Below are 72089 nucleotides of genomic sequence, written 5' to 3' on the forward strand. Positions count from 1 at the left end.
TCAGGAACATCCCCACAACCCGGTTTACCTTGTGCCTGGGACAGCGTGACCCCATCCCCATCACACACTTGATTTGACATACCGGTTCTTTTCAAAAGCTATTGCGTTAGGCACGACACTTTCATATTGCGCAAACCACCAGTTCTCTAACCCGACTGTGGGGGAGGGGGAAGACACAGACTCAGAGAGGGATTTTCCTTTTCCTCAGTGGCACATAGTTAAATTGCATCCAGCTAACCACTGATCCAGGAACAGATGTTGTCCTCATCCCCTCCTGGTCCAGCTGCTATGTAGATAGTAGGGCAACTTTGCTAGCATGCCAACAAAGCTTTAAGCAAAACATTTTTAAGATGTCAAATATTTGTAACTGATGAAACCACACATTGTTTACAGATAATACAAAAATAATCAACAATCAAGCTTAATCAACAGCAGAAAAGAAATGCACTTCACGGCATTGTGTGTGACGCAGCATTATAGAATCGTTGTGAATATTTAAGGAGTAAATCTGTGTAATTGCTGAAACTGTACAGAATATGTTCAGGAGGCAGCAGGATGTAACATGTGGATTTAGATTTTCGGGTATCGCTCTCCTAGGACACAGCGGGGCCATGAAGGCTGAGATCAAACATCTTTCTCTCTCTCTCTCTCACACACACACACACACACACACACACACACAGAACGGACTACTTCCTGCGGACACACCAGTGCATTTGAGGGAGGGGTGTAGAGACGTTGGCCTGATGCTAGCTAACTGATAGTGAGAGAGACAGAGCACAGCATTTTATCTGAGCTGATATCCAATACACACTGCTTTGGAATATTTCTCTGACACAAGAGGAGACCACCCAGAATAATCTAACATAACATCCTTAAATCTTGCAACACTGGTGCCATGTCTAACTTGTAGAATCCACTGTGCGCTTTCCTCTTAAAACATCAACAGCTAGCAGAAACCAAACCAAACTGATGACTTTAAGGTAGACGCTTGCTGACCAAGGAGTGTATGAATCAGTCAAGACTGTTTCTAATGACTAAAACAGAGGCATGGCAGAGCCTTGGAGCCCACATGGGGTGACCCCCACATCTGTGCGCATCTCTGGGAGTTGCCGTTCGCGGTGCACGCTCTGCCTGTCTGCGTTGTCTCCTGCTTCCTGCTTTCCTCAGAATCACACTCACCCTGAGAAATCGGTGCAGTTCAGACAGAGAGAGAGAGAGAGCATATTTTGGACTATTTATACTGTTTGGCTAATTCCAGGACATTTTCCCCAAGAATCCCCTAGAGAAAGTTCAATTACACTATAAATGGAGAGAAGCATTTGAGGAGTTTCAATTAAATTTTCAGAGAGCGGTACAGGCCTAGAGAAAGTTCAATTACACTATAAATGGAGAGAAGCCTTTGAGGAGTTTCAATTCAATTTTCAGAGAGCGGTAGAGGCCCAGCGTCTCCCTGGGACCCCTCAAACACATCAGCACAAGAACACAGTGCAGTGGAGCTGTTGGGAGACACAACAGTGGTTCTGTTGGAAGTGGTGATGGGGGCTTTTCAGTGATAATACACTTTTTACAAACATCTTCCATCAATATTGACCAGCTGCGTCAGTCTGTTCTGTAGAACAGATGTGCCAGTATCAACAGAGTTGTCACTGCTTGGCTATCCCTCCACACAAAAACAATCAGTCATTCAAAGATGAAAACACTTGAAACTCATTCATTAAACCCCCTTTTTTGCTTATTTACATATAAGTGAGGGCAGAATTAATGCTGCTGGAATCCACCAATTTGTAGGATGTTTCGGGAAACCACTGTTAAAGGCAACAACTGAAGTGATTCACTCATCACTCACTTTTGTAATCAGAAAAAAAAAAAATGTACAGCTGACATGAAAAATATCAACGATGTCTCAAGATTCAAAAACAGCTCAGTTGGAATGTTCAGTGCAACAGGATATCGGAACAGCTTTTTGTTGCCTTCCGTAATACTGACACTGCTGGAAGGGAGCCAGTGCAAATTCCTTGGGCATTGCTCGAGTTTCATCCGTTAGCAAAACATACCGGAGCTGTGAATTTATACATACCGTACAGTAACTCCCCAAATCTGAATATGATTTGCACCACACAGCAAATAATCTGATCTTTTTTTTTTTTTTTACATAAAATGACCTTCCCTTTCTCTGAGTTACTAAAACACAATTATGAGGCAAATCTCTGGATATTTTCCAACAATTACCATGGCAGTATCCTTAATTTTAGAGGGAGACATGAACTGTTGCTCAAATCTGATTGGTTGGTAATACATGACGTCCCTGGTGAATGTCCTTGTAATTTCATTGTCTCATCCTCAAAACAACATTGAATCAGTCAGTACAATGGAAAGGACAACGTTCCTCCTTTTACACACACACACACACACACACACACACACACAGTTGCCAACCGTAGATTACATACATAAACCTCCATTCACATGCATATATACAATTAATAGCTCAGTGTTTTGCTCTGAATATTGAACTGCAAGAGAAGATGTTACCCTGGTCCAAAAAACATTTGACAACATAATTTCCAGCAAGATAATAAAGTGACCCATCCTAAATGTGAAAGCTGTGACATATCGCTCATACTGTAAGGGAGTGACATTGGTAATCTGGTGTTTTAAACATTTCCTCAACTCATCTAAAATAAAAATCACTCGAAGTCAAACACTGTAAATGGAGATCACACTAGAGTGTCCACAGGTCTGGTAGGACACTTGCTCTAGTCTCCGTCTAGAATATCAGTGGAGGACAAAATAGCAATCTTCTGGTTTGTGAGGAGAGGTGTGTGTGTGTGTGTGTGTGTGTGTGTGTGTGTGTGTGTGTGTGTGTGTGTGTGTGTGTGTGTGTGTGTGTGTGTGTGCGTGTGTGTGTGTGTGTGTGTGTGTGTGTGTGTGGTGTGGGGTGTTTGTGGTTTGTTGAGGACATACAGTGCAGTCAGACAGGCCCATCTGCCGGAGCCCAACAGCTAAAGGAAGCTTGCTCTCACTGCAGCATGATGTCCTTGAGATTCTCCTGTAGGATGGTGTCCTTGACGGCATGGAACACGAAACGGATGTTCTCCGTGTCGATGGCGGTGGTGAAGTGATGGAACAGTGGCTTGCTGCGGTTGCGCCGCTTGCGGTTGAAGCACTGCACCAGGTAGGCCTGCACGTCCTCCACGCGATGTGGGTCGCCTCGGAAGTCCGGGAAGTGCTTCCGGATGCTCACCTGGCCCACCTTCTCCACCAGCAGGTCCATCTTGTTGAGGAAGAGGATAATGGAGACGTTGGAGAAGAGCTTGTTGTTTACGATGGTCTCGAAGATATTCATGGACTCCACCAGGCGGTTGGTGCGCCGGTCCTCCATCAGGACCTGGTCATATTCGCTGGACGAGACCATGAAGAGGATGGAGGTGATGCCGTCGAAGCACTGGAACCACTTCTGCCGCTGCGAGCGCTGGCCCCCGACGTCCACCATCTTGAAGGGGATCTTCTTGATGACAAAGTCGTGTTCCACAATACCTTTAGTCGCTTTCCTGGCCAGGAGGATATCCTGCCTGCTTGGGACGTAGCTCTACAAAGACCAGGCGAGAGACAGGAAAAGAAGGTCATACACAGAAATGTGAATATTTGCAGTGTTGAATGTTTTTGGAGTCTGCGAAATGTAAGGGTAAAAAATATCAAGTAAATTTTGATGTCTATTGTTTCATGAGCATGGCACCCAAATTGGGAAAGGAGAATGGATGATATTCCATGTAAATTTCCATTTGAAAGCCTGTGCCCTGCCTCCCAGTTCACGTGACTATTTTTGGCACTTGGATGCTGTTTCCAAGACAGCCTAAACAACCCATATTAAAGTCTCACTGTTTTTCACTATCCCTCTGAGACTTAGGCTCATGTTCTAGTTGCTGTTCTTAGCAATCTAGGGCTACATCTGCCTCACGGTGGGCAGTCTTGTACTCCATGCTCTCAGTGAGCAAAACACAGAGCACTTTGCTATCACTCTCAAACTGCCTCTTGGTACGTTGGGAGTAAAAGATTCACTACAAAAAGAGGTCACTTGTAAATACATTATAAAACTAAAGTTCAAAGATTAATAAAACAAAAACATCATTATAATCAAGTGGCACTGACGCAAATTCATGGCATTCATCTCTGTGTCAGAATGTTCTTGGCAGTTCTCACATGTGCAATGATGATACATGTGTTCTGCTGTTTTTAATCTGTTCTTGACGGTACAACAGTAACTATGAGATTATGAGTGTCCCATTTATTAAAGGAATATTGCACAAAGCTGACTCACCAGTTCCCCAATGCGATCTAAGTTGTCCAGGAAGTACTTAACTGATTCACTCTAAAAAAAGATAAAGAATAATTATCCTTTACATGTGTTACACAACCTCCATCATTTCATAACTATTTGAAAAAAAAAAACAAGATAAAACAGATACTTCAATAAACAGAACACATTAAAAGCAGTTTTTGATTTGACACATTCTCAAACATATTCGGGAAGAGGGATGATGAGACTATACCCACACCATAAATTCACCATGACTCATTCAACTGCCAATGTTAACCATCTGACCTGAACTGACCGTTTGCAACGTACTATATAGCTTAAGCATCTTTAAAAAAAAACATTAAAGCATCTGAAAAATGTGCTTGACAAATCCCCAATCCATCTGAAGATTTTGTTTAGGTTGGCTGCAGGGGATAGAATATGAAAAATCTGGGGCTCGGCTAAAAGAGTTAAGTCTCTAGAGCTAATTCACTCAACTGTTCAAGCAGACCAAAGGTGCACACATGACTAATATGACTTCTTCTTCTTTGGTGTGACCAGAATGCTAGTCCAGCAAACATAACCTTCACTTCACTATTTATCATATAGATAGCCTGGATAATTGATTTGTTCTGGGACATTTTGAAACAATCCATCTATCACCTGTCCATAGTTTCCCTCATTCTGTAGTGGTTCTCCATGGTCCCACATAGAAATTAATAAAGCTGGTGAATTGGGTCCCGGAAAGAGCTATTGTTTCATATCAGGACAGTGGCCTTGAATTTTGCTGTGTGTGTGTGTGTGTGTGTGTGTGTGTGTGTGTGTGTGTGTGTGTGTGTGTGTGTGTGTGTGACATTGGGGACTGGGCCTGTGTGCCTCAGCTGTGATGTGTGTGTCTGACAGAGCTCTGGCCTGGCCCATGCTCCCAACAGGAAACAGCTGTGTGTGAAAACAGGGGATTAACAGCCCACAGACAGCACTCTGTCACACCCCAGACCATACCACCCTTTCAGCCCCCCCACCCCCAACATACACACACACACACACATCCACACACACACACACATACACACACACACACACACACACATCCACACACACACACACACACACACACAACATACACACACACACACACTCTCTCTCACACACACACACATCCACACACACATACACATACACACACACACACACACAACATACACACACACACACACACACACACTCTCTCTCACACACCCCAACACACACACACACACACACACACACACACACTCTCACACACCCCCTACACACACACACACTTACACACTTACACACACACTTACACACACACTTACACTCACACACACACACACACACTTACACACACAAACTTACACACCTACTCAGACACTCATATGCCTCTCTGCCACAGCTACTTCTCTCTCTCTCCATCTCAACCCACACACCCCTACATGTACAATCTCACATAAACTCACATAAAAACACAAGAATAACACAGATACTTCTCTATGTCGTTATGTATCACACACACACACACACACACACACACACACACACACACACACACACACACACACACACACACACACACACACACACACACATTCACACATGCACATGCAGACACACACAGAAAAGCCCACATGCATACACCATAACTGTCCAGTACAACAGGGCCAGGAAATCAAGGCGATATCTGATAACACTGCCTGTGGGTTTTATCAATCCCCTTCTTGAAACATGCATGTGGAAGACAAACATTCTTTCCCTCTTGCAATAATAAAGCTCTGGGGCCATTGTCAGACACTTGGGCAGTGAAAAGTTGGAAAGCGAAGCCATGTCCAAGGCAAGCTAAGCCATCCAGCTGGCCGACGCTGGGCAAACACTGACCGAGCGATGGAAGCCTGCTATTACAGTTTCGGAGATCAAGATGCTAGTCATGCATGGCATCACAGGGTCAGTTAAGAGGATTCTGTCCACATATGGTATGTGTATTACACAGCCGTTAATCAGTAAGTTATTGTAAAAGCATGCGAGTGTTAACTGATGAGCACCACAATAATCATTTCCTTCCCTGTAACAGCAACAGATCCATGGCTGAGGGTTCCAGTCAACAGATGCAGTTGAGGATTTTGATTGGATCGGTTTGGTGCTCTGCATGCCTCTGTTCCCCTCCACTGTCTCTCTCCGTCTCCATCTCCGTCTCAGCGCAAGAACAAGACCAAGGGCAGACTTTTCACCAGCCTGGCCGGGCGCAGCCCTCACACCCACCACCACCACGCTGCACCCTGCTTGCCAGTGTGGGAAAGAGCAGCACCACGAGGCCTGCAGGACCCTCCGAATAAAAGCACAGCTCTGCTTCACGGCCACATAAACATGCACGCGTGCCCATGGGTATTCGTGATTGGCCAGGCCCGACTCTTCGAGGGACGGTGGGTGGGAGGGAGGCCAAATTAAGCCTGCCCCGAGCTGAAGGGGCCGCTGTGGGATGGAGCTCTCGGGTCAGAACCCCACCATCCTCCACCCGCACCCTCCACCACCAACCCCCGTCCAGAACTGCGATGGCTATCTCTGCGGTCATTCTCCCCTCTAAATAAACACAGCACTCGCAGACACACACAAATGATATCTAATTAAAGGCACGTCTTGCTCTAAAGCCTTCTTGGGCTCGAAATGGTGAAAATATAGCCTGCAATGATGGAAGGACGACAGAAAAAAATGTTTTGTTGGTAACCAAATTTAGTCCTTCATCCAAATATAAACACGTGCTGCAAGCCCCAAGACTGACCCGCATTGCCAGTGTCATTCTGACACAGCTCTGGCATGCATTAGTTCCTCCTTTTAAGAAAGATGTGTACCGGTACATCTACTTACACTATACCATAGGGACTCTGAGCTTCCTGTTGCTTTCATGCACCCCTCCCTCCCTCTTTCTGAGGCCTTTTTTTCTGCTCAGAGCAAACACCCAACTAGCTGATGCCCCCCCCAGCGGATATGGGCCACTTGCGTCCAGAGCTAGCAGCCACCAAAGACCAGATCATCTGAAACCGCAGCCCCCCACCCCCCTCTACTCTGACTACTCCTGATTAAGAAGCATTCCAGCGTACAGTGTTATTACACGATCATTATCTTGTTTGCGGGCTCATGTCAGCACATTACTGATGCAACAGTGGCTGAGAATCCACTTGATGTTCGTGTGAATGTAACCCTGTTTCTCTCATCAGTCTCTCTCTCTCTCTCTCTCTCTCTCTCTCTCTCTCTCTCTCTCTCTCTCTCTCTCTCTCTCTCTCTCTCTCTCTCTCTCTCTCTCTCTCTCTCTCTCTCTCTCTCTCTCTCTCTCTCTCTCTCTCTCTCTCTCTCTCTCTCTCTCTCTCTCTCTCTCTCTCTCTGGGGCAGCCATGGCCTACTGGTTAGCACTTCGGACCTGTAACCGGAGGGTTGCCGGTTCAAACCCCGAACAGTAGGCACGGCTGAAGTGCCCTTGAGCAAGGCACCTAACCCCTCACTGCTCCCCGAGCGCCGCTGTTGATGCAGGCAGCTCACTGCGCCGGGATTAGTGTGTGCTTCACCTCACTGTGTGTACACTATGTGCTGTGTGTGTTTCACTAATTCACGGATTGGGATAAATGCAGAGACCAAAATTTCCCTTACGGGATCAAAAGAGTACATATACTTATACTTCTTTCTGTTGCAAACTGTGTATTGTCAAGCAAATCTTAAGTAAACACAGACAAACCGTTTTCTCATTATAGTTGGCCATAGCTGCAAATAACTTTTTATTACTTCAGAGAAAATGTCAAGTCCCTCATATCTCTCTCTCATGAACCACAGTTTTCTGAATCCCAGCATCTCTGTTGGACGAAGACATGAACCACAGTTCTCTGAATCCCAGCATCTGTGTTGGACGAAGACATGAACCACAGTTCTCTGAATCCCAGCATCTGTGTTGGACGAAGACATGAACCACAGTTCTCTGAATCCCAGCATCTGTGTTGGACGAAGACATGAACCACAGTTCTCGACCAGGCTCCAGCATCTGTGTTGGACGAAGGCTTCTGCAGCAGGCAAGACATGAACCACAGTTCTCTCTCTAAGACATGAACCACAGTTTTCTGAATCCCAGCATCTCTGTTGGACCACATGAACCACAGTTCTCTGAATCCCAGCATCTGTGTTGGACGAAGACATGAACCACAGTTCTCTGAATCCCAGCATCTGTGTTGGGCTTAAGACATGAACCACAGTTCTCTGAATCCCAGCATCTGTGTTGGACTAAGACATGAACCACAGTTTTCTGAATCCCAGCATCTCTGTTGGGCGAAGACAAACCACAGTTTTCTGAATCCCAGCAGACATGAACCACAGTTCTCTGAATCAGCATCTGTGTTGGGCGAAGACATGAACCACAGTTCTCTGAATCCCAGCATCTGTGTTGGACGAAGACATGAACCACAGTTCTCTGAATCCCAGCATCTGTGTTGGACGAAGGCTTCTGCTAAAAGACGACCAGGCCGAAACCCGCTCTCTGAGTCTGCCTCCCCCTAGTAAATAACACCCTATGTAAATAATCTGCCTCATGGCGAATAAAAACAACATACAGAGCTTGATTTCCAGCTCTCATTGACTGTTTGCCTTGGACGCGCATGGAACTGTGGTATTAAAGCCCCACGCGGGCTTCCAGCACCTTCTGCTGGAGTTCACAGAAACGCGGGTCTCTCCCCAACAGAGCTGACCTCCGCACAACCATAAAGGCTTCCTTTCATCTGGGCAGATAGAGTTTTATTATTATGATTTTTACCAAAGGGAGGGCTGGGCTAGGGGGCAGGAGGATAGGAGAAGATGGGGAACCAATTGGGAGACGACTCCAAGAAAGAGCACATGCCGGAGCTGAAGCTATGGGAAAACAATGATGTCAGCCATCATCGCTTGGGAAGCCGCAGAGAGCCTGAGATAATAACTCAGATGCATCTCTTTCTGGCCCCTATATCACTCACAACAGAGCTTTGAAAAAGGTGGTGATACTGTTTTTGACAGAAATTAAGAAACACCCACTGAATTATAATATCTCTATTGTTAAATAATGACATACTCTCTCACTTGTTTTCAGATCTGAAATGAGTTAGATATATGTGAGTCTCGCGGTTGTTATACAGTAGAGACTCTATTGTTTTTGTGCCCTCCTACTACAAAATGACAGTCTTTCAATAATTGCTCTGGGCATAAACATAAAATTTCCATTTACGCCTGAAGAGAATATCTTTAAACTGCACAGCAGCCCTGAGCATCTGAGTTGCCCACCGCAGGTGTGTGGAATGATCCATACTATGAGAACTGTGTGTGTGTGTGTGTGTGTGTGTGTGTGTGTGTGTGTGTGTGTGTGTGTGTGGTGTGTGTGTGTCACTGTCAGAATGAGAGAGTGAGAGAGAGAGAGTGAGAGAGAGAGAGAAAGAGAGAGAGAGAGAGAGTGAGACAGCTGTCGTGTAATGGAGAGCTCATCTGTCACACCTCTCACCGGAGCCATGTCACCACTACCTTGAGTGGCAGAGGTCGAAAAGTGGCCAAGGTCTGACACACACACACACACACACACACACAATCTAAGAGCATGCCTCACACAGATCTACACACACACAACCACACACTCTGATGGTCTGCCACACACACACACACACACACACACACACACACATATGTGAGAGTCTTCTTCTACTAATTTGACAGACATCCCGTCTGTTCAGCTACCCAGGGACAGGGCCAACGCTCTCACTCATGACAGGACAGGACAGCAGCTAAAATAAAGATGTGCCCTGGTGGGGACACTTAGGGGTGGCGTGACATCTCAGCCCGATTGCTTCCCATCACCAGCGATCCTTCTGGCTGGCTATCCATCCCACAAAGAGGGCCCACATCAGCCTGCAGGACGGCCAGACGCTGGAGGCAGGTAGGAATGACCAGTACTGACCATGAACAGCATAGCGTGACAGACTATTGTCTGTCTGTCTGTCACCCTGCAGCCTGGTGTTAAGTGCTTATCCCACAGGACACAGCCCCCACGTGCTGATCTGGGATTGTGTTAAGGCCTGTGAGAGAGAGAGTGTGTGTGTGTGTGTGTGTGTGTGTGTGTGTGTATCTGTGCGTATGTGTGTGTCATCAGGCCAAGAAAAGAACATGTCCTCAACATCCCTCTTCACGGTCCTCTTAAGAGCTCTGGAACTTGTCTGTGTTATTAACACACAAGTCACAACTGAAGGCAGGCCCTTCTCTCTCTCACACTTTCTCTCTTTCTCTTCTGTCTCTCTGCCTCTGTCTCTCTCTTTTTCTCCCTACCCCTGTCTGCCTTTCTTTCTCTCTCTCTCTCTGTCTATCTGCCCCCTTCTTCTCTCTCTCTCTCTCTCTCTCTCTCTCTCTCTCTCTTTCTCTCTCTATCTTATCTTTCCCGTCCTAATGGAGGCTCCCGGTGGGAAATGTGCCCTAGATGGCTGGAAACAAATCAGTGACGGGTGGAAAAAAAGAAGGAGTGAGAGAAACAGAGAGAGGAAGAAGGAGAGAGTGAAAGAGAGTGCAACATAGAGAGATGAAGAGAAACAGCAAGGGCGTATGACACGCTACGACAGCATGGAGACACTGAAGGACATGGCTTCCCAGAAAGTCAGTTTTTCCTCTTTCGCCTGCTCCCTTGGGTGTAAGATTTTTTTTTCTGTGCCGAACAGAACGCAGCACAACAGAACAGCCAAGAGCAGAACAGACTTGCCATCTGTTTTCCAAGTAGTTTCAGTTCAATATTAGTAGCCAAGCCATCTGCCTTTACCAGGGCAACGCCACACATGAACTACAGGTGGAAATTAGCAATTGTTGTATTACAAGATTAATGTTTACTATTTGTGCATTGTCCCTGTTTCAAATAAATACATTTCCATTCCAAATTTCCATGAACGTGAAAACTGAACACATGTAAAGATGACAGTAAACTCTGAAATACACAAACATACACAAACATACACTTAATCTTTCTCTCTGTTTCTTCCTTAGAATTTCTTTGTGTCTTGCTCCCTCTCTCATTCCATTATCAGTCACTAAACATAATTGTTATAATGTACATGCCAACACATTTAAGGCAGGAAAACACCAATAACAGTCCTAACTGATTAGTTGGTATGCAATGGGAAATATTAAAACAGATTTAAAGAGGTACCGGTATTTGGAATTAGTGGCAAAGCTACAGGCCTTCGAATACCCCTTTAAAAACATGCGCAATCTGAACTGCACCATAACTTCCCCAATTTGGCCTGACATTATGTTCAATTACAATGACCAGAGCACAAGTGTATCATTGCACTGATAGAGTGGGAGTAGTTAAAGGTGATAGACTGTCATTGCTTGGCATAGAGAAGGCTGAACAAGACAGATAGACAGACAGAGAGAGGGAAGGAAAGAGAGCGAGAGAGAGAGAGGGAAGGAAAGAGAGTGAGAGAGAGAGAGAGAGAGAGAGAGAGAGAGAGAGAGAGAGAGAGAGGGACGGGGCAGAGAGGAGGAGGCCGGTCGCTGTTATCCTCGATGGGAGCAGATTTATCGCTCCTGACAGAATCTGTCTGCAGATAGCGCATGATGGACGACAGAGCAGTGGGAGAAATATGGCGGAATCCTCCAGTGACATATCTGCAGAGTTGCACACCATTACCTCAATTACCCAGAGGAGGAAGCGGGCATCTGGACAGACAGGGCAGTCCTGGACCATCTCATCGTGTCGGAGGGGAGCAAGACGTACTTGCAATGAGGGGGGCAGTCTATTTGTGTGTGTGTTTGGGGTAGGTGCTAAATGTTCTTTCCAAACAAACACAGACATAAATGTTTTCCTACTTAGCTGGGGTGGCACGGTATGCTGTTAAGGTTTTGATGATTTTTTCCTTAAATTACAACCCATGGGAGTAATTATGCATTTACGATAAAACCAAGCATTATTAAATCACAATCATTTCGCAAACAATGTTTACCAAAACAATAAGTATCGTCAAAGTATATGTCTGGTGTGTATTTAGGCAAAGGTTGGTCAGATGTGCTGAGCTTCCCGGGCCCAATTGACGAGAATGGAGAAGAGATGGGGAAACAGCCCTGGAGCAGTTGGACACACACACACACACACACACATACGTGCACACACCCTCCGTCATATTTCCTTGGGCGATACGACCCTGACATCCTACAGTTTTACATTCAGCACCCAAACAATCCTGTGCTGCTTTGTAGCCATGTAGCCATTTTCCCAAGGCTATAATCCCCCAGTTGCTAAACACACACACTCCAGTTCACTACCAGTACAACAGCAAGAGCCGAATACATTTTTGACAAGACACCCCATACAAACCTCCATCCCTCCCTTCCTCCAAGCCTCCCCCTTCAACAAGCTGTCAAACCCTACAAGTCCATTCTTTTGGTGAGCACCTCTCCACCAATCGCAGGCAAACACGCTGGACAGCTAGTGCTTTCTCGCCCTCTCAGCCCAACGAGAATAAAAAAAAGTCCACAAAAACACCACTAAAAGGAAAGTGCAACATGCATATCATTACATTGCTCTTTGTTGGTATACACAAATCGTATACAAAAAAAAGTTTGTCTGCACCCGGTACCAAAAACAAAAAATGCAAACGTTACCAAATGCCGTGCTGTTAGGAGATGGTGAAAAACAGGAGCCTGTGAGCAACAATTTTAAACTAACCATCGTTATATGGTTGGAGAGTAGTGTGTAATTACGGGCAGACCTGTAGCAGTTTTTTTTATATTTAACAGTAACAGTTTAACAGAGTGATAATAATAATAATAATAATAATAATAATAATAATAATAATAATAATAAAATCCACTTATTTATGGTTACAATTTATTTGAAAATACACAACAATCAGCTACACAACAGTCATAACTTGTACCTCCAAAAATAACAACTACAACCAACAGAAAACACAGCTATTTTTCACTCAACTTCCCTGTTGGAGGAAGAAACGACTTCAAAGTCTTGAGTTACAAGAGGGGACTGCAATAACAAATACTGATTGAAAAGCCAGGATATCACACTGTTTAGGTCCTTAAATCACCTCAAAGTATTATTTAAATATCAGCATACCACAACACAAATACACTTAGGTACAAATAGGTTCACCACTATGACCTCGGCTTTATTCATCAAGCCTCCTACAAGACTGATTCACAGATGAAGACGCCAAAAACCATCAGCCAACTTCACAAAATGGCCCATCTCCTACGCTTAGAGAAACACAATCTCACCACGGCCAAGACTACATAAACAAACCAGGGTTCGGATTTGCTCGAACCAACAGAAACCAGATAAGTCATTAAGTGTGACATTTCATGAACTGCATAAATCACAGTACTACACGCAGCGGTAGAAAGACTTTGAGCCCGCTGCTCCTTGTCTAAACCTCCCACCCCCATCTCACACAATTTCTCACACAGCCCCCGGATCCATTTTGAATGTATAATGGCCTGTAAATCCCCCTGGTCCTGGGCTGGAGGGAGGCTTGGCTTGGCCAGCCTGCTCTGGATGGCTTCCAGGGTGGAGCCCGGTCCCTCTGTGCCCTGCTGCAGCCAGCGGAGAGGAGAGGCTTTTCCATTACAATAGCACTCTATTCGCAATACAGCATGAGGGAGAGGGCCAGCAACACAAGAAAAGAAGAAGACAGCTCTCTCTCTCTCTCTCTCTCTCTCTCTCTCTCTCTCTCTTTTGTTGTGTTCTTTTCATGCTGACATCAATCACCCACCCACACACATATACACAAAAACATACACAAACACACAAACACACACACGTCTGTATACAAACTCATGTGGATGGGAAGACACAAAAGAACAAGCTGGTACTAAAAATCTACACACATAAAACTTTCTCTTGCACACACACATGCACACACACATGCATACAGACACGCACGCTCGCACGCACGCACACACAAACACACAAACAAACACAAACACACAAATGCAGACCTGCATGGCTCCACTAGCAAGCTCCCTCCACTCCAGTTTATTATGCACACTGTGTAATGGATTTAGTTTAATTACAGGGAGTGCTGAAACCCAGCGGCTGTATTGACTCTGCACCGCTCTGTCTTGGGAGCCAGTTATGCTCCGCACTAACTACTGCCACATCCTGTGAGAGCATCATCTAAATAAGTTCAACACAGCAGCTTAATGGAAAAGGAGCTCTGAGCGAACAGGCAAAGCCCATGCGTCACGTTTCTATGTGAGGGGTGTGTACCACATGGTACCACTGAAGCTCCCGAGACATACTGGCTCTATGTAGAGGTCTCCATTCAATTATAGGAGCCAGCTAAAGTACATAGGGCCCCGACAGGCAGCTAAGTAATATATAAATAACAGTGACTAGCACAGCAAATCAAGTCTGGTGTCATAGTACTCTCCTCCCTCACTGTGTGTGTGTGTGTGTGTGTGTGTGTGTGTTGGTATTCTATATCTAAATATCTCCCCATCTTCCTCTGATCTCTCTTCCTCTTTTTACATCTCTGTCCTTCCTCACCCACTCTCTTTCTCTCTACCAGTCTGTCTCTCTTTTTCTGCCTCACCCTCTTCCTCTCTTCCTCTGCCTGCCTGCCTCTCTCTCTCTGTCTCCATCTCCCTCTCTCTCTCTCTCTTTCTCTGTCTCCATCTCTCTCTCTCTTTCTCGCTCTCTTTCTCTCTGTCTCCATCTCCCTCCCTCTCTCTCTCTCTCTCTCTCTCTCTCTCTCTCTCTTTCTCTGTCTCCATCTCCCTCCTCTCTCTCTCTCTCTCTCTCTCTTTCCCTTTGTCTCCATCTCTCTCTCTCTTTCTCTCTCCGGAGGTTGGGAGGTTGCGATGTCTGCAGAGGCGTGCTGTGCTGTGCTGTGCTGTGCTGTGCTGCCGCTCCTTTGGAATGCGAGCTGAGCTATGCTGTGCTGCTTATCGCCGTGTCCCTCTGAGGGCAGCTCGAGTTCTGGACAGGGCCACCACTCCTCCTGGGCTTCTGCCCTATGCACACAAACACGCCCCTCCTCTGTGTGTGGACCCCAGCCCCACCTCAGTTCACCCTCCGCTATTTACTTTGGACTGTCCCTCTGAAGATTATCAGGGCCACTATTCTCTATATTTTTTGTTCTTCAAATCAGCCCACATCTACCCAGTAGGACTCGAGTGAGTTTTAGGTGCTACGTCAAAGCTCAGTTGTGACATCCTGAATGCTTTGTGAACTTCTAAAGCTTTTAAAGATAGCAGGTCGCTGGGCGATCCTGATGACAAACAAAGTGACTTATTATAGATTAGTGGCAGGCAGCTCCACAAAAGCCCACCCACCCCCTCGGCGGTGCAATGACTTGCTTAGGACGGGAATTCAGTTCGGAACATGGTGACCTACGAGAATCCAAACAAGCCTGTGTTTATCTAACAATGGAAAACTTACGGACATTCCGTTTTTTCATCCTCGCGGGAGGCGAGCGATTACCCAGTGTCTGATGTCCACTTCTGGCTAATCTGGCAGATGACCCACTTTTCTGTTTCTGTTCTGCGGCGCTGGTGGTGCAGCCTGCAGTCGCTTACAGAGGGGTCACAAACATCAACATTGGGAAATAATACATTGAGGAATTTGGCCCGGGCCAAGAAGAGGAGGAGGAAGAAGAGGAGGGTTGGCTGGGTGGGAGAGTGGGAGAGTGGGTGCGAGCGCTTGGAGGAATGCCTCCACTTTGGCTGCTGTAAACGTGTGTGTGTGTACTGTACCTGTGCTTGGAGAGCGAGCGCCAAATACGATGGAATGTTTGAGGAAGGAGGCAGAAGAATGCGCCGCTTCACTCACTGGCTGGGTTGTGAGATCGGTCAAATGGGGCTGCCGCTCTACGGGTTGTCACAGGACAAAAGCACTGGGCCAGAACCAACCATCCTCCTCCTGTTCCCCCCCTCTCACACACACTCAAACAAGGGTAGCCAAAAGCCTAGCGCTGTTCGGATGCTTACGTTGGCTAAACCCCAGAGTGTATTCCTGCCTTGGCGCAGACAGTTCCCAAAAATGAGCAGTAAAGATGGAGGGGTCCAGGGGGCCATGCATGACTTGGCCCATAAAAACCAACCTGCCAAATGGGGAGAGGTGTGTTTAGCAGCAGCGGCCCCTGGCAAGCCCCAGGCCAGGAGCCTGGCCAAGCACACAGCACACAGCACATGGCACACACAGACACGCCACTCCAAAGTGAAAGCATTTTGTTTTTCCCCCTGCAAACAGTGGCCAGCTCGCTGCCAGGAACGCAATCATCGCACGCTCGTCATGGGCCACAGAGCGAAGAGGACACTACTGTCATTTTTCATCGCACACAGACATAGCTGACACCTAGGCGTCAGCGGTGTGTCCCAGCATGGACACATATGCAGTCTGCTGTTGACATCAGTGACCTGGAGATTTCTTATAAAACAGGTTGTGATGGTGAGACCAGATACAAATTATGCACAAATGTGTAAATATCGGAAGCACTAGTGCTATTAACATGCATGTTTCCATACTGTGTGCCTCTACTGCGAGTCACTTGGGATTAAAGTGACTCTGAGGTTGTGTTTGACATAGTTTAGGGCTTAAAGTTTGTATCAGCGATTTCAGGCCCAAAAAAGTCCCAAACATAAATGATCACATTCATCTAATCTTTCCTCTAGCTCTGATCCGCTAGCTGTTTGCCCCATAATCAGGCCGCCAAAAAAATGCATCTCTGTAGGCGGCCTAGGCTCCAAGATCTGTACTCAAAAACAATTGCTACCAACAAGGGTTGGCAACCCAAAGGCCAAAGGCTCAAAGGCAAAATAAAGTGTTTCAACCAATAACCAACGAGATGCACATTTTAATGGAGGAAGGGAGGGGGAGGGAGTTGCGAGCTAGCTCTCTGTTTGTGTTTGAACATCAACAGAAGTGACGTATCCCTGATATCGCTGATACAACCTTTAATATTCATGGTATTCCCCTTCCTTTTCTATAGCATTATAAAACTAGCTTAGCATTACCAGAGCAACTTATACCCCTGTGCATTATACATGCCTGCTATTTGTTACACTCATGAATATGCTCCTTAAATATTGTTCCAGATGTTATGTTTTCTAGTCAGTTCCATTTCTTCAAAAGCGCGAAAAGTAAACTCAATTGGTGACCGCATTCTATTTCAATCATGCACTGAAACTCAAAAATGATTCTAGGGACTGGACTGGGCTGGACTGGACTGTGACATATCCACAAAACACAAACAGCGCTTTTCCCCCCTGCTCACTGGAAGGCCGCTGTGGCTTTTGTGGGCAGCCATGTCAGCCTTCAACAAAGCAGTGCCGCAGACTTCCTGTCGGCTGACTCTCAAAAGAGCTCAGCGAGAGAGAGAGTGATAGAGAGAGACAGAGAGAGAGAGAGAAAGAGGGAGAGAGAAATAGGAAGAGAGAGAGCAAAAGCAGCGTTTGCGTCCAAACACAATAAGGCTGGACTGGCCGTTCCGGCGCTCCCATCCACTCTGATGGGTCTGGGTCTGAGTCGGCCCCTGAGACTAAACAGAGCCCCACTCTGCAGTACTGCAGCCCTGCCTGGCTGTCATCTGTCCCCGTCTGGAGGTCTGCTTCCCAGTTTGGGTCATGTCATAAATAAATGGGTTACAATTTCAGGTGACAGATTTTATACGGTATTTTATGTGATATTTAAGTCAAGATAATGAATGATTGATGAAAATCGCGTGGTCAATTTGCAAGATGAATAACATGGCTCATGAGCAGCCTCCACTCTTCTCCCTCCTGCCTGCTCTGCACACAGCCCAGAGAGCCACAATAGTGAAGGCACAGGGCATGGTGGAGAGAACTCATACAGTAGGTCTGTTCTCATGGCTTGTGCCAGCACTTCTCCTAAGAGCCTCTCTCTCTCTCTCTCTCTCTCTCTCTCTCTCTCTCTCTCTCTCTCTCTCTCTCTCTCTTTCTCCCCGCTCTTCCCAGGGCTTGGTCTCAGCGGACACGCTGGAGTCGAGGCCAAATCCCTCCATGCTGCTTCTCCTCTCGCATGTCCACACAGCCCCTGACAGGCAACACTAATGCTATGCAGCCCAGATCCTCCTGGGGGCTCAGGTTATATGGCAAAATGGCTTTGCCATGTGGGCTAATTGCTCTACTGCTAAGTGTTCTTGGCACGTCAGGCCCACTGGTGCTGTTTCCTACAGATGTATCATTAGCTGTGCCAGGCCTGAATGGGAACTACAAGTAACATACTCTCAGTTAATGAAGAGGAATTTATGTCTGGTTTACAGTGGGCCTAGGGCAAACAAAAGGCAGAGAAGCTCTGCACACCCACACACACACACACACACACACACACACACATTACTCACATACAAACAGCAATGTCCTAGACTGGCTTCAATGATCTCCACTTGCCAAAAGCGTCAGGAAATGTGGATACTAGACAGCCAGCGAGACCGAAATATTATGTCATATCCAGCCAGTGTTGGGACACTTCTGGATGTGGCCAATATTCGCACAAGCACTCCCTTGTTCAGAAACAAAGAGAAGGAGAGAGAGAGGTGAAGAGATGGCTTAAATACTGGGCTCACTGTGATAGCCAGACCACTGTATAATCCTCCCACTCACTCAGCTCAAAATGGCTTCAGTAACAAAAAGACCCTCACACTCGCGGTCGACAAAAGAATTGTAGAGGGGGGGGCAAGGGCACGGAACCTATGACCCGAACTCCCTGTGCAACACGAATAATCTGTCAGGGGTTAACAGGCCTCAGAATTGAGAGAGTGGAAGGCTGCATTTAGATGATATCCACAGACGTCACAAGCGCTATTACAGAGCATTAACATTCAAAACAGCCTTCCAATTGAGAGGGTAGAACACATTTAAATGGTAAAGAGGTCGAAATAATGAAACACTCTTTGTTGTCGAACACAAAAAATGAGGGCAGACATGCTCAATAAAGGCATCTGGCAATCCAGCGCTCTTTGTTAGGTTCTAAGATTGATTGAATTGTTTGCAACTCAATTAAATGCTCAAAAATCAGGCATCCCCCATCTCTCGTTTTGTACAGAACGGTAGAATAGCTCAGTTCACTGATCCAAGAAATAAATTGAGTTCATTTGTACTGCTGCCCAGCCCTGACTGCAAAGACCACTTTTAAGAAAAAGTAAGAGATTGAAACAAGGGAAGAGACCCACCGACTAATGTTGGGCAGCCGTAATTCAATTCACTTAGGGGGCAAATTAAAACCAAATTCTCTTATCTGATGGAGATGTCCACAGACAACAGAGAGGGTCTGTCTCATTTGATTTTGCGCACAATGTGACCGCGGGGACATCCCGAGATGTAAACATGGGCAGTAGTGCCAGGCGGCACGTGAGGGCAGGACGGGGAGTCTCCACAGAGCCTTACTCCACCTCAGTGCACTGCGTCCCTTCATCAAAGCTGGCCCCCCAAATCTGATTATGCTGGTGATTATAAGGGCCTATGCTGAGTCTTTGAAATGCATATCACAGAGAGGGGAGGCAGGGGAAGGGTCAAGGATGAGGGCGCATTGGGTGACTGTCATGTGACGGGAGGCCTCATCTTTCAAAAGAACTGGTGGCAAAGGCACGATATGCCAGTGAACTTGCTTGGTTTTTTCCCCCCTTTACGCTTAGGAAACCCTTGTGTTCGACTAGACACCTACTTGATTCACCACACCATTACATTTTAGAGAGCAACATGAGAAAAGGATGAACCAATAGAGAGAGGGACTGTAGAGAGACACACTCAACCTGCACATATTGCTGCCTACTGGAGCAAGCTGGGTGATCTCCTCTCGGGAGATGAAAGTTGCTCCTGAACCGCCTGTTCAAGTTTTGTGCTACTGCCCTACTTTTTAGCGATAAGACCCTCCATAAAAAAGGTGAAATATTCATAAAGATACGAATGCATTGTGACAGAGCCGTGCATATTCATGACTACTCATGTGCTGCACAGACAGTCTGATTAAAGATTGAGAAGATTCCTGCACAGAGACGCCCAACTCATCAAAACCCTGTAGGTATGCGCGCATCCAAGCATGGCACACATAAATAAATCACCGTGGCGACCAGGTTCCCAGCTCTCAGAAGGTCTAATTAAGGACATGCACATGTCTTTAATAGTTTGTCTGACAACTTTCAGCTTCTTTCCGCTGTATTGCTAATTCATCACAATGTGTTCTGCTTCTGTGCCTTCTGGGTTTCTGTCAGACTATGGTAGTGCTAGAGCCGGAACTTTAGCAGCTTCACTAATTTCCAAGCAGATGTATCTTCCTGTAAGCACATCTGTGTTGTCATTTCCAACAGAATATGGATGTGGTTGTTCTGCTTAAACAAGATCATATGTTTGTGTATCCTTATGTCTGTGTACATTTATGTGTAAGCAAAAGAATGTTTAGACAAAGTCACTTTTAAAACCAAATTTCATGGATACTTAGGGGCACACGCAATCTTATTTTTGTTGGGTGACTTGATGTTACAAGAGTTACTTTTATTTATGTTTTTCATTTTTTTCATGTTTGACATTACATTGTGACTGTGGGAATCCCAGTTATGTCCCCCCTTCATGCATTGTACTTTTAGGCACTGACTAAGAGAAAAAAATTCTGTACTTCCCTTTGCTTCTGTAAAGTGGTGAAGGACTGTGAATGTTGCAATGTTTCTCTCAGGTGCTTCATACTACCTACATACATACTAAAACAGGGCCCACAGTACACTCTCTGTGAGCAGACTAGGCATGACTGAGTCAGTGGGCTGCCCGTCTATTTCTCTCCACTCTGACTGAAGAGACAGTGGATCGAGAAAAAACTCATGTGCTCCAATTCTTTCAGTAGATTTAGTAGCATGAAGTATCCCATTGTACTGTTCAGGTCAGTGGGTTGCTGTTGCTGTTTTGGTGGACTCACCAGTTGGAACTCGCTGCGGCGGCCGTAGGCCTCCTGTATCCCCGTGTCCCCCCACAAGGCCTGCAGAGCGGGCACGTACAGCTGGAAGGTGCAGGGCTCCACGGGCAGCCCGGCCTTGTTCTCAAAAGCCATGACGAACATGCCGTGCTTCTCATTCTCCGAGTTCTGCCAGGTCACACCCAGCTTGTCACGGGCGTCCACCAGCACCCTCATCCCCTGGACCAGAGAGAGAAAGAGAGAGAGGATGGACAGAGTGAGAGAGAGAGAGAGAGAGAGGGGACAGAGGCAAATAGAGAAGATTTAGGGAACAAAAATTAATGGATTAGATTAAAGAGAGACAGAAAGACAAACTAGAACAAATGCAACAAAGAGAGAGAGATTTACCAGACAAAAGAAACTAGAAAAGCTAGAACAGACAGTGGAAAGAGATATAGAGTCATCATCCATTACTCCTGTCTGCACCCTCAGTCACACCTCCAGCAGGTCAGATGTGCAAACACACACACACAGAGGCTTTTTAGCTCCCTGCAACACCCCCCTCCACTATCATTTACAGACTCCATTAGCAGTGAAGGTTCTCTGTCCAAGGTGTGTGTGACCCAATGCTCAGGTCATCCGCTCTGAATCTGGCTTACGGATTCAGTTTGGAAACCAGTTGCCTAGGGATACATTTCATTTTGAGTAGCAAACACAGAGAGAAGGAGAACAAATTACACCAAGTGCTACTTGGTTCTTCCTACTCATCGGTTGTGATTAAGTGTCACTCCATTTGGCAGAAGAGTCGGTGACCTAAAATGTAGCCGAGCTGAAAGAACTAAATCATGCAGAGTCGCTCTCCTTAATGTACATCTCTCTGCTGCCTCACAGAGGGCTCCGCCATATCCCTGTCACAAATAATAACATCTCTGGCAAGCTGATGTAGGCAGCACTGTCTGGTCTATAAACAGAGCCATGACAAAAAGCCTTCCAGGGGAAGCCAAAAAGAAGAGCTGCTCGGAACTCCCGGGAGGACTGTAAATTCAGGCCGACCACAAGTTCTTATTGGACCTTTTCATTTCCAACTATAACAGAGAGTGTACTAGCCAAGCTCCGGTGTGGGTGGGACTGAGTATATACACTAGATCTCCCACTTCTTAGGCACCACGTGCCAGACACACAATGGAAATATCATAAGGGGTTGGATGACTTTGTTCCTATTTATTTCCCTCTTCAAAGCAGCACAAATATAAGCAGCTAAGCCGGCTTAATTGTAATTGCAGGACTGACCACAGACGATGCTTCTTCTTCCCCCTTGGAACAAACAGGACACCCACTATTCAATTTGGCGCACTAAAATAACATCCTGCGCTCAGAAGGCATCCCAGAAGGAGGCTTCTGTTCCTTCTTCTAAACGGCATGTGAATCAACACTGGTGTTACTCACACGGTGAGTCTGTGCCACTAGCTGGCTGGCCTGGTATAGTGATTACGAGCAACATGGGATTCTGGTGGGATTCTGCCCCCACACTGTTTATTAAAGCTGTCCATCTCAGTGGCCACTGGCCAGCCAGCGTGCCACTGAGTACCTGTCTGCGCCATGTCACGTGCGAGCTGGGATGGCAGTAGCAGGCCAGAACCCGAGGGGTTATGGGAAACTCACGTGCGGCTGAAGCATATGGGAGAGATTGCTCTAATAACTTGAGGAACAGGGATGCTGTGAAACGTGTAAAAGCCAGGGAGGTTTTGCAACAGGAAATGAGTGCGGTAGGGTCCCGACGGGTCCGAGCGTTGTCTCCGTCCACACGCTGGCTCACCCGCCGTGGCTCTTCCTGGTCAGCCAACAGCTCAGCACTAAAATAAACAGCCGCAAGCCTCCCCGCTGACGCCGCAAAAATGCTCTTTATCGCCAGCGCACTTCCAACGCTGTCAGGCGCAAGACAGGCCACCTTCCTGTGGGACACCGCCACCCCTGTGAGCTCTTATTTTACACCCACCCTGTTACTCTGTTGTCTCTTTCAACCTTGTTCTCTGGTTTCCCTTGTTCTCTCTCTCTCTTTGTTACTCTCTCTCTCTCTCTTTCTGGTTGTCTTTGTAATGTTTTTTTTAGTAAAACATCATTTATACTTTGCCATTGTCTCTTTTGTCTTGTTTACTCTGTGTAAGTGTTTACATTTTGTTTCCTTTATTGTTTACTGTCTTTATTTACCTCTCTCTCTCTTTCTTTCTATCTCTCGCTTTCTTTTCTTTCTGTCTCCCTTGCTCGCCTCCATTTCTATGTTTGGGCCCGTCTGCCCTAGACCCCACGCATGAATCTTTGACCTCTCACCTACTTCTGCCAGTCAGTATCTGGGGAAGGACAGGCTCTCCCGGGCAACTTCAACAGAAGGCAGAAAAAGAGAGAGAGAGAGAAAGAGAGAGAGAAAGAGAGAGAGAGAGAGAGAGACAGAAAGAGAAAGAGTGAGAGAGCTAGCCACGCTATCACAGCTTAGAGGTCAGATATGGGCCTTCCAATCTCTCCCCAGGCAATGGCACAGGCCCAAAAATAGCTCCGAAAACCACCAAAACCTCACCTCAGTGTGAGTGGAGAGCGCAATGCACTTCTCAGAAACACTGATGGGGGGAAAAAACAACCCCGACTGCTTATTTTTACAACTGTATCTCCCACTTCTAGTTCAATACGTTTCTTTTTTCCTTTAGCCTTCAACTCTTTGACAATGAGTGACATATCAATGAGGCTTTGTGCTGGTATTATGGCCAGTTAGGGATTTTCCCCAACAGACAAACACGGGCAGAGTTGAGACAGTTAGAAAGACAAAGAAACAGAGTAAGATAGAAAGACAGAAGAGAGAGAGAGAGAGAGAGAGAGAGAGAGAGAGAGAGAGAGATGCATATGTCTTGATGTCTTGAGATGCATACTGTATGTCTTGCTGATCTTCTTGTATATCTTGAATGCATATGTATTTGCCATATATTTGTACTCCAAGCATTCTCTATGTTGTTTAAATGTTCGGTTTTGGCCATGCACAAATATTTGTCATGCTAATAAAGCTTACTTGAAGTGAATTGAATTGAGAGAGAGAGGGGGGAGAGAGAGAAAGAGTGAAAGAAAGAGAGAGAGAGGCTGGACACATGAGTGAGGAGTCAGTATGAGAGAGCTTAAGAGGCTCATACTCGCGGTGTGGTTATGATGAGTAAGCAGCCGGGGCCTGGGTCTGGGTGTCTCTCACCACCACTCAACCACAGCTAAATCAGCTAAACAACCCCTCGTCCTTCAGCCAGCAGCCGGCTCTGGAGCCTCCATCTTAACCCCGCCACCACCACTACCCCAACATGGGCCCCAGTCGCTGAGGATCGCTCTAATGCATCACATGGGAAAGACGGGCTTGAAAATGACTGCTCTGTCCCCCCTACACAACCACTTCCTGCAGCCTGTAGACATGTGACTCGGCACCCCTTGCCCACCCCCCACCCCACTTTCTCTCATCAACATCTTGCAGAGCAGAAGTGCTGTGGTTTGACTTTCGTAATTAGTGGCAGAGTTCAGCAGCCCACTCATATAATCCCCATGCCCTGCCATGCACGCAACAACAACTAAAAAGTGCTTATTATATGCATGTGTGTATAACCACTTTCTGAATTTCAAAATGCTGGGGGATTGAATTGCTTGCATATACTGTGTATGTAAAACATAAATTGAACCCCATTAGACATGAAAAGTAAAGTAAAATAACCTTATTAATTAGGCTATGAATTGCTTTTTTCACTTAAGTCTTGTCACTGAACCATTGGATGAAGAATGTGCCTAATACTCCTCTGCATTTGTGACTTTAAGCTTTAAGTAACCTACTCTTGCATATATGTGCAGATGCCATGTACCACAATTTATCTGTGCATGCCGAGACCAACTTTTGATTCTTTGATAAGGACAACAAGTTCATTATTTTGGGTTGCTATTACATTCGAATTGCAGACCAAAGACCATGTAGAAATGTGCTGTAATTTCTAAACCTGATCACTCTGGAACCGTTTATTGTATAGCGGAATGCTTTACATCTTCGTAAGGTCGGCTGTTTATTTTGATATATGGTTTGTCATATGTTCAGTCAAGAGTTTGTGAGATATTCCAGCGAGAAAAATGTGTGTGGAGATGGGCGCAGAACTGTATGCATAATGCAATATGCACGAATTTGGTTAGGCCTATATTCCCTCATCAGTCTGTTCTCGTTATCATAAGTATAAGTATATATACTTTTTTGATCCCGTGAGGGAAATTTGGTCTTTGCATTTAACCCAATCGGTGAATTAGTGAAGCACAAACAGCACACAGTGAACACACAGTGAGGTGCACACACTAATCCCAGCGCAGTGAGCTGCCTGCTTCAACGGCGGCGCTCGGGGAGCAGAGAGGGGTTAGGTGCCTTGCTCAAGAGCACTTCAGCCGCTTCCTACTGGTCGGGGGTCGAACCGGCAACCCTCCGGTTACAAGTCCAGAGTGCTAACCAGTGGGCCACGGCTGCCCCATAAATTTTGATCATTTTGATCAGGCAAATAATTTCGTTCAGAAAATATCAAATCTAAATAAACAAATTTACCTGGATACAATAAATGCTATTTTTTGATTGGATGTCGGGTGGCTATTTATTTTTTAAATTGGCTGGTGACTGGTGAGCTACTTCTGAACCCTGCGAGATATCCTCTCCTATATGCCTACGCCTTGTCGATTAATTATGTGGGTACCGGCAATGTTTGAGAAGTAGCAGAACGCAAGATTGTTGCCAGATAATACAAAGGCAAAGTACAGTCACTTCCAAATAAGTTTAAAGGTCAAGTTTGAGCCCAAGATTGTTTATGTACAGACTTATCTTCATTTAAACAAGTAATACCCAGATTTCCAGTGTCCTACCTATAACACATTTGGCTAGACAACAACTTTAAAATCATTTTTCTCAGTTTCACACTCTGGCGAGTTTGGTCTTTTGCCTTTGTAGGGCAAAGTAGACATACATGCCTATATGGTATAAACCCCAACTGTAAATATACACATGTAGAGTATTCTACTCTATACACACAATTCTATACACTATGCACACAATTCTATACACCATACACACAATTCTGTCCCTACACTTTTCAGCACTCTCTAAAAGCACAGCTCTAAAATATTTGCACAAAATACTAAATCCATTCCACCATAGGGATGCAATGAATGATACAAGGACATTACAGTAAAAGCAGTTCAAAGAATACAAGATTACTGATACCACGCAAAAACTAGCTTTGCCTCAGTTCTTAAATCATATGCACTTTTGCACACACTGTACACACTTTTTGCCATGAGTAGCCTAAAATGCATTGCTCATTCAGTAAACACATGCAATCTGTGCAATAATCCCAGGTCATCAGCATCTGAACTCATTGAGTACATATTTTCCATGCTGGAGAACCTAAACCCTTGCCACTGCCTCTGGGGGGTAAGGAGGAACCAAAGATTCTAGAACAGAGCTCTGTTCTAGAATCTTTGGGAGGAACTACTTCTGTTGATAGCTGCTTTTCAGTATTCAATTTGGTCATTATCAATAATGCCAAACTGAAAACAGAAATTAAGAGCACTCGATACATCATATTTGTGGATGTTTCTGTATTCACTGCTTTGGTTTGCATCTGGTTCAGTTCACCATCCAATATTCACAAATCAATTTCTTCAATCATATACCCCATTTGTCAGTGCATTTGATGATCTGTTCTCAGGATAGATAGTGCACACCAGGGCAAACTTCCAATGGTATCTGGCAAAGGCAAACATCCTGTTTTTCTGAATCAGTTCAGAGAGGACTAGAGTTATAACTTGTGATCCTGATAGAGTCAGACCAGAGAGTAGTTATAGTATTAAGAATGATGCTGAGTAGTTTCACTTATGTATGCTATGCTGTATTCTTCTCTTTTCTTTACCTCTTTGTATAGATCTCTCAAAGAGCATGTGTTTGCTTGCTGGAGACAAAACATTTATGAATGTGTGTAATACTCATTATCAGTGTGACATTGCAAAGATCTAGTTTTATAATAATGTTGTTATGACAGTGTGTTTTGACCTATGGTTCTCAGATGAGTCTCCAGGGCTTAAAATTCATTTTTCAAAATGGGGGGGAATTCCCCCCTTAGGTTATTCATGTAGGGGGGATTTACACAATTTGGGGGGGAGGGGGGGTCGATTCTGATACCAAGTCAAGAATTGCGATTTCAATACTGCCGATACTTTTTTAAAAAAAGTGTTTGATTTTGGGGCCCCCACCACCCTGACGTCATCAGTAATATATACTGTAGTGGGATCATTCACAACAGTGGACATCCTAGATTCTGCTTGACTCTCTCCACACACACAAACACACACTGAAAATGATAGCTTATGTGATATGTTTCTATCATATATTTTTGAATTCATATAGAGTGTATTTATTTAATAATGCATTTTTTAAAGTATAGCATTTTACTAGTAATTACTACTAGCTAAACATATTTAGTAATTTGAATGCCTCATAGTGACGTTTAACCTATAACACTTAGGCATATCTTTAATGTGGTGTGTAGGTCCAATTGAGTGCACATTGGTGATGAGTAGGTGTAATTGAGTGCCTGTCACTTTAAGAAAATACCTGAGAGTAATTCTATGGAGTAATTAGCCCCCCTTCAACCTGACGGTTTTAGGCTGTAGTCGCTAGTGAATAAAAGCTGTGCATAGTGCGGTATGTGTATGCAAATCATTATGTTTTCTATGTCATTAGATACAATAAATGTTGACATGTCGAAGACAATCTTTCTGGGATCAAGTGTTGACGTGACCTGAGCTAGCAGGATCGTTACCAAGGAGCTCTTTCCAGATGTAAAAGTTTGCCATGGTAGCGTAGCCTATTTGCGTAAGCGCAAAGTGGTTCTCTCTCTCTCTCTCTCCGTGTGTGTGTGCGTCTGCATGAGGCTATGTTAAATTCAACTCGGTAGTTGATCAGTCCGGTCAATAGCACCGCATTCACGCCACTTAATGATTAGGCTATATTAACGTCATCAGACAGGCTGTAAAAGTGTATGCGGGAATTTCTCGCATTATGATGGCTAGAGTTGCGGGACTTGAACAAATTATGCGCAATACCCGCAATCCCGCAGTGAAATTTAAGCCCTGGTCTCGTTTTGAGTTCTGTACGTGTAGTTTTGCGAAAATAATAAATTGTTGCAGGAAATGTGTCTAAGCAGTTTGCTCAGACAAAATGTATCTTAGCAAACTGTAAGTTGGGCAAGCCAAACTGATAAGGCAGTCAGCAATCAGAGAGATAACAGAACCTAACGACCACAATGTGAGGTTGTGAGGAATGTGTGTGTGTGTGTGTGTGTGTGTGTGTGTGTGTGTGTGTGTGTGTGTGTGTGTGTGTGTGTGTGTGTGTGTCTGTCTGTCTGTTTTGAGAGGAGTGAGTGTCTGGGAGGGAGGCACTCTGAGTGCAGACCTAATAAGCTCTGAGATAGGCCAAGTCAAGGAGGGGTCACTGTGGCGGAGCAAGCTGCCCATTCCCTCACCTCACGCACATCACATCAGCTCCCCTCAGCAGTCCCACCCAGTCAGGTGACAAATACCACCTCGCCTGCTAACAGCCAGAGAACTGGCTCAGTAGGAGTGGAGCAATGCTCTGCATGTGTCCATGTTTGTTTGTTTGTGTTTTATCTCAGGGTTTAGATGTGTGGTTGTAAAGCTCTAGGGGGTTTCAAAGGTCGTAAATGGCACAAGTGCCTGAACTTCCCGTAGCCAGGCCTTTATCTGTTTCCCTGAAGAGGTTAATGACAGGTGACTGGAGCTGCGTGTGCAAGTTGAAAGACAGGTCACGCCATGTCAGATCTAATGCTCCATCTGAAGACAGATTGCAGACTTCCTTAGGGACAATAACATTGATTATGGAGAGCTAGACAGCACAAACCAGAAAGCCTAGTAGTTCTTGCATAAACTTTAAGGAGTTTTGAGATATAGGATAGCCATTATGGAGATTTGGACTACGCGACTTCTACAGTCAAAGACAGAATAGGGTTGAAATATTGCATGCATACTATTCAAGTTGAATCAGGAGCAGTGATTTCCTTTGGGGCAAGTGGTCCCACACATCCCAAATACCACGCAGTTCCTCTTTCAGAGCCAAGTCAGCCCAGACTCTAAACTCTTGACTGACTGGCACGCTCGACTATAAAAGGTCATAGAAAAATATTCTCCCTCTCACAGCAGACACAACCCCCTCAACCCTACACACACAGACACACACTCACACTCACACACCTGAAGATGGTGGTCATCAGCTATAGGCCATATGTTTACTTTCATGACAGAAAGTGTGAGTGAGTGTGTGTGTGTGTGTGTGTGTGTGTGTGTGTGTGTTTCTCATTTTGGCAGCCCAAGGCCAGATTACTCCAAGCTTGTTCGGTGTCTTCCCTCTCACACACAGATGGTATTTCATTTCCCCGAGTCCTGTCCTCCGACAGTTCTTTGGATTTGTAAAGAATGAGACTCTGGTTGGTCGAGCGAGTTGTTAAATCATGTTTGTACTGCCTCCAAACTACCGCCAATGTAGTCAAACTTGGCACCTTCTACTTCCTTCGCTGCTGTTTTATGTTTACTTTCGAATGGCACAGCACTGCTGAAACATGCAATCACTGCCAATACACACATTGCAGGATACACATGGCGTGTTTAGGCTCAGCATACAGCAGCAGGGCCCTCCTGTGTACACGAGTCAGACATGAGTGCTAGCAGCTAGTGCATAAAAAAAAACAACACTTGTGCAAAAACCAAAGAGCATCCAAACAAGAACAGTCTCCCCACATACCCAGTATTCACAGAGACATGGATGCTGTTTATGCACCACATTTCCACACAAAGCATTAACATGTTTGGTCATCAAGCTCATAAGATGTAAATCACGGGAAAAGGAAATAGTGAATGTGTCGTTAGCTGCGCTCCACACCACCCCTCCCGTAGCCCTCGCCTCGTCTAGCTCTGTGGGATGGGGCTGAGCAGCGGTAGTAGACAAGAAGGCTGGCTCTCTCGGGATCGCATCCAGAAAGAAGCCGCCTCACAATCCCATCTTTATACTCGCAGGCTCACAGTCGGGATATCTGATCGCAATCGGGACCCGACCCTAAACAAAGCGCACCTTTGAGTGGTGGTCTAGCTTGCGTGTCTGCATCTGCATGGATGCTAGGAGTCATGCTCACGCAGGGGTCTCGGCTGTCTCAGACCTGCTGCTCAGGAAGAGGCCGGGACAGCGCAGGGCCCAGGCCCAGACAGGGTGATGAGAGCCTGGAGCCTGGAGCCGTGGGAATGGTGCAGGGCGCTGTGGTGGCATGGGTTGGGGTGAAGGTTTGGTGGTTTGAAGTTGTGGGAATCGTGCAGGCTTACTTAAACAAGGAATGGTACAGCACTCCAAACTATGGCGACTGAAAAGTTTGAAAGTCAATTTGGAGTGCCATCCTATTCTTTCATTCAATAATCTTGTTCAACAATTCAATCATCTAATAATACTATTGTTGGGAATTCAGCATCCAGGTCTCTGAGTCTTTGAGTGTGTTGTTACATTTTTTTAAGATGAAAAAGAGAATCAAATAAATCTCTCATTAGTGAGAGGTTTTCTTTCTTACTGGAATGGCTCTTGCTTTTCAATGTATTAGACTCTTGCTCTCCAATGTAGGGATATGTCCTTCAGCAAGAAAATCAAAACTTTTGATAAAGCTACTCCCATTCGTCACACCATCATGCTGTGGTGAAGATAACAATTATCCAAGGAGACCTTTTTTCCGATTTTTTCCACCATACACAAGATAACAAAGTGCTGATTGACGTAATAACAGTGTACGATTGGTTCACCTCACAGACTGTGTTGCCTATCTGTGTGCATTGTGTATGCTGCTGAGACATGTGCTTTGTCCTTCCAGGGACGTGAACATAAAATAAATCCACTTGCTTATCCGAGGGCAGGCACGTAGCCCATGCATGCACAACAGACACAGTATGACACCCCCCCTCCCATGATGCCAAGGGAATAACACCAAAGCATGGTTATTTCCTGTCAACTGCCCTTCTGACTTGAGTTGGTGTATGGAGCTGTTGGTCAATCGAGACAGCCAGTCGTCCCTCCAGGACTGGGCCCAAGCAGCATCCAGCGGAACAAAGAGGGGCCATCCTCCTCCTCAAAAAAGTGATAAAATAGATGGAGTGGAAAACCAGCCCTCCGAGACGGGACTTGCGATGGAGAAGCGTCCAAAGTAGACAGAATGGAGGCACTGGAAAACACTGACCACATGAGGTCAGGTCAAGTTCTTGAGTTTTATGGTACCCTGGGATTCTAGATTCAGAGCGGAGGGCTAAGACAGGCGGGGGGCTGGGCAGCCAGGGACAAACACTGGCACTGCTGAAGTGAAGATTGATCTCTCTGTGAGTTTCCTTCATCATTAAAAGGGAGATGATATGAATTCTTCCGAAGCCTGTCCTCAATCTAGCGCAGCAAGCACAGGGCCGCTGTCAATCGTTAGGGATTACTGGTGCGTAGAGGGGCACTTCTTTCTCACACAAATCCTCCGCCCCCCCTACCCCCCACCCCACCCCTCTCAAGCTTCCTGTTAATTACAGGCTGTGAGTCAGTGGTGTTCAATACAAAGGCATCTAAAATAGACCTGTTCACAGGGAAATGACCCAGCAATAATCCCATAGCTCAGCCGCTCATTGTGAGCCATCCCACGGAAAATGCTCAGACTGAGTAAAACAACCACTGCCGTGACTGAGTGACTGAGCGACTGACTGACTGACGCAGCGGACCTGGCGGAATTGGCCAGCTTACTAGGTAAAAACCGGCTGCTCACTCACATGGCTGACTTCACTCACATGCTTTGTGTTCAGCGAACACACAGACAAAACCAGAGGACTAGTGTGAGGCCACTTTCTGGTGAAAAGGGTTGACACACTGCTCCTGTGCTGAGTATGGAGAGAGTGTTGGATGTTTCAAACTAATTGTCATGTACTCATTAAAGATGCAACATCATTAGACAGTAATCAAATTCTTAAAACACAGAGTGCCCCAATTTAAATGATGGGCAAGGTCTTATGTTTATCTAAAGCTAATTTAATAACTGAGCAAACTCAATTGCTATGCAATGCTGATTTGACACTATGGACAAGATCTTAACTGCAAACATTGCACATGATAGCTATACTCCTTGCATGTTGATAGACTTTACACTTTGCCCAACATTTAAAGTAGGGCCCAATGTGTGAGACAACGTCTAAATGGACATTGGTTGTTATATTGGTCCTAATGTTACTAGACTTTCAGCCTACATCAACTATCCTGTGGAAGAGCTGCAGTACTTTTTTCTGACTGCTTTGTTTCTGTTACTGTATTCAGCTTTACAACTACATGGTTATTACCATAAGAATAGGTGAGGATAACCACTGACAGCATCGGTCAGACCTGTTTAAGACAAGCACAGGAAATCTCAATGGAATTCCAGAGCTGTTTAAAATGAATGGCGATGGAATTCCCAAAGCAATGGGATTCCAACTGGATAACTTCACAGTCATAATAGACTGAATAGAAACAACAGATTTAAGCCTCACCATATAGCTGAACAGGTCTGTGTTAAAGTTGCAACCGGCAACCTCAAAAACACCCCACTAACACCTTCTGGTAATTGATGACAAGCAATTAGGCTAATTATTTAACTGGCAGAAATGTAGGCCACTACAATGTGCTCAATCCATTTTAATCCAGTAATTTAAATCTCCAAGTAAATGTCCAACATTATAAGGCTAATTGTGAATGAGGTGCTGCTGTAGCTTTTTCAAATTAAGTTATTAACCATCCTTGTATAAAGACCTGACCTGTCATAAGCCTGTGACTCTTAATACTAGAGAACTAATAGGCTACTGGTGAACTGAACAAGTTTTGAACTTTCAAAGTTTGCATCCAGCTCCAACTCCACTCTGTTTGTCTTTCTGATCTTGAGCAGACAGGTAAAGAAGTAGTTGATGTGTAGAATATTTGGTGTTCTGTGTTGTGCCAGTGATCATAAAGCATGACATAAAATGAAAAGTCTGCCTCTAGGGCCAAATAAACAAGTTAGTGCATTATGGATGTGTATCAGCACCATGGCATGGTAGCCTATATAGCCTACTTTGTGATGACATGTTCTTTTTAACAGTAAAGAACATTTAGCTGTAGCCATTTATATATTTAAAAAAAATACCTTAATGATGTTTTCAAAGATAGTATCCCTGAACTCCAGCAGTGCTTTCTGGTCGAACTCCTTCCCATGGATAATCCTCATCTGCTTCAAGAACGTGGATTTCCCACTTTCCCCGGCTCCAAGGAGCAGAATCTTCACCAGCCGGCGGATTGACCGTCTCTCACGGGCGAGCATAGCATCAATTTCTCGACTGCGTCTCTTTGCCTCTCGTTCTTGATTTGGATCTCTAGTGTCCCGAGTTCTCTCTTTGCTGTTACTTCTCTCACGGCTGGCTTCGGCTGGGAGCAAACACCGGCTAAGGGTGCGCACCACGCCAGCCATCGTTTCTAATTATGTGAACCACCAATGTAATCTCGTAGATCACTTTGCATAAGACGTTTTGGGAATATGCGAGGGTCTAGTTTGGAGTTGGAGGTTCCTTCAATACATTTCGAGAAGCATGCCTCTTAAGTAAACTAAAACACGAAAAAGTAAAATTATAACTGACAAGTTGGTTTGGCTGAATAAACAACTAACTGAATAGCTATATAGCTAAATAAGAACCATCTCATCTTTATAAAACCAACATTTGTATTCCAGCAATGCAACTAAAGTGATGAAGACAGTTAAAAGCTCGTCTATCTAACAAAGGCGGTTGACACAGACAGTGGAACCGATATCAGCATGCGTTCCTGTCAGGTTCCATTCGTAAGTAGTGCCATCAATGCGTAATCTGATAAATTATTAAACATGTAAATACATACAAAATGTTGGCGCTTAACTCCTAACTGGTCCTAGGAAAAGTTTTCGGGAGCCGCGTATCCTTTCTTTTCTCTCCCGATAGCTGGAAGTTTATTTTGACTAGCCCCCTCCCTCCTATTAGCTGTAAAGCACTCCGGAACTGCCAGATGTAGGCGCTATAGCCAACGGGGCTATTGGGGGTATGTGTGTGTGTGTGGGGGGATGGGTAATGAGCTCTATCATTTTAGAAAATAGTGTTTGTTTCTCTTGAAGTGTGTTATTTTAAATGGAGGCTGAACCTTATATCGCAATGGATGGTTTGCTCTTTACATGTAAGTCAGTGCCTGAGTGTCTCAGTGTATTATAAGTAAGTCATTGATTTTATGTTTGCATCATGCATGCAATTTAATCATCATTATTTCGTGATTCAAACAATGACTCATTAGAGCAGGGGTCTCCAACCTTTTTGGGAATGAGGGCTACCTGAAGGACTCGAAATCATATGGGCTTTTGAAAAAAAAGCAGACCCTCCCCTTTTTTGCAAGGGTAATCCTCCTAATTAATAGGCCTATGCGATTTTTTTAATTGTCAATATTATGTAAGCCTATAAGCCTTTATATATTAAGCAACTGTATTTTCATCTGATTCTTCAATACTTCAATATCAATATGCAAAACTACCAACATTTTTGATCAGTTTGTAATTGTTTAGTGCAATTAATAATTTAGGTTACAATTTTTAGCATTAAGTCAAGTCAAGTCACATTTATTTCATCCATAAGAATGGAAATTACATTACCCACCATTAAGAATTCAGAGGCTGTTTAAGTTCTGATGTCAGTGGACAATTCGGTTGTAACATTTCAATAGCAATCACCAACACCAGCCCAACCTATGAAGACGCCTTTTATAGTTATTACACATCTGAAATCTCTCCATGATTAAGACAAAAAAGGTTTTGTTTTTTGCCAGGTAATGCACAGTCCTATTGCATGGCATGCAAGCCACAAGATTTTCAGCACTATTGCTACACCAGAAGGCTACGGAGGAGAAAGGATAGATAGATAGATTTATAGATAGATAGATAGATAGATAGATACTTTATTGATCCCCAAGGGGAAATTCAAGGTATCAGTAGCATACAGACATCACACACACATTCACTAACAGCAGAAAAAGTAATTCAAAGTATATAATATTAAAAAAAAAACACAACTAAGCAATAAGGACAGTAGGAGATAAAGAATATACCAAATATAGCTGCAAGCAGCAATGAGGGGGCCAAGCAGTTGAGCAGGAGTTGTCATGGCAACACAATGTTGCTACATTATACACACACCCAATTAACCTACCATCCGACCCACCACACACATATACACAGACAAACCTCCGTGTATATACATGCGCATACCTCAAACATCACCAAATTTATTGTGTGTCCTCAGGTTGTAGTCATGAGACCACATACCAAGTTTGGTGTCAATACAAGAAAGTGTTGATAATTATAGCGCCCCTAGTGTTCAAAGGTCACTAAATATATTGAGTATCTTCAGGATGTGGTCCCGAGTCTATGTACCAAATTTGGTGTCGAAGTTTTGCAAATTATAGCACCCCTAGTGGTGAAAGGTTGCTAACATTATTGTGTGTCCTCAGGATGTGGTCTTGAGTCCATGAACCAAGTTTGGTTTTGATACGTGAAAGCATTGCTGAGATATGACCTAAACTTCTGTTACTCTAGCGCCGCCCTAGTGGTTGAAAGTCACCAAATTTATTTTGTGTCCTCAGAATAGGGATACAAGGATACAAGGATACAAGGAAGTTTATTGTCACATGCATATAGTTACTGGAAGTAAGAAATGCAGTGAAATTATGTCTGGTGTCAGCCTATTTGTGCAAAGTGGGGGGGGGTAAAAAGTGCAGTAGAAGAGGGATTTAGTAGATTAAGTGGCAAGGGCTGCATAAGAAAGGTGGGGGAGGATTGGAATTGGGGGGGGGGCACCAACAAGGAGCACATCTAGGGTAGCACATCTTGGCCCCCAATAAGGTCCCAAGTCCATATACTAAGTTTGGTTTCGATACGTGAAAGCATTGCTGAAATATGAGCCCACTTCCTGTGATTATAGCGCCCTCCTAGTGGTCAAAGGTCATTAAATTTATTGAGCCTCCTCCTTACTGGGTCCTGACCCCATGTACTGACTTTGTTTTTTTTTTATGTCAAAGCGTTGCTGAAATATGACTATACTTCCTCTGATTATAGCACCACACAGTGGTCAAAATGTACCAAATTTCTTGGGCGTCCTCCTAATTGGCTCCTGAGTCCATATACCGAGTTTGGTTTTGATAAGTGAAAGCCTTGCTGAGATATCACTTCACTTCCTGTTTGGCGGCTTTGCCGACAAACTTGATTGGTCGTCACAGGAAACGGGTTTTGAATATAGGTCCAAAAAGCAATACGTTTGTGAATCATGGTATGACGATCATCTGCGTCAAGTTTCGTGACAATCGGATAAACTTTGTGACCTGTGAAAACTTTTAAGGGTTTTTGATTAAATCCAATATGGCAGCCGGATAAATTATGTTGACGTCACAAATTCACATCTGTCAGATTTAGGACCTCCCACAGTATTAACAGACACCACTAGTAGGTTTTAATTCCAAACACATCACCCGTTACAGGCCAATACGTAATTTTGCTTATTATAGCGCCACCTATAGGTGAAACTCATCAAATTTATTGAGCATCCTTCTTATTGGGTCCTGACCCCATGTATTGAGTTTGGTTTTGATACGTGAAAGCTTTGCTGAGATATTACTTCACTTCCTGTTTGGCGGCTTTGCAGCTTCACTGCTTGGCCCCCAAAATACTATACTACAAATTATACTAAATAACTTCTAATAACACTTCTACTTCTAATCTAAATCAATTTTAAAACCAGTATCCACATAGTGGGTGAATAATCAAGAGGCGCTTGCAATGACTGAGGCAGGGACTGAGCCTGTGATTCTCTGTGCATAGTAAGGTAAGGTAAGGTGCTCTGTGTGAGTGAGTGTCATGGTGATGGTGCAAATGAGTAAGTCCAACAGTGCCAGAATAAAGTCTAGACACCAGCATAAAATAAATATGGACATATCAGAGAGTAGGCCAGGTAATATAAAAAAACTAAGAAAAAAATATATCAAGGCAAGGGCCTGTGAGCTAAAGCAATTGTTTTTCAGTCCTTGAACAATCATGCACGAACCGTATGGGACAAACATAACCAGAACTTTTGAAAATATATATTTCTATTGCTCAAAGATATGTTTCTATTGCAAAGCTTTTTTTCTTTTACTGTCGTGCGTGCAAGCAGCGTGTATGTGCACCGCCTACGTTATTGTTTAAAGGCTAAAATTGAACCCAGCTACAATTTGTAAGGTATTACCGATATCAAGTTAATGTTACAGATGTATGGTCTACTTTTTACTAAATATTAGGGCTGTCAAAATAACTGATTAATTTTAATTAATTAATTTGAGAAAAAATAACTGATAAAAAAAAAAATAACGCAGATTAATCGATTCCGTATGACCTTTGACCCCGAGCCATTGTAGTCATTAACCATTAGACTGTAAAAAGAAGGAGAGAGAAGAAAATGTGCTGCCTAGATCATTGATTGGAACATTTACTTTTAAAAAACGGCCTGATGGTGTCGCACATCAATGCAAAGAAATAGTGTTGACATTGAGGGAAGTGTTAATTTATTTTCATTGTGTCCCCTAGGTTATATCTGTGGCCTGAAATAGCTTGTATATGAAAAAAAAACTTCTTCCCGAAGCACTTTTGAATTTATTTCCTCAGCATATTAGGTCATATCATAGATTATTATGGCCATTATTAAAATAATAATAAAAGAGTCACTAATGTCACTAATGCTGATTATTCAATGATTCATTTGAATTTAAATATTTAAAAATACTTTCACAGCAAATATTATATATGTGATTAATTTAGATTAATTAATCACAGAGTATGTAATTAATTAGATTTTTTTTTTTTATCGATTGACAGCCCTACTAAATATCTATTAAAAATGTCAGGTAACACTTTATTTTAATGTGTCGCTGTTACAGTGTACTTACCTAATTAGGTACAGTGGTACAACCTGTGTAACAACATGTACTATCAGGTACTATCATTGTACTTGCATTATGTATTTGTGGGTACCTACATATAGTTGTTACATTGTAATACTGAGTGCTTTTACAAAACTTTGCCTATTTGCCTAAATTTTCATCAGAGGCAAAGAGCTGACCTAAGACCTGCTGGATGGGGTAAATCGGGTCATGATAGATTTGATATACAAAGCATGCTTAGCTCCAGTCAAGGCCTCATTGTCTTCAGTGTACATGTAACAGCTGTGCTGCTACAACCTTGTTACTCTTTGATACAGTGGAATAAACTGGAACAGGTCTTGTCTTGGAACAGGTCTACTAATTCACATGTACTGTGTGGTGTAACAGCAGACACGTTTCAACACATCAATTACAGGATGCATAACATCATTGACAGGATGTATATATGTAGATGTAAGTACTTAACTGGTACACTTTATTTTAATGGGTTTATTCCACTGTATCAAAAGAGTAATAAATGTGTACCAACACAGTTGATACATGTACTACAGTATGTAGGGTAATGGCAGACATGTTCCAAGACACCAATGACACAACATACATGTAATATGTAATTGTAAGTACTTAACTGGTACACTTCATTTTAATGGGTTTATGCCACTGTATCAAAGAGCAATAAGTGTGTACCAACACAGTTGATATATGTACTATGTAGTGAATTAGTAGACCTGTTCCAAGACATCGAAGACATAACATACATGTCATATGTACATGTAAGTAATAAGTAACAAGGTTGTAGCAGCACAGCTGTTACATGTACTGAAGACAATGAGGCCTTGACTGGAGCTAAGAATGGTTTGTATATCAAATCTATCATGACCAGATTTACCCCATCCAGCAGGTCTCAGGTCAGCTCTTTGCCTCTGATGAAAATTTAGGCAAATTGGCAAAGTTTTGTAAAAGCACTCAGTATTACAATGTAACAACTATATGTAGGTACCCACAAATACATAATGCAAGTACAATGATAGTACCTGATAGTACATGTTGTTACACAGGTTGTACCACTGTACCAAATTAGGTAGGTACACTGTAACAGCGACACATTAAAATAAAGTGTTACCAAATGTCACAATGGTTTTAGAGCGTGACCTGCAGGCGACTTGGCTATTTTTAGAAAGTGTGCTGCAGGCACCTCATAGTCATCCCGCGGGCACCGTTGGAGACCCCTGCATATAGGCTAGAGTAAACCTGTTGCACATCATGAAGTTCATTCATCTGTTTCTAAGTTTGATACTACCTAAATCCCTTGTGCTACCAATGATGTTGGGGGAGGGGGGGTTCTGATAGTGCTCAAATCACCATATCTATTGTGCTCAATTCTGCAATAATGAATGGCCCGTTTATCATGTTTAAAATGGCATTAATGTTGGTAAAACACTATAGAGCTCTTAGGCATATCATTTTAGAAAAATAGTGTTTGTTTCCTTGTGCTATCAATGAGATTTAGGCTACATCATTCTAAAACTACAACTTCATTATCAGTTTCCACAAACGTATGTTCCACCTTACATTCATGAAACAAACTTGCTGTATGATTGTTCCGGATTGCCAATAGTAGGCCACTAAATGGTCTAATTAAAAAAACATGAAGAGGGACCGTTACACTGTAGGTACTTTTGTAGACTAATAGTCAAAGAAATCTACCATTCGTTGATTGAAAAGTCATAGGCTACAATTATGTGATAAAAAGACCTACCAGGAAGATATTTGGCCGATGTCCAGTACTGACCTACTGTACTGTACCCTGAGATATAGGCATTGGCAAATCGTCTGGCACTCATTACATGTATTTAAACTTAAATTGTAAAACTATTTATTGCAGATCTGTAAAACTGTCACTACAAGGCAAGGCAACAAGCTATAGGTTCTACGAGGGCTACATACCTCCAGACCAGACGCCTGCTGTGGTTGTGTCATTTCTCTAATACTTTCAGCAGGGGGCAGTCTCGCACTGCATTTTTTTTGTATTGGTCATTTATCTTTGACTGTTTTATCAAATGTTATTTGATTTTTGAACATAAAATCATGTCTGAACATAATTTCAACAATCCTGTCCGGTTACCACGAGGTAAATGAATGAAGAATTCACAGCAGCATGGGAAGCCATCTGATGGGAAAATAATGTGCAGTCCAATGTTTATCTAACAGGAGTCTCACAGTAGTCCCATTATGCATTTAAATGTCAACAGCTCATCATCTGACTCTCTTGCTTAAGCTTGGACGTCGTACGACAGAATGGAAATCAAATACATTATTGATTTTCAGTTCACCGCATGACCCGATGACTGCTTATCTCTGTAGTCATCCTCTTGGTCTTTGTTGCTAAAAATACTATATGTAACAGTGAACAAATTTCACGTAACCAAAAGAATTCTCAAATGACATAAATGTCTACGTGACAATGGGCTCATGCTTCAGTACAAAAATATAGTTGACAAAACAAGAGTGTTGATTTTATTTCAGTGACCCTTTCACTGTGAAACATGTCCTTCAAAATCTATTATCATATAAATAGCATAACATTTTACATTGCCAGGCTCAGGGAAACAAATTATTAGATGCTGTTTAAAAGTTTGAGTACAAGCACTTTGTGACTGCTGAGAATATGGGCGAGATTTTAAAAACAATCATTGACTCAATATTTGCAAGGGGAAAAAAGTTAATGGAAAAGCTTTCAAGTTGATTTTGAAGCAGGAGGTTAATTGGCTCAGATTTGGTTAGCAGATGAAGTAGATGGACTGTGGTGAATTGTCTTGAAGCGGGCCCAGATGATGCATGAACAATGACAACATGCTTTGGTCCAAAAAAACCTATACGAAGCAGATAATGCTATAGGATCAACCAAATGGATCAATAAATGTAATATGGAAACAAACCACACTTTCACTCAAATGAATGTTACACATGGGTTACAAAAAAATGCTCCACCTGGTGTTGGCCTGGCATTCAAAACACAATTCTCCCCCATGCTAGTGTTTCTACGCATGTTTTATTTATTTTAATGCTGGGAGCCTTTTTTCCGTTTTCAAGGTGATTGATTTATTAAGAGGATGAGTTTTAGGTATGAGTTTGAGGATGAGTTTTTTTTTATGGGCCTTATCAAATGGCATAGGAGAAAACATCTGACTTTATATTTTTAGCAGCTCAAACACGCCACTGGCACACTTGTTGTGATGAAGATGCAACAAGAAAACTCTCTGGGAACCATCTTACTCCCAGCAGCATCTCACAGCTTTGCCCTCCTAACTAATTAAATCAGATCAGTTGGAGCTGACCACGTTAGGATCTCACTTCTCCATGCCTGTAGATTCGGCACACAGCAGGCCTCCTCCTCAACTGTCAGACTGGGTCAAGGGTAAACATGAGAATACAAGACCATGTTGCTTTGTACAATTGTAGCATTGCACATGCAAGTACTTGCCTGATACATAAACAATGAACTCGCATGGACACACGTGCTTAACACCTAAACCAACACATGAACATGTATTGTATCTGGTCAAATATATTTTAAATGCCTGACCAAATGAAATGGCCATCTATATCCCAATTCTGTTTACAGGTACTTGAAGAAATGCATTCAAAATCAGAATTGATTTATACTTGTTATCTTTTTCTTTTCCATTACTCTAAGAAGCAGGATGTGCTAATTTAAACAAACGCCTTTCATTATTCTGTTCACTTCATGAGGCATATTACATTCAGAATGTTTAGCTAACGAGAACAAAATTGAAAATCTGTCAATAAGGCCAGAGACGTTGCATTTTGCATTTTGGATATGACAACATGCTTGCAAATGTTGGTGGCCAATACAAAAATGAAACTTTTTTCGGCTAAGAAGAGGAAGCAAAGCTTGCACAGACCACAGCACTTGGCTGTAGATGAACGCCTCCTTCTGAACTTGCAGACTTGCAGTGAGAGTGGGAGAGCTCAGGCAGAAATAGCTCACTGATGAGCATCAGAACTCCCGGGCACAGATGGCAGTGAGGAGGGAGAAGTCCTGAAAAGTCTTGATGTCTGTCACACACACACACACACACACAAACACACATACACACACACACACAGAGACACACACACACAGCTCTGATGGAGAGTTTATTATGACATCTTGGCTTCAGCAGAGGCCTCACAGATTTGACTGATGCTTTCGGGGGAGTGTCACATTAAACAGACTGGCGAGCCATCTGCCACCGAGCAGCGGCACCCGTCCACCCCCACCCTACAACCCCGTCCGCCCGTCCAACAAACCCCCCACCCCCCGCCAGCGTGTGTGCACGCGTCTTCCTGTGGCGGTCGGCAGCCCAGTAGCAGTGGCAGAGCAGGGCGAGGCGAGGAAGGGCTGACGGGACTCAGGCAGCTGCTGCCTCTCCAAACACCAGCGCACTCACAGTGGACAGGAATCCACTCAGTCTGCCACAGTGGCTTTCTGTGAGGGTTTTGTGTAGGTAGTTTCCCTGCCTGCTCATAGGTAGTTTCCCTGTGGTCGAAAATAAATTGCACCTCATAATTAGCTTTGAAAAATCATTAACTGGGGGGGGCGGGTTTCACACCTACTTTACATTAGGTGCTTCACACCTACACACGGGCCTCTTATAAGGATAAACAGGACGGCAACCTACAGCTGTCACAAGTCCTCCAACATTCACTGACACTGACAGCACTGAGAGAGGCGCTTTGTAGAGGGTTTGTGAGAAAATGCACAAATACATGGTGGTGCCTTTTAAAATGGGAAATGTTTGCTTTTTACGATACTCATCGCTTTTCATAATCTCAGATCCTTGGGTGCAAACAGAGAGGGAGAGAGAGAAAGAGAGAGAGACAGAGAGAGAGAGAGATGAGAGAGAGCTGTTTCAGGTATTTACAATCACAGTGGAAAATTGGTTTACCGTCAGCCTTCAGTCTGACAGCAGTGACGCTGCCTGAAGAGGAACTACCACCACCACCACCACAACAACATAAAGGCTACAGCAAGGTTTTGTTTTTGGGCTCAATTTTTCAACTGAATTTTCCATTGTTCACTGGATGACACAGAAAATCCAAGAATTCTCCTCTTGGTTGCATGTTTTTGACAGCTAAAGGTTGCACTGCATGTTAGCAGGAGGTGCTGTTGGTGGCTTCAGAAAGTAAGAAGAGTAAATAGAAACACCACTGTAACACAACGATGCACAAGCTCTTTGGATTTTAATATCCTTTTACTATCCTAAGAACCATATCGTCTTTTTTGGTGGGCATGAAGCCCACCTCTCACTACATAGCACAAGGAGATCCTGATCTGCAGGATATTTTTTTATATCAAAACACACTACATGTTTTACACAAAAGTTTCAGCACATTCAGGCATGATTACATACAACAGTTATAATGCATGGGGGTTATATTATAATGCATGTTACAAAGTGACATAGCTTGACAAAGTTAGCTTAGCAGTTAGCAACCACATCTGTTACAGGCATGAAGCATGTCTATTTACAAAGCAAATGTTACTACAATAAATATATTATTCAAATAAATGTTAATACATTCAGCAATATCATACTTTTCTGTAGGCTATGAAAGTACAGCACACTTTTCTCCTTAAATAGGAAAATCTAAAGGACCTTTGTGACTGAACAAGTGTTCCAACTCTCAACAGGCTGAATTCAGTAATTTTCTAAAAAATATAGATGTTAAAAAATAAGTGTTGTTTCTTTCGATTGAAACTGAAAGTAAAACAATGCATATCTCTGAAAATGGCTTCCCTCTTGATTATGTTTCAATAGCATTAAGGGAAAAAAACATTTTAAAACTCTTTCGTCTTAACAGGGCAGAAATTCATGAAAAATGCAAAAAGGATGGATGTCAGTAAACAAAGGCATCCAAAGTCATACACATGAAAAAGCGCAATCAATCAAGCCCCACACACTGAAATGTGCTTTGCTGCTTCTTCTGGGCTACTATTCTACAGTGGGGCACATGTTTGTAATTAGCACTACCATATGCCACAAGGCATAAATCATCTGTTCACTGAGAATGGGTGATAAAACAAGTAGAGACAATGTTTTATCAGGTTGAGGGGAAGCCTGAGCAAAAACAGAAAAACATACACACTCTCTTTCTCATTCTTTCTCATCTCTCTCTCTCTCTCTCTCTCTCACACACACACACACACTACTTATACACATTCAGTGTAAAAAATAGATGCAATAATAAATATATAAGTTTTGTACCATTCATCACACAGAGAGACATATAAGGGCATCAAAATTCAATTTATAGTTATCAGCATTAATCTTGTTTGTGGTCACTCAGCGTGATATATAACAACGGTAGAGACAATCTGCCCACAGAACTCCACTGATAGAGACCCACAAAGTGCAATGAGCTGTGCCTTATTGGGTATTACAGATAGGGGGAAGGAGAGCTAATGTATTATTGACAATGGCATCACTTCTGGAGAGAAAGAGAGAGAGAGAGTGAGCTCAGGTGAGAACATTTCCTTGACGTGTTGTGAATACCTCATCATCAACATTGGAGGCAACATTGCTCATCCACATTATTGTCTCTGTTGAGCAGCACACCTTTTCACTTGGCAGCCTTGTGTGGTGACGTCATTTCCTGTGCATGCTTGCTTCGCAGCTTACATCCCGCTCAAGCTGGAAACGATGACGCCGAAAGGTTTCAGAGTGTGTGCGGCGAGCGAGCATCATGCTCAAGGGAGCATGGCAAGAGAGAGTCGCACCCTGCGCCACTTCAGGACCACAGCACTCCTCGGGACCTCCAGTCCAGGGCTGGTCAGGTCAGGTCAGGTTGGGTCAGTTCTACAGCATCTCCTGCTCCACCCAGACGGTTTTCTTCTGTTCGTCCAGGATCTTGTCCTTGATGACCTTGAGCAGGTCCTCCACACTGCTCCAGGCCTCAGGCTCCACCGTGGAGTAGAGGCAGGGCAGGCCCTCCAGCTCCTTCTCCTTGGCCCGGCACATGCGCAGCAACTCCTCCTCAGAGTCCAGCTTCACCGGCAGCCGCCTGAAGGACAAACAGGTGGACCTGAGTCAAAATGACAGGATGAAGTAGGCTGGTGGGCAAGGGCATCTTACAACATCTTAAAACAACAAATCTCCAAATCTCCAATCTCCAAGACGTTTTCACCTTAAAAATGTAAAAACTTAAAATTGTCCAAATACAATATATAAAAACATCAAAACTTCTCATCTTCAATCTTCAAAATGTGCTCACAACTTTTTACTGGTGCCCTTACGTATTTAGTGACAGTGATAATATCAGATGATAGTATGTTGATATGGCAGATTTGAGACTATTATTTTACAGATCACCCACAGACACACCCTGATAGATGCATAAATATAGTGTTTCACACCAACTCCAGCAGCTTGTGTTCTGCAGTGTGTAGTATGTCTGAGATTTATGGCATATGCACATGCCCTCTCTGACATAAACGCTCATGTCGTGAATATGGAAATGCCAAATTAAGCCTTGAAGAATTTCTCCCCAGACCATAAAACACAACTATAGGTGAGTTTTTCATGTCTCGGAACAGATTGCACACCTTAATTTCTTGATGTTCTTCTCGCTGATTTTGATGAAGATTATTATGGGGTAGATCTCCCTGCGGAGGAGGTGCTTCACGCAGCCCAGATCGGCCTCCAGCAGACAGTGTTTATTCTGTGGGATAAAAATACACAAATCAATTCCTCGCCACAACAAAGTAGAGATGCACAATAAAAGGGAACAGTCAAAACATGTTTCTGTCTGACACAGACAAATCCTTCAGCTTAGGCACGGTTTCTCATGGAAGCATTACCATGGTTGCACCATCCACCCCCAACCCCCTCAAATGCATTCAACAGAGAAGAAGCAGCTGTCTGGAAGGCAGGAGGATTCCTGCAGCCGTCTCCAAATCAGTCATGGTTCAATCATGTGCCCTCTCTCCCCCCGAAACCCCCCCCTCTCCCCAGAGAACTCAGGATTCAGACACTCTCCATCTCCTCTCGGCTCTCCCTGCAATCCGATTTGAAATGGGAACTTAGTGGTGTCTCTTCACACACTTCCACACCTGACCCCCACCCCACCCCCACACCCTTCTCCCTTCCTCCCCCCTGAAAAAAAATGGAGCACTCGTCTACAGCTTATGCAGCTTGGCCATATCCATGAAGATTCCCTATGGAGATATAGACTTTCAGGGGAAACCGGGGAAAGCTATTACTTAGTCAGGTCTGAATTTACCTCCATTTTCTCTCCACGTAAAACAGGCACAGGTTTACAGACCGTGCAGATCAGACAAGATATCTCTAAATTACTCTACAGTTGGGAGAGTAAAGAGTTTTGGAAGAGTAAAGGGTCAGTGAGCTGAAGAAAATGAACTTGTACGGAGTAAGGAGAAAACTGATTGAGATTTTAAAATGAGTCAGACTTTAACCAGGCAGGGAGAAGAGAACATTTATGAAACACAACTTAGGTCTTTTTTGGGGCCGCATTTAAGAAACTTAGAACAGAATTCCTTATTTTACCTTGAAGGCAACTGTTTCAATATTTTCCGAGTGACACATTCGAAGGTATTGGCTTGTTTCTCTTTGGAATAAATGATGGAATCTTCAATCTTCTGCTTCATGAGGAACTCCTCTTTAGACAGAATATCTACAAGAAGAAAAAAAAACACAGTATGTCGATATGTGGTTATCTTCTTCCTTGATCTGCCACGTCTTCTAGGAAGTACATAAAGCTGGATATGTCAGTACTGTAAGCCATGTTTTGTAAGGTTCATGTGATAAACAGCTTAACAATAATACAATGGCAACAGACTGGAAAGCACATACGGTCCACCCACCACAGTCTCAGTCATTGTCCTTTGCCTGCCTAAGTAGATCAGATTTCTCTGGCGCTGGGATTCATACCTGGTTTACAAATGTTAAACTCCATGGCTCCACCCAGATTGAGAAACTTCTGGATAATGGTTTTAGCCAGCGCATTCGGGGCAAACAGAACGGGCCGCTTGCGCTGGCAGTGGTACGAGGTCACCAGACTGTAAGGTATCAAGTTCAAACCCTTCTTCAGGTCATTCTCCGCATCTGACGCATCTGCATAGACATTTAGCAGAATTGTAAAACTAGGCAACCAGAGATCGGTATGTTCTTCAATACCAGTAGGCTTCACTCTTCTGAGTCTAAAACAGGGCCAAAAAAGGCAGAGGGACTGGGCCAACTCACCATCTTTCCTCAAAGTCTCGGCGAAGGGTTTGGGAAATGCTGTCAAGCTCTCAGCGCTAACGATACGCACCCGATCGCTGCTGTTCATACGCTTGTACTTGTTATCAGCCCTGCTGACGAACTGAAAGGAGACAGAAGAGAGATGCTCTTAATCTTATAAGACCACACAGTGTGAATGTTCTGTTCTGTCACCAAGCCCACTCACTGCGGTCTCTGACAGAAAGAGAGATAAACTGAGGAAAAGAAGTGTCTACCTGGAGAATCTGACAGATGAAGACACTAGCTCTGGACAGGCGAGGGCTGGATTTAGGGTCTGCGGGCAGTGTGGGCTCCTCAGGCACTAATGAGTTCTGCGTACACACACACACACACACACACACACACACACATACAGAAAAACGCACACACACACACACACACACACACACACACACACACACACACACACACACACACACACAAAGAAATACACACAAACTCTCTCACACACACACACAAAAACACACACACAAACACAGGAAAAGTTAGCTGGCTCTTTTGCTCCAATGAGACATTCTGGACACGCAGCAGAGACTGCGAACAAACTTCTCCTGTGCCTCATCAAAATGCCCATTCTCATCCACGCACGGCTTCTATTGATCACTTTTGACATCACAGCGGGTACAGAAACAAGCCAAAGCATCTTTGTCTCTCTCCTTTCTCTCTCTCTCTCTCTCTCTCTCTCTCTCTCTCTGTCTCTCTCTTTCTCTGTTTTAGTTCTGTCTCTCGTTCCCTCTCACCTAGCGTGAACTCACCCTCAGCCCCCCGCGCTGACTATCAGCCTCGTCTCGCCCCCCGCGGCACATCAGCTTCTGGATCTTCACCAGGAGCAGCTGCTGGGCCCTGCAAAGACAAACGGAGAGGAAGGGAGACGTTAAACACTCCACACGGCCATCGCTGTTCTGTTTTATTACAGTTTGGAACACTCTTTGCATCCAACATCTCATTTACGTTCATTCATCGCTGATGCTCTCATTCAAAGAAAGAGAGAAAGAAAGCATGCAATTATGTAGGTAGTTCATGAGCGATAGACATCAGAGAGGAGACAATTTAAATCTCATTTCAGTTTCCATGCTGTTTTGAAGGAGGCTATGGTTTGATGGGTGGTAAGAGGAGATTTCTACAATGCCTTTGTGTGCTGTGCATTCTGAACAGCCTCTTTCGCTGTTCAGCGTGTCTTTGAGCACTTAGATGTAGCCAGCGCAAACAGTACAGGGCCACAGCCGTAGAGTGAAAAGGGTCATTTCCTTGGATAAGAAACTCACAAATGTGTTTCCTTTCACTAGTTTGATGAGGGCTTTTTCCTGCCTCCCTAACCTTTACCTTGAGACAGGCTGCAGCAGCCCAGCCCATGCAAAAAGAAAAAAATATTTCCTGTCCGTTTGTTCACTGTTTTTCCTGTGAGTTGTTTTCACTATAGCAAGACTAGGTTCACCAAAAAGTTGGGCGAGTGTGTGTCTAGGTTCACCAAAAAGTTGTGTGTGTGTGTGTGTGTGTGTGTGTGTGTGTGTGTATGTGTATGTGTATGTGTGTGTGTGTGTGTGTGTGTGTGTGTGAGTGAGTGAGTGAGTGTGTGTGTGTGTGTGTGTGTGTGTGGGGGGGTGTTGGGTCACCTGGAGTAGCTGGGGATGGTGCCTCTCTCCAGGTCCTTGTCGGAGTTGGGGTCAACGCGCGCACACATCCACTCACACTTGCCCTGGTGCATGGTGTCCAGCACGTGCAGAACCTCGTCGCAGCGCACGCTCAGCGAGCAGTTGTCTGACGGGCCTGACACGTTTAGGTTGGCACGGATGTAGAAAGAGTCGCCGGACAACAGCTTGCCATCCTCCACCTCCCTCTGTAGCCGCCTGTAACCTGCATCCCAAACATGATTTGGGGGTATGGTTAGTTCTGAAAGGTCTACAGTGGTGATGAAAAAAGTTCTCTCTGTTCATAGCATGGTTACTTTATCTCTCCATGATAGTACTTCCTCATGCAATCATATCTGTACCTCTCTCTCTCTTCTCTATATCTCTCTCTCTCTCTCTCTCTCTCTTCTTTCTCTTCTCTCTCTCTTTCTGTCTCTCTCTCTCATAGTTATTGGTCTTGTTTTAAGAAACGACACTTTCACTACATGTTATTTGTTAATTACTGTTTCAACAGGCATGACAGGCATAAAAGGAATAACAGGCTTTATCAACGCTCCAGATATTTCTCTTCCACAGAGACACAGACACAACAATGTTGTCATGTTGGATTATTATTGCTCAACCAAGTTTCAAAGACAGACAGGAAACGTGGTTAGTTCTGTGGCTAGGTTGCTCTGCTAGTGCATAATGGCGTATTAGCATGCTTATATACCTCTGCACATGATTATTTTTGCAACTGGCATGGATCCTCACTTCAGTGCTACGTCATATGACTCACTGGTTGTCACTGAAAGGTGAGACAGTACTGCTTTGCTGATAAATGAACTGTAACCACTACTACAAATGTACACAGTCAGCTTATCCCATGGCCTGTCATTAGTACTCTGACTCACTTCCGTGCCAACAGCCAACAGGAAAATCTATCAGCTGGATGAGTTTATTTGAACCCATTAATAGTATCTGTCTCGATTTGAGCTTAATTCCAAAGGCCCATCAGTATCTGTTGTTAAGATACTATAGTTCATCGCTGGTGTCCAGCAGTCTGTTGGCTGGATGTCTACGGAGAGTAGACCTTTACAGAGAGCAGACATCTGAGCGGATCGCCCCAGCGGAGCAGTGCTTTCTTGTAAGCCTCTGAGGCCGATATATAGCAAGTTTAAACTGAGATGGGCAGACTTTGTGTGAGCAGAGCGCCCTAAGGCACAGCCATGTGGAGGCAGATGGATTCTAACATGGTGGACTCTTTGACGATGGAGGGAGCTGCTTTGAGGCCACAGCATGGAGATGGACAGGTGTGGGGGGGCAGACAGCCCGAGGGCCTGCAGACCAAAGACCTGCCCTGCGCTTTGAATGGTACAGATGCTGGGTGGCGAGCTCTGGCATGACAGACTGATGTGTTTCTCAAAGCGCTCAAATGGCCCAGACTCTCCTCTGGCGCAGCAAGCAATAGTTACATATAAAAGAAAAACAGGAATGAACAGGAAAAAATCAACAGGATAAAGTGCCTTGTGTTCTCATGTTAAAAGAGTTACCATCATGGTTGGGCCTGTAATGGAGCTGGACTTGTCCAGAACATTTCTGAAGGGTCCAGTGGGCTTCTTCTTTGGTGCAAGTGTCCAGAGGCACTCTCTGGTTCTCTCCACGGATACAGCCCTCCAACTAGCACAGAGACAGAAGAAGGGATGTTAGAACCAAGCCCAGTATCTGTGGGCTCCCTTTGCTATACGAGACAGTGAAAGGCTTTCAAGCTAAGTTTTGACCCATTGCATTACACACATGGCTGGATATATTTCACCCTCCCATCCTTTTCCCCCCAATCTGCACCATACCAACTGCACTGCACGCTATCCTTTCCCAGAGCCACTCACCATTAAAAGGTGGTGGCCCTCTCGGAGGCCAGCCTTCTCCGCGTTGGAACCTTGCTGCACCGAGGACACAAAGATGCCGCTCTCGTTTCCCCCCATGAGGGTGACATCGGAGAGGAGGCTGTCCCCCTGGAGGGCGATGTCCTGGATGGGCCGCAGTGAGCTGCTGACTCGGGTGAAGGACGTAACAGAGGGACGGAATGGTCTAGAAAGACACCAAAGACAAAAAAACAAGCAGATAGTTCAGAAAATGACCAGAGTCGTTTTTTCCCCATGTAATAATACAAGAAAGCAAATGCTATGACTACTACTTCTGTGTAGTGCCTTGACTTGATGAGGGTAAATACAGTTGACTAAATGTAAAATCATTTTAAATGTCCCTAAATTAGTTAGAAAAATTGCATTTAATAGGTTATAATGGAAGCACTCTCCATGAACATTTGACAGATTCCAGAATAAAAGGCTTAATAGGCATTATTTACTTTAACAACTACTGTTAGAAAATTCCAATAACATTATAGGAGACTTTCACTAAATTAAAATTACAGCAAATGGACTGGAATTACCTCAGGATATGCACCCATAAACATAGAATTTGTCTGCATAAACAGCTGAATACAAATTAATTTTATGGAACTTGTTCTTCCGTTACGAGCAATACATTCACACTGCACTAAGCACACCATTTTGCATAACTGAAAAGGGCAACCATCATTTGGCAGAAATTTGTATTGAAAATGAATGGAACACCTCTCTGAAGACGTCAGCGCCACAACACAGAGTGCAATCAGTTACTGGGCGGCTGCTATCTCTACCTTTCCAGTGAGAACCTCCTGAATATGTTGTTCACTTGCTCCAAGTCGTACGAGTCTAGGCCCTCCGACTGGTGAGAGGAGGATGATGAGTGGATGGATGGAGGACTGTGGGAGAACCTGTCAGTGTCCTCATCTAGAGAGGAAAGTGAGAGAATTAGGCATCTCATTGCACTCATGTTTACCCACATCATTAGATGGATTAAACTCCCATAATATCCCTTAATAACAACGGCTCTGAGGGAATGTCACTGTGTGCATTGCATGCACAGACAGACAATACTGAAGCATAGGCTGCACAGTCTGGTCTGGGGATTCAGCCAAATGGGAACTTGAAAAAAAAAGAAGTTATTATTCACCAAATTCCATGTAGTCTCCACTGTCACTGTCCACACTGGAGAGGCTGAAAAAAAGAAAGAGGAAATTCAAACTGTCCGTCCAATCTCCTCCACTCTGCACCACCAGAGCCATCTCACTGTGCACTGTGTCGGATGAAAATTCATGGCGCGTTCACTTCCAGCCCACTTACCTTCTTGGCTGAAATTCGTCCTCTCCTTCTTTGGTTCTCCTGACAAGCGAAGCATTTCCTGGTGGCTCAGGGACCGTTGACACAATGCTGTCGTTACGGAGACGGAGCTGCACATGAACAAATGAAGAAAGAGAAACACTGAATTGTACACTTGTATACCTGAAGTCACTTCACCCCTGCCAGACACCTAGTATGGTTAACAAGTGAAGTGCAAGACAAATGCCTCAGGCTAAACTAAACTAAAAAAGCTTGGCTTGAAGAAACAAGAACCTTTTTAAAAAACAAATGCCTCTTTATAAGTCCCTCCGGAGCAACTCCAGAGTAAAAACAACCTAAGGTCTATTTACAGTAGTTAACAACTTTTTATTAAACAAGTCCCTCTTTTTAAGTCCCTCTTAAGTCCCTCTTTTTAAAAAAGACATACTTTATTGAGGGCTTCTGTGGTACTGGTAGGAGCAATTGGGGGATTGCTGACGGCTATACAGGCTGAGGTCTGAGAGAGTGGCCTGTCGACACTAGGTGCCTCTGTTAGCTCTCCATTCGTGTTTGACACACCTATCGAAAAAAGATTACATCAGTTACTTAAGGCACCAACAATGTCTCGACATCAATGGCTTGACAGTTACAGTAACTTATGGTACCCTGAAAGTCAGGAGCCTTGGGCGTATTCACAGGAGACTTGACTCTAATCTGGAAGGAGATCCATAAAAAAAAAATCATAAGACGTAAAACATGTCTGTAAATAAAAATGGCACAAGAGGCAGAAAAAGGGTTGTGGTTGTCTGTGACCCGGTGTGGAATGCTTACCCCGGCTCCCTTGAGGTTTGGCCGCCGCCTGAACCGCGGCTCAGGCATAAAGAACTTGTTGTCTTCGGGAGACTCGTCCCCAGAGTCCTCGGATGGACCCTCCGCCTTGGGGTCCTGCGAGATGATCGTGGATGGAATGTCTCGAAGTAAACTCTGGTGGGCAGACTAAAAATACTCAAATAATGCTGGTGGTGCACACAACAATTTCAGTTATCACAACATATTGAGCAAGCCATTGTATAACTTGTTGATCAAAACAAACTGTCTATTTCATGTGACCTGATGTGGTATCAATCAAAGACATGGATGTTTGTTGGTGCATCTGCGTGTACATATCTAGGGAAGCATTGTGTGAACAGAGTGACTTTTGACTGACTGACTGACTGATTGATTGATTGATTGATTGATTGATTGATTGATTAATATTTGTATATAGACACCTGATCCAGGCCATTTTCCTTAGCGAGACGCCTCATCTTGGACTCCAGATTGACGATCTTGGCCTCTTTGCGGACTATCTCGATGTGCAGCTCATCGCTCTTCTCTTCCAGCTCACGGATCTGTTTGCGGTACTTGTCCTTGTCAATCAGGCACTGGGAGAACTGCTTCTGGGCATCGTCCCTCGACTTAAAAGCCTGTAATAATGCACAGAGACCCATAACAACCTATGGATAAGATAAACTGGTTAAGGCAGCGGGGTAAGTTATAGCAGGGAGGCTGTACAACATGCTGTGTCACCTGGTCCCTTTCCCGTTCCACCTCCTCCAGCTGCACCATGAATGTATTCATGCGATTCTTGTACATCTCACAGTCCTTCACCAGAGTGGACGACTTCAGCTCCAATGACTCTTTTTCCTCCAAGTACTGTTGCAGAAAATGAAACCAACATGATTACGATAGTATTAGGGCAACATCATAGTTACCAGCCTCTCAAAATGGATCCTCCCTGATGAAGGAAGCAAAATTTGCTGAGTCATATCTGTATTAGCACCCATGTGGAGGACAGGGGTGTGAAAGGCTTATCACTATATTTGGTTATGGAGGCTGCTTCAGGGAGGATGTCCTCTAACACATTTGAGCCATGCTAGTTCCTCTGTCCTCTAAAAATGTGACACCTCTGTGACATGTGAAGCACTGCTCAATTATGAATTGCCATGCAGCATTTAGTAGGGGGAGCATATGTCTCCAATTTATCATAAATAGCAAGAGTGGCAGCCATATGTCAGGTTCTCACTTCTACTTCTCACCCCCTTCTTCCCTTGATCTAACACTGGCTAGGGAAATACAACAAAACACCAGAATCTGTCAAACTGAATTTTCTTTTTTCTTCATACCATTAACCAGGGGAAAGGATGAATCTGTGTACAGTATATAGTGCTCAATGTATCTTTTTGTGGATATTGGTATTTCTCCTTTAGTATTTTCAACTCAGTCTACTCACTAAAGCTAAAATAAATAAATGTCAAATACATTTAGCACAGTGTCATTGTTGTCTCCATTTTAGTATTGTTGGATCCACTGTGTGTTCATATGAGTATGTTGTGAGTGGTGAGAAGGATTTAGCATACACTTTATCCAGAGCCAGAACAGACCCAGGTCTAACCACTGCCCCCCCACACCCCCACCAGAACCTTCCAGGCCATGTATTGAGAGCAGTCTCACAGCCACACATCTGTAGGTAGAGGTCCCCTCGGGTCAGGCTCACCTTGTCTCTCAGCTCCTCGGCCTGACGCACCTCCTCATGCAGGTTGTAGAGCCGATTGACCAGATCCTGGCGATCCTCCAGAGCCTCCTGTCGGTCATGCTCCAGGATGTCCAGGATGGCCTTGTCCGAATCAGGCAGAGGCCCTGGCTGCAACACACACACACACACACACACACACACACACACACACACACACACACACACACACACACACACACACACACACACACACACACACACACACACACGCTCATTAAGAACTATTTCACTGTTTCTCTATATGGTCATTTACCAGAATACTGCCACCAATAGAACAGATAGGTGATGGGTGTAGAATTTAACCTGCCACTTTAATCTATCCCTTTGGAGATATTTGTTGTTGTATTGTTATATTGTTAGCTGCGCTCAGTTATATAGAAAGACATATAGCCAATATGACAAGACATCAGAGAAAAGAAAAAGTTACAATGAATTTCAAAGGACAATATCCTTTCTTGCATTGCTGCCAAGATCCATTCAATTTTGGCTTCTCATTTAGTGCTGACACAATGTCACCGTGGGCGTAGTCTCTGACCTCTCCCTCCTCTTATTAGGCTGCTGCTCATTAGCCATGAAACAGCATTGCTGCCACATCTCTTGTGGGAGTCACCTGGATGATTGACTGCAACTCTTGAAGTTTGATTTGCAGCATTTCCTTGTCATGTTCCAGCTGGAGAATCTGCTCTTTGCGGGGACGGTTCTCAATGTCGTTTTTCAGTTTCAGGGACTGCTTGCGCTCCATCGTGCACTCTTCCTCCACCTTGTTTAGCTTGTGTTTCAGCTGATCAATCTGTGGTAAGCAGTCAAGAGGAGGGTCAGGCAGCGAGCACCAGTTTCAACTACACCATCAAGACAAAAAGACTGACTGCATTTTTAAACTACATGCGTTTGCGCCAGAGTAATGCGGCCGCCGAGGTTGGCCTGTGTGGTCTAGTGGAGTCCACAAGAGTTCAGTACCTAGAAAGGGCCTACAGTGAACACACCAGGGCTTTACACTGAACATGGAGGGACAGGAAATGACACACACAACTGTGGTCTGACTAGCTATTTTGCCAAATGCAAAGACAAAAGAGTTTCACCTTAGTTTTAACAGTTTGCAGTGTGTTATCACAATTGCATGTTACTGTGTGTTGCATGTGTTATCACAATTGCATGTGTTATCGTGTAAATATAAGTCAGCAGAAGTGAAACCTATTCAGTTGCATGACAATTTGACTTTCAATCTTGAAACTGACATGCTTTCTTACATAGGTAACCATTCCATCTGAAACACACTTAGCTTTTGGCCCCCTCCCCCCAACACACACACACACACACACACACACACACACACACACACTCCCCCACCCTTCTGACCTCTAGCTGAAGGTCACGACTCCTCATGACAGCCATGTTCTTCTCCTCACTCAGCTGGGCGTAGCGCATGGCTAGCTTGTAGTTCTCGTCTTTGACCTTGGTCAGCTCGTCGTTGTAGTTGTTGCGCTCCTCCTTCATCTTGTTGTAGCGCTCCTGGAAGGTCTGCAGTTCCTGGTTGGCCAGGCGCAACTTCCGCTGCTCATCCTCCAGCGTCCGGCATTTGCCCATGATGTCCACGCGTTGCACATCTTTTGCCTTGGCCTGCTGTTGGAGCTTGACCACCTCGTTCATAAGGAACTGGGTGAGGCCCTCCTGACCCTCCTCCACTGCAGAAAGGGTGACAATAGAGTCTAACAATAATAAAAATAATAATAATAATAACAATAGTAATAATAACAATAAGAAGCAATAATAATAATGAATGAAATTCATATGACGTTTCTCATCAAGATAGATGTCAGTATTGCTTCAAAGGCTACTGTATGCAGAGCTTTTCTTTCTGTGTGAGTTTACACAGAGTAATCCCTGCCGTGAAAATAGTGTGTCAAAGTGACAAGGACATATTAAGACTATAATGCATTTACAATAAGACAATGCAACAGATCTGAATGACAACAAAGAGCAGACATACACATCATCACAAAGTGTAAATATAGTGGAAGGTTGAATAGAAAGCCCTAGATGCCAGAATACAAACAGCCATGAAAAAAGGAGTTAAAGCTCTTTGTTGCTTCAACTCTGTCAGTTATGAGTGAAATAATTATATTATATATGTGTGTGTGTGTGTGTGTGTGTGTGTGTGTGTGTGTGTGTGTGTGTGTGTGTGTCTGTGTGTGTCTGTGTGTGTGTGTGTGTGTGTGTGTGTGTGTGTCTGTGTGTGTGTGTGTCTGTGTGTGTGTGTGTGTGTGTGTGTGTGTGTGTGTGTGTGTGTGTGTGTCTGTGTGTGTGTGTGTGTGTGTCTGTGTGTGTGCGTGTGTGTGTGTGTGTGTGTGTGAGGGAGTGAGAGCGTGTTAAAAGGACAGGGCCAGAGGAAGTAGAATTGGCATAAACCCAGGCAGACACATTAGAAGAGGAACAGGAAGTGGCCTAGGCAAGAGCGACTCAGACCAAGTCAAAGCCCGACAAAAGGATGTGTGCCCACACACTAACTTGCGTCCAGACACAAATAGAAAGACTCAACTGACACGTTAAAAATATTTGTGCTTTTGTTTTGACTTTGCTTTTATTTTCAGATAAATAAATGTGACTCACTGGATTTTGGTGACTCACCAACGATAGTGGAGAACCTGCGTGTCGGTTCCTTGCCAGTGACCATCTTGTAGAGGTCGGGGTAGTAGAACTCCAAGCTCTCCAGAAACACCACATAACCCCGCTCTCCCTTCGTCCGCAGGATATCCAACAGCCGCCCTGACGAGAAAAAAACAGCAGACCAAGCATATGTGTTTGATAAACATCCCACAAACACACATTCTGGCTCTGAATTCTGGCTCTGAACCCATTACTTCCAAAGAAAACATTTTCCTCTTAAAGTGTACCGGTATGTTTTTCCATAGACTGTATAAAGAAGGTTTTTCACTTATCTTTGCAACTATTACTCATGACCAGATTTTAGAGACCAGACCAGATTTGGGATGGGGGTGTTTACAAATCCACTAGATGACTCAGCAATGGAATGGTGCATAATCACAAAGAAGTGGCATCAAAGAGCCATGGATAAATCCCCCATTCTGGACTCGGCAGGCTGCATGTTGTGAGCAAACACACAGAGTAACTTGCAAACAACATCCCTGTCATCCATTTAAGCAGCAGGCCCACACACACACACACACAGGCACAGGTTTGAAAAATGATACAAGAGGCAGGAATGGAACTGCCTGAGAGAGGAATACACACACCAGTAGCTTACCAGATTAAAAGCTTCCATTCATCATCATATTACACAAGTGGAAAAGCATGGTGAAAGATGGGCTGACTGAGTAACTGATTGATGGCATGATTTGCATGTAAATGTTTTTGGAGCAGAATTTGCATTTTTATACTCCACAGTGTGTAGTCCTTCCTAAAGAATATGAATGCCTGTGTGTGTCTGTGCATGTGTGTCTGTGTGTGTGAATGTGTGTGACAATGTATCTGTGTCCTCCCACATGTGTACGAACTCAGTCACAAACTCATCCAAAAACACTTGTATTAAAGAGAGATAGAGAGAAAGAGAGAGAGGGTGGGTAGAAAGAGGGAAAGAGAGAGAGAGGGAGAGGGAGAGAGAGTAAATGTGAAACAGAATTGGATGGAAAAACAAGACACAGTGAAACAGAGAGAGGCAGAGACAGTGAAAAGAGAGTGAAATGAAATGAGAAGAGCGAACCAGAGAGAGGCAGAGAGGGAGAAGTAATGACAGAGAGAGGCAGAGAGAGGGAGAGAGAGGCAGAGAGGGAGAAGTAATGACAGAGAGAGGCAGAGAGAGGGAGAGAGAGGCAGAGAGAGGGAGAAGTAAAGACAGAGAGAGGCAGAGAGGGAGAAGTAATGACAGAGAGAGGCAGAGAGAGGGAGAAGTAAAGACAGAGAGAGGCAGAGAGAGGGAGAAGTAAAGACAGAGAGGCAGAGAGAGGGAGAAGTAATGACAGAGAGAGGCAGAGAGAGGGAGAAGTAATGACAGAGAGAGGCAGAGAGAGGGAGAGAGGCAGAGAGAGGATTGAAGTATAGACAGAGAGAGGCAGAGAGAGGGAGAAGTAAAGACAGAGAGAGGCAGAGGAGACGGCAGAGGGACAGAGCAAGCAAGAGACAGGAAGAGACAGACAGACAGACAGATAAACAGAGTAAAAAGGATGTGTGTGTGAATAGGGATGAAACAGTCAAACAGTTCTTAATGAACATTGGTGTGTGTGTGTGTGTGTGTGTGTGTGTGTGTGTGTGTGTGTGTGTGTGTGTGTGTGTGTGTGTGTCCATACCTGCCCGGTTCACTTTGGACACCAGCAGCAGGGAGTGCAGCACCTCGTCCTCGTCCTGCTCATCGATGACCTTGCACTGCCTCAGGTACGGCGTCAGCTTGTTGGGGTTGATGTAGCGGCTCAGGATGTAGCGGTTGTTCTCCACGTTCTCCCACAGAGCCTCGTCGTCATCCTTGAGCGAGTCCGAGCAACCGTTCTCCATTTTTCCCTGAAGGAGACACAGAAGAGGGTGAGACGGAGGAAAGGCGGGAGAAGGGTCTCAGCTGGCTTCCTGCTTCGCTTGCTTCTCCTGCACACTCTGTGGTCTGGGCCACCTACAAGATGAACTGACCACACTTTAGTGAAGTGGAGATTAGCATTCTGACCACAGAGTGGTCTGTCAAATGCACGTCACTGGCTAAGTAGTTCCCAAAAACCTGTTTCGCACAGCCAAGAAAGCCACAGTGATATTGTCTTGATCCTGTTAGGGGAAGGTTACTTGCACAGGAGACCATGTTTCAGTAAAACCACTGAGCCGATCTCTGATTAACATGTTCATGCACTTGACAATCTTGCTATCTCCTTATCTGCGTCAGCCAACTGCTGCAGACGGGGCTCTGGCCTATCGTGGGTCACAGGTTGAACATTCCACATGTTTCTCTGCTACTAACTACCATGAGTTGCTTTAAAGCGTCCAATAGGAAAGCGGTGACTGTTACAGGTGTTTGCACCCCCCCATACACACACACACAATTTTACACAACACAAAAACAACCCTCCCAAAATGCAAATGCAAAAAGTAATCATTTTGCAGAGTGTGAGTTTGAACCGTATTAAACCGTACTTTCTAGGCAAAGACAAGTAGAAAAACAGGACACTGCAATTACAATTGCAACCGCATCATGCAAAGTCAGCTTCTTCACTTCTGATCAGCAAATGTTCAAATTTAGAGAGGGGGCAACAAACCCAGATGGCAGCGCATAGCAGTAGGGGTGGCAGATAAAGCCTGCAAAGAACACTCAATGTTCTGCCATGTGAACTGTAATGATTTCACAACTCCATGGTTGTTTGATGGGTAACACTTTACTTGACCATATCGACATAAGAGTGACATGACACTGTCATGACACATGAACCCTAACCGTAACCCTACTCCTAATCCTAATCCTAACTTCTTATGACAAAAAACGAATGACACTTAATGACAGAAGCGTTATCTCATAAACGTTTATGACTTGTTTATGACACGTTCATGACAGTGTCATGTCACTCTTATGTCGACACTGTTAAGTAAAGTGTAACCGTTTGATGTTTTCTGTGTTTTAATGTGCCCTACAGAAAAGATAGCAGGAAAACACAAGGTCAGTGTCTGTATGATATTTATAGTTACAAGTTGCTGAATAGGTGTCATTTGCCTCTTTTTCACACACACACTCACACACTGATGCCCGCATGCATACACATGATGCAACACGTGGACACACATGCACATGGAGTGCACACTTGACCCTACATATAATTAACTATATGACACATTTGACAAGCCAAGCCTGCCGTCCAAGAGTCCAAACGGTGTCTAAGTCCAAATGCAGAGAAATTCATCTTAGTTTCTCAGTCTTAGCTAGCCTGGCTAGCGCCACCACTTCTCAATGAGACGTGGTCTGGGAACCAAACGTTCATTTTCTCTTATTTGAAAAAAATGCTCAGATCCGTTTATTGGGTGCCACGGATGTCTATCAAATGCGTCTGTGCATAGCTCATCATCGTCTTGCTTTCCCCCCTGTTCTGTGATTGGTTCCCTATCTCAGGCGAAAATTTGCTCCATGGTCTCCAGGCTGCCTTAGCAGCGTGAATCAAAACCCAGGCTAAGTCTTAGCATTCCCTTTCTACCTATTTATATGATGACTGTTTGACGTCCACAACAATAAAGTGCTGACAGTCAACCTGCCATATTATTATTGAACAACATCACTGAGTCCCTTCCCTGTGCAATGATGACAGCCATCTAATCTGTTCACAAGTGCCATCAGAGCGGTGTGCTCTGCGCTTATCCCCCCATCTACTAACAACACCCTCATGCCCGGTGTTTGGTTGTCAATCTTTCACATTCACCAAAGTCACCATGTGAAGAGTGCCCATGCGGTACTCTGTCCCGTTACAGAATAAAACATGTGTGCTCACTATGTGCAATTAAAACAAATCAAATCAACATGGGGCCGTGCAGCCCTGTAATGGTGACAATGCGTGGTGAGTATCCGCTTGCTTCAGGACCTGTGGGTCACTGCCTGCTGCCTGCCGGAATCTTTGCATATTCACACATGAAGAAGGCAGAGGCGTGGGCCAGAGGGGCAGGTTTGCTCACCTTTGACAACATAATCCTTTCATTGTGTCCCACAGAGCCTCACAGAGCTTTGCAAATGAAATCATATCTGATGCTACCCATTTGCCCCCACACACACATAGCCTTTGCATAGAGGCTCATGCAGTAACAGTATCGTTTTAGGCCTAAATTTAACTAGCAGTGCAAAGAATTGCAGGTTGATAGCTGACAGTAGGACGCAGAATGTCCATACAGCTTTTGTCTGTCTTTCTTGAAGGTTTTAAAGCTGATTAATTCATCTCTTCCATGTTTCTTGTTCCTAAAGACCTGCACCAGGACAGGAATACATTAATACTGAATCAAAAGCTATCAGACCAGATTTTCTAAAGATGAAAAGAAATTCCTTACTTTCTTTACTTAAAACATGGATTAAACATATAAGATATAACAAGTATAAGACCTCAACCGATACAGGGCTATTTCCATCATGTCTTTATGGTGATAACTTATTTTAGGGGCTTTGGGCATTTTCCATGTGCTTCACCAAAAAAGACACTCAAGATGACCACGATCCCTCAGCCCATCAGTCACCACTTTTATAATGCTACACCATTCAAAAAAGTACCATCCATTACCTTAAGGAAGTCTTTTAAAGCATTTTTGTACTGAGGCAATCAAAGAGAACAGCAGGGGAGAACCAGAGAGAGAATGAAAGTGAGCTGAATTTGAGCAGAGACCTCAAACGCGCCCTCTCTCTCCCCTCGCAGTCTAGGCGCTCAGGCTGCTCAGACTCTGGGCCAGATTAGGGCCACATCGGAGCCGGCAGCTTTCTGATGACTTTCAGACATTTTGATTATTAATCTGACTGTTACTCTGACTGTTATTGTTGTTGTCTTTGGTTTTGGCTCTGATCGCTCCCAAAGGGTGGAAATAGCTGAGGGGTAAAGAGGGTATCTCCCTCTGTCAGTTGTGTAATTAAGCAGAGGTCTGATTTACAAGGACAGTGAAAGTACCCTGAGACACAACATAAAGTGCAAGACTCACAACACAAGCCCATTCATAGTGCCACACACACCTACTCTTTCACTTTACTATGTATATCACCTACAACATGACAAATAGTCATATGTGCTTAATCTGTCTGTCTGTCTGTCTCTCTTTCTTGCATTCTCTCTCCTGCCTTTCATTTCCTCCCTTTCGATCTCTCTCTCTCTCTCCCCTCACTCTCTACCACATTACACATGTATTCACACACACACACACACACACACACACACACACACACACACACACACACACACACACACACACACACACACACACACAGACACACACACACAACTCTCCTCCGCCTCCTTCACATATCAAAACCAAGTTTCCTCCTTGCTCATTTTGGAGTCAGTGACTAATAACCTCTTTCTCCACTTCCCCTTCTCACCAGCAGATGTTTGGCAGCGGTGACCCTCAGACCACCTTGCTCAGAGAACATTAAGAGTTTGGTCCAATGTACTGTAGATGCCTCCACAAGGACAGATGCTCTAAACTGTGGTAAGACACCCAAACACCCACAGAGGATCTGTTGCCTACTTCTATGTGCATTTACAGTAAATAAGAACATTTTGCATGAGCACTTAACATGCTGTGCTAGGATGATAAACAGCTCCTCTAATGGAGCCTAACATGTTAACACATAGCGTATATGGCGTATGCATAAATTAACCATAAGGTCCTATCATCTAAATGGTTCAACAACTGCTTTGAATGTGTTATTACTGATGACAGTGCTTTTGTCCGAGCCAGAGTTTGTGCCTTATCGTAACCCCAGCCCCCATATAAAATATATCTAGCCCCCCCTTCCTCTCCTCTCCCCTCACCTCTCAAGTCATGTTGAAGATGTGCGTGAAAAAACGAGGCAAAAACGGAAGTGCTCACCACGTGCTCTCTTAGCCTGATCTGATTTTAGAACAACCACAAACCCACTGGGTGCTTATAGCCAATGGGCTGCAGATCTGCTGTTTCGCTGTACGAACTTTGCGATAACATCTCCCAGCTTTAGGGTGTGAAAATAACACACACACATACAGAGCACTCGGCCATGGGTGCCATCAGACCCCCACACCCACACACACACACATGTGCCTCTCTCTCTCTCTCTCTCTAACTCTCTCTCAAATACATACACATACAAACATCACTGATACCCATCTAGGGCCCATCTAACATTATGGGCTTGCAGTGTTGAATCGCTGACTGAAAACATGCTATGCTCAACCACATCGAAAGTTCTAAGTTTTTTAAGTTCTAACTTTTTAATTTTTAACCCCAAACCCCACCCCTACTTGGCTGGAGAAACTCAAAAGTGGCTGAAGTGAGATTCAGTAAATAACTGAAAATGATTCTGTTTAAAAATACAGCGTGGGGGCGCTGTGGCGCAGCAGGCTACAGCGCCCGTACCATATACGGGCCTGAGTGCCCATGGGGACCCAGGTTCGAGTCCCACCCCATCTCTCTCTCCCACTTGCTTCCTGTCTCACTCTCCACTATCCTGTCCAAATAAAGGCAAAAAGCCCAAAAAAATATACTTTATAAAAAAAATACAGTGTGACAGCTGCAACCTTGTTTGTACTGTCCTTCTCTAAAACTAGCTTAACATATTTATGTTCAGGGCTAAGGGCAAACTAGTTGTTTGAGGTTTAAAAAACATTCATAAACAGATAACACATTTTGACAGGAGAGTTCATGAAGCGACTTTGTCTTTTCTCACAACAATGTTTGTTCTTCATTTTGAAAGACGAACCGAGCCACCATTTTGCACACCAGCGGCAGTGTCTTCCTTAACTACTTTGGCTGAAGCCCTTGCAGCATGCATTGCACAGCCCACCAAATACACACGTCTGATTGATCATCCACACCATACCCACTGTACACTGTGAATTCAACAGGGACACAATTAGGCAGGCTGCCAGCGCTCTTTAAATCCCATGCACTCTCCTGAATGAGCTACGGATGCTAAATTGATTTACCAAGGTCCCACAGGGGGGGGCCTGAGCTGCCTGTGTGTCCATCCTTGATATTTATGCATACAACAGATATGTGCCTGGACTACACTGAGAGCCCAGAGCAAACACATTAACCTACATGGGATTGGGACAAAGGAGTGTGCTTTGATAGCAGCTAGTATTTTCTGCTTGTGTTTCTTCATGGGTCTTTGGAAAGAGATGAGAGAGACAGGGGGGTGACATGTAGTGCTGCCCTCTCTTCTTTCTGTCAGATATAATCCTCTGTTTGAGATGGTTGCGCAGGATTTTGCAGACCTTACAGCCTGGTGGCCCTGACACGTTACATCTTAGTTCAGTTTGCACTGGATTAAAGTCACTCCTGAGAAACGTTTGGTGTCCCAGATTTTTCGATCCCACCAGTGAGTAAAGGGGTAGGGTTGCGTGATGAGAGCGAGAGGCTTTGTCTTTTGGCAATCAACAATGCTGGAGAAGAGTACTGTCAATGGCTGATAGTTAAAGGTTGACCCCAACACTTCTCATGTTCAATTAATGTTTAATACACCCGATCATAATGTAATGACATCACCCACTGTGCCCCCTGAGAAATATCAGAGGTAGCATACAGGAGGTATCTCATGGTGACATCTCAGTTTAGATCAATTCAGAGTTTGGTGGCTGTGTTTCGGGTGGCTGTGCTTCATTATTTCTCCTGGAGTCATCTACTGTTTGCATTCATAACAAAAATAGTACTCCTCAACTGATGCACTGTAATTTTACAATGTCATCTTAATTTTCTCAGTTGATTTCATGTTATCAGTACTGAGGGCCACAAACCTCTGGTCAGACGCTGAATACTAACAGGACTCAATCTCGACACTAAACCATAACATGGGCACAAGGCTCAAGTGTCATTTCGCTTAGCCATGAGCACAGCTCACTGTTAACACTGTTAACAACCATAATGACTTTTGGAGACAGATGAAAAAAAGAGTGGGTGAGCTCAATAATTTGCTTCTTCCATTGAAGTAGATCTTATTCATAGAGGAATGACAGCTTAGATGAAAAGGGAATAATGAGCATAGTATATATTACAAAACATCTATTCTTCCCTTTTTCTGGTAAATGAAGATAAGGGCATTCACCTGAACCCAATATCTGGTCCTCAAAACAATGGACTCTTTGTCTGTTATGAGCCAATATCATTCATTTCTATGGCACTTGGCTATGCTATGCTATGTTATTTGCCAACCTGTGTCTGTGTGTGTGCCAGTATTTGGGGGCACGTAATCTCAGAGAGTGTCATCTCTTCCAAATAAATCCAAAGACATCAGGAAGTTACACAACCGCAATGAGCAGGACATTCCATTGCATGTTTGGTGCTTGGGGCATTGTTCAGGCAAAAAACACTGCACTTTCATTTGAATATCTTAATGGAGGTAAATGTCATCCATTCTGTCAGGTAACTGTTTGACTTATCTCATTCTTTGCCACTGATCATGGTATAGTGCACAGCTGAGGTTTCTGGAGTTCATCTGATTTCCCTCACCAAAACTTATTTTACATGTTTGAAAAACATTATACTATCTACAAGCATTAGTTTCTTCCAAGAGCTCCAAATATGGGATGGGGGATAGGGGGGGCAGTGATTGGTCTGTTCCTGGTCAAAGCTAACAGGATGAAAGGAATTTAACAGGATGAAATTGCACATTTGTGCTCGTGATTTGGAAAACAAAACCAATTAGATAGACATTTTGCTGTTTTTTTGTAGTTGTAAAATGTACACTACATTGGATTACATTGTTCTATGCATTTTTTGTGTACCTTGAAATAAAGGCCAGGACTCACCAAACTAAAAACTACAACCAAATAACTACAACCAAACAGCACCAATACCATTAGTCAGATAGGCCTTAATCAAAGCACTGTAACAGCAGACTCACTCTGTACATAGAAAATAGAGAATATATTGCCAATAGAATTTGAGAAAGTTGCCTAATCCCTTCAATCCCCCAAAACAACTCCAGAAACAGCACGAATGATTATCAAAATGGTTGTCTATTATAGAATCTCATCCAGCCTCAGATGTAATGAGAAAAATTATGGTGATTATATAATCTCTTTAATGCCATTAATCTAATGGAAGAGCAGTTTGCTAAATCTTTGAAGTAGCACAGTTGTCTCCCATGTAGAAATTATCTTCCAATTTTTCCAAATAGCTAAATAAACCCATGGGGACTGTCTTAGTAGTCTGTACAAGTACCTCAATACTCTAGCCTGGATGCCAGCCGAACTTAGCCCCGCCCACAACATTTGAGGACGGGAAGTTTGGTCTGGACTTGTTGTACGATGATGACAGATGAGCAACAGTGCCTCATCTATCAAGTCACCTGAGCCCGCTAAAGTTGATTCTGTTTGAAACAAAAACGAACGGCTAGAGGCTAGACAGACGGCTTCTAAGACCCCATATGGAGAAATGCATATTATTTCCATGCGGTTTGGCCTTTCATTACATGAAAACTGAGGTTTTATCACTGAAAATTATTATTTCTGAAAACTTCGGCCAAAGTGGATATGTGGGAAAACTCCGGTTTTACTTTCATCAAGGGAAAACAGCGTGTTTGCATTGTGACATTGTGCCGTTGTTCCCTCGTTTGTTTGAAATCTCTGATTGGCCACCCTTTTGCTCGAGGGGTTTGCGACACCCTTCCCCAGCTGTTTTATAGAATGTTTGTAGCATTGGTGTGAACGGAATTATTTTTTAACATGAAAGAGGGGAAATATCCATTTTTCCGAATAGCCTACCCTGCATTTCGTTGTCTTAGATTTCACTATCAGGTGTTGTATAGACAGCGCAATAACTTTTGAAAAAAGACCAGAAAACAATGTTAAGGCATTTGTGGAGAAGGATGGTTCGGGTGTTCTTCCTACAGCTCACGGTAAGCTTTTTTGTTGCTCTGTTTCCCCCCTGTATCGGTTGAAACACACCTCATAATTATGTCCCAATGGAGCAGTATCAGACTCATATTCTGACTAGAATTTTGAGTATGATAATGTCAGGCTATCAATACTCTTCTCTTTGTACTTGAATAAAAAGTTACTTTCCACCACTGATTATCAGACTTCCTTTTATTTTTTTTACATTAGGCAGTGCATGTCTAGAAATTGTGCAGTTTCCTGATTAATGCAAAATAATTTAATAACTATGGCATTCAACACACAGCCTCTTAACCCTATCCACAGTTAACCTGTACTATTTCTGAACGATTTCCTTTGCATGAAAAATGCTTAATTGAAAAGTGACTTTTAACAATGTAAATATGGTAGAAGTGTGTTTTCAGAACATCCATAAATCTATCTTTTTTGGTACGGTGGCTTAACAAACTAAACATCATGAACGATTCATGATCAATTGTTTATCATTCCAATGGCTGAGTAGTTAGCTCAATTGGCTATGAAGGTATTGCATGAAGACAAGACCTCAGAAGTACACGATTGAGCATGAGCAAGTTGAAAATATCCCATGATTCTGATAAGAAGACAACTTAGGCCTGATGGTAGTGTGCCACTGGATCCCCCTGGTTACCCAACATCTTAGTTTGATTAATGCTGCATTTGTTTTTTTAGTATGTCAATGGCCAATAGTTGCCAGTTTGTATTTTCCACAATCGATTAAAGGTAAAATAATGTGCACTTTTTGTAGTACACTACTGTAAAATAATGTATATGTTTACAGAAAAATAATGTATTTTTTTAAGTACCCTGCAGTGCAGTAAGTTAGTTAATAATATATTTTCTATGCTATTGCTTTTACATCAAGATTTCCTGCCACTAGGATACTGCCAATTTCAAAGTATTTAACAGGCCAGGAAACTGTAAATTTCATAGATGTGAATTTGATATAAGCCTGCATTCTAAAAGAGCATTATCAACTAAGGTCTAAGACCTGATTCATCCTTGTGGCTTCAAGGCATAGGAACTGAATGGGTCATGATGGAGCTAAGTGCATGGGGAACCAAAAGAAGAGATGCCGAAAGTGGCAACTGCTCTGTATGCCATGCACAGAGGACGCATGTATTACATAGTACAGTCTATTCAAATGACATTTCTATTAACCTCCCCTGCTCCCATGGACACACAGGCAGGCTGTGACTCTGACAAGAGCATTCTCCAGGGAAAGCAGATGGCGAACAACTCCTGCCCCCTTCATGCACGCACACACAAAGGTCTGGTGCATTAGAAACGAGAAAGCCTTGCAGTGGCAGGTTTCAGATTAGTTGAACTGCGGTTCACAACACACAGTACCTGGTGCCATGATCCGCACCAGTTTTTGGTGGGATGAATTCATTTCATCTGAATGCAAAGTGCAAACTCAATATGAATTTGTATTATATTTCATGTTTTCTTCAGGACATGGATTATAGCATTAATAATGCCCACATTGCATTGTATACTAGGCTACTTTTCATTAGATGGATAACTGACAAATTACACTTAATCTCAAAATAAAATAATCTGACTAGTTAAAATGGCCAAGCACATATGGGTAATGCAAAGTGCAACAGGTTTAAGTCAACACAATTTTGAGCATTCATCTCCTTGACCCACTACAATTTGCAATGGCAAATTACAAGTTTTACACTGTTACAAAGGTGACAATTAAATAATTCTGGTGCCATAGGCTATTGAGTCAACGTGTTGCTTCTCACCCCAGTTTTGGTTCTTCATTGAAATCGATACTTCACAGCAAAACATCATAGGCTAAATTAGAACTAAGAAACTCTTTCACTTTTCACAATTACATGTGATCCTCAGAACATGAGAACATACCCTTCAAAAGACAATTACACAAATTAATTGTGTCACCATGTTTTCTATCAGTTTTATATTGTTTTATGGAATCCACTTACGACACTTCAGTTCCTCAACAGTCTTCTGTGATAGATAATCTGGAGTCAACACCCTGCTGATAGCTTGGTTTCGCCTGCTTAGTCCGTGAAGTAAATTTGCGATTCGATGTTTGCGATGTTTTGAGGCATCGTTTTCATAGGCTACTCACGATGTGTGCAAAAAGCCTATCTGTTCTATGGCATACTGCAAAAGTATCCAAAACTTCGCCTGTATTAGGCTACTTGTACACAGTACACGGCTACAGCTTCAGCGCTGAACTTGTGCCTTGTCAGAGAAGTTTACAAAAGTGCATTAAATATTTAGCTTAAATTCCCACACTACCCACAAATTGTTTACCTGATAGAGGATCAACCTCTGGAGTGGACACTCAGCTCAACGAATTCATTTCGGGTGTAGAAACGTTCAAACACTAAAACGTTTGGAGAGGGCTACGTCGAACTGGATGAACTTCAACTTATCATAAGTGCGACACCTGCAAGAGTAAAAGTGTAAGTCAAGTTGACAAGTAGCCTACAAGTAAATAGGGCGGAGTTAGTATGAAATTGCGGAGCTGTTGTTGCTGAGTTCCGGCTATGTGTGTAAGTCTAATAAAAAAGACCTAGACTTTATTATCAATATTAATCTGAATATGAAACAGAGTCAATATTCATTTTGTAAGTTCTAGAAAGGTGATAAACAATTTTGACTGCAGACTGACAGAACAATTCATGACTAGTTCAGGCTATCTAACCATTGCACGTATGTAGCCTACTATTAAGACGTTTTCTTATAACTCTCAAGTTATTTGCATTGTTTGCAGGGTGATGTCATAAACTGGTGGCATGCAAATATGTAGGCTGCAGCTTATTTGTTTTTGTTAACGGTTGAGCCTTAGTAAGAATAACGGCATGTTTGTTATGGGACGCTGCATTTAAATAAAAGAGCTACGGCCCTTGTGGTTTAGGCCTATGCACGATGCATAATAATTAATTAACCATACTCTGATTAACAAAGGTAGCCTACGTAGTCTAGATTAATGCTTGAACGCATCTGTTAGTAGGCTGTAGCTCCCAATAGCCTACAACTACCATTTTCATCACTACGCGTGTGTGTTTCCGTATGCGTGAGAAACAGAGGGAGAGTTAATAAATTAGATAGGGGAGTGTAAAATAATGTAGTTAAAACGTAGGCTAATGCAATGTTTGTCTTCAACCCACAATATTGCCTCGTCTGTGTCAGTCTTTGAGGTCTCCCTCTAGTGGTCAACGAGCTGAGGTACGGGGCAAGAGGATTTTTTTTTTTTATTTTACTAAGCTTCTCAAGCATAGACAAATTATGAAATATAATTTAGCAGCAAAATACAATACCCAATCATATTTGTCCCCCTAATAGGCCTACCCTAATTAGTGATGGATACATTCCAATTGTATCTACAGAAGAATATACAAAAAGGGTATTCTTGGAACCATTAGATACTGTGGAAAAGATCTTGTGAAGGTCTAAAGTGTTCTTTTGACAAGTGTGTCTTTTTTCACAAACTCCCCACTACCACCACAATACTTATAGAGAAGAGACTGTGAGATTAACCTGAGGTTAAAAGAGACTTGGAAAAAAGAAGATTTGGTCATGGCTAGAAAGAGACCTAAAGAAAACATCAATGTGATATGGCAAGGCCAATTGGACATCATTAATAACTAGAGAGATAAATGCAGGCCTATCTCATGGACGCCATGAAATTTGTATAAGATATATGGATCTACAGAAGACTGACTGGTGAGGGCCAGCTAAAACGATGAATAAAGCCTTCCTCTGAAAGGACAAGTAACCCATGAAAACCTAATATGGAGGGAAATTAAAGAGAATGACCTCAGATGTCACCTGAAAAGATGGAGAGAGCGTGAGAGCAATAAAGAGAGAGAGAGAGAGAAGAAAGAAAGCAAACAACCTGCTCATGGCATGTGGGTAAATTGAATGCCACTGACCCGCCATTCATCAGCATAGTGGTGCGATGAATGACAAGTGGGGCAGAAATCCGAGGTTCCCGACTTTCGACAGCTGCCGAGAATCCTTGAAGCAGCAGAGGTGGGAGACGTGCACGGAACAACAGGACAAGTTGGGCCACTGCCAGCGCGTCCCCAGTGGTGCCCCGCGCCTGGCCTTGTTAACCCCCGCTGATCAGGGACGTGGCTCTGCTAACGCCACCAAAAGTAGCACGGTGCTGGGTGTCTTTGAGCAGCTGCCCACGCCCCACCCCCCCCACGCCACCAAAGTCCTCAACACAGGCCAGGCTGACCTCTCTGCAGAGGCTCATTTGAATTACAAACAAGAGGCAGCAGCGGAGATGGTGCCCCCATCCTCTGGGCTGACTCCACAGCTCAGGGCCGCCCACTCAAAGACAGACACAGGCAAGCAGAGATGCACCCATTGCTTGGTCATTCTCTACAAGCACACATACCGGCCTTTTTCCGTTCTGGGCCAAAAGATATATAAATCAGCCCTTGAATCCTTTGCAATGTTACTCTTTTGTCAACATGGAATAGAACAATAAATCAAATGCTGATAAATCACTGAAAAATATTCTAAGCCGTATCTGTATTTATTTATTATTT

The 72089-nt window shown here is 43.9% G+C and overlaps 2 protein-coding genes across 2 annotated transcripts; both read right to left on the minus strand.

The window, feature by feature from the left end:
* Positions 1-2955: 2955 nt before the first annotated feature.
* Positions 2956-34315, minus strand: gna12a (guanine nucleotide binding protein (G protein) alpha 12a). Its single transcript, XM_048245650.1, has 4 exons — positions 33476-34315; positions 21234-21449; positions 4322-4372; positions 2956-3592 (listed from the first exon to the last, which is right to left on the minus strand). Exons 1-4 carry the CDS (start codon positions 33794-33796, stop codon positions 3023-3025), a joined length of 1158 nt encoding a protein of 385 aa, XP_048101607.1. The 5' UTR covers positions 33797-34315; the 3' UTR covers positions 2956-3022.
* A 9219-nt stretch (positions 34316-43534) lies between these two features.
* On the minus strand, positions 43535-59790 carry card11 (caspase recruitment domain family, member 11). The gene is given in 25 exon segments (XM_048246267.1): positions 43535-45372; positions 45914-46029; positions 46875-46903; positions 46906-47001; positions 47259-47441; positions 47571-47691; positions 47825-47920; positions 48365-48452; positions 49223-49463; positions 50770-50896; positions 51106-51307; positions 51918-52050; positions 52274-52317; positions 52444-52550; positions 52868-52998; positions 53085-53133; positions 53251-53403; positions 53691-53885; positions 53989-54114; positions 54956-55102; positions 55605-55784; positions 56351-56676; positions 57620-57757; positions 59296-59503; positions 59712-59790. Coding segments are annotated over 25 exon segments (3519 nt in total). The 5' UTR covers position 59790; the 3' UTR covers positions 43535-45167.
* Between the last annotated feature and the right edge of the window lie 12299 nt (positions 59791-72089).

This window comes from Alosa alosa, chromosome 6 (genome assembly GCF_017589495.1).
Source record: "Alosa alosa isolate M-15738 ecotype Scorff River chromosome 6, AALO_Geno_1.1, whole genome shotgun sequence".
NCBI lineage: Eukaryota > Metazoa > Chordata > Actinopteri > Clupeiformes > Clupeidae > Alosa > Alosa alosa.

What these genes read in the sequence shown, in the direction of transcription:
- gna12a (XM_048245650.1), bottom strand. Translation starts at nt 33,796, where the DNA reads ATGGCTGGCGTGGTGCGCACCCTTAGCCGGTGTTTGCTCCCAGCCGAA. An exon ending in GCCGCAGCGAGTTCCAACTG is followed by an intron (nt 4,373 to 21,233) that starts GTGAGTCCACCA and finishes ATCTTTTTTTAG; the next exon opens with AGTGAATCAGTTAAGTACTT. An exon ending in TAGATCGCATTGGGGAACTG is followed by an intron (nt 3,593 to 4,321) that starts GTGAGTCAGCTT and finishes TGGTCTTTGTAG; the next exon opens with AGCTACGTCCCAAGCAGGCA.